Here is a 71646-nt window from a genome sequence, read left to right as displayed (position 1 = left end):
AGCTTCTTAGTGTAATTCTTTCAAATTCCTCAGCTAACCCAGCAGCTCCACCAGCAGTGGAGGACTTTACAAAGGCCAATTATATACCATCAGGGTGGATGGTCTGTAGTATCAGTGGCACTCTGGGACAGGCCCTTTCATACTGCACTGATGGTAGAACCAAGGACAACAACTTCTCAGAATGCAGGGTGGAAGAGTTTTTACCATTTAAATGTGATCCCACTTCCTGAGTCACCGTCCTGGGCATCACATGAGAACACATGGATGTAGGAGTCAGAAATGGTCATTGGGACAGACTCCTCTGAGGACAGCATGGGAGTGGCTTTCTTCGGAGGCTTGTGCAGGGGATTTTTTTTTAAGCGAGGCAAAGAAAACAAAATTAAGAGAGAAAGTAGTCGGGCGAGAGTGTCACATAGGACGTCTTGTGTGTTGAGCAGATGATGTCTGGAGATTCCCTGCCTGACTGATGACTCTGGCAAGGAGACGTGGATTTTAGGGGTGGTGCAGTGCAAAAGGGGTACTTTTGCATCTCTTTCTTTGATTTTTCTATTAGGAAAATAAGTATAATTTTGAAATGTAAAAGTAAGGGAGGCAAAAGTTGGAGCAGGGTCTCCTGCTCCCTTGTGAACATCCTGGGGTTGGTGGTTAGACTGTGGTTGTGGAGAATCACACTCTTAATGGGAATTGGCCTACATCATGTCTGCCACATGTTTCAGGAATGTTAACAAGTGGGATGCCAAGCGAAGGGCATGTGGGAGATCTGTGTCCTGTATTTGCAGCCTTTATATAAATTTGAAATTGTTTCCACAGAAAAAGTTATTGAAGTTTTTAAGGAATTACTGTTAATCTCATTGGGTGATATGGCATTGGGGTTACTTTAGAAAATGTTCTTAATATTTAAAGACATGCTGAAGTATTTGGGGGTGAAATATCAGCCTGGTATTTGAAGATGTTTAAGCAGAGGGAAAAAAATGTAGCTGAAGCAAAATACTAATTGTCAGATGTAGGTGATGCTTTTTTTTTTTCTTTTACTTTTATGCGTCTTTGGAAATTTTCTTAATAGTTAAAAAATAATTACAAGTGCCCTTGTCCCCATTAAGACAGCTTAATTGTTTTTCTATTGTTTCAAGTTATTACAGGTATTCAAGTAAGATCTACAAGGGGACATGCCAACCTGTTGATAGTTTAAAAGCCAGTGAGATTTAGGGCAAAAGATAATGGAGATGTTTATTCTACATCTATTTGAAATTTTTTGGCGTGAACATGTATTCATTTGCTACTTAATGTTAAAAAAAAAAAGCATAACATGAGATGCATTTTAGGCAGAAGTCTGTCTCACAAAACTGGCTGCGGTTATTTTTGGCAGCTGAGTGGGAAAAGTGGTGCTGGTAAGAGGAGACTTGAATGATATAGTCCGTGTTCTTCCATGCTTGTTTCTAATGGAATAAGATAAAACTGCACCAAAAAAAAATAATAATAATTAAAAATTAGGGCATTGCAAATTAATTTGTAAAAAATGTCCAGAGGAACAAATAGGTATAAAGAAGGTGACCTCACAATGAGACATTTCAACAAAATTTCAGGACCTGTGATCTACCACATAATTTTTATGGCTGCAAAGAATTTTTTTTCTTATGGCTGTGCTATGGTTTATTTAACTAATCCATCATATGTTTAGGTTGCTTCCAGTTTTTCACCATTACAGGAATGAACAATACAGGAATGAACATCTTGCCCACCATCCTCATTATATCCTTAGAAATAATTATTTTCTAGAAGTAGAATTTTCTGGTCCAAGAAGATGCACACATTTAAGCCTTTTGATATTGACTGCCAGAAAGTTTTTAACAAACCATTTTTATCTGTCAAGTTGACAAATTTGAAAAAACCAGAATATGATTGGTTAAAAAAAAGAAACCAAACCCATTGCCATTGAGTCGATTCTGATTCATAGCAACCCTATAGGACGAGGCCTCCAAGGAGTAGCTGGTGGATTTGAACTGCTGACCTTTTGGTTAGCAGCCAAGTTCTTGACCACCACCGCACTACCAGCGATTCATGATTGCTAAAGGTTTAGAGAATTAGGCTGGTAATAGGTAAAGACTTCTTTAGAAGGAAATTTCAATAATACCAGTAAAATTAATCAAACATCTACTCTGATCTAGTGGATAGACTTCTAGGGATTACCCAACATGCACACTCCAAAATGTGCCCAGTGATAGCCATCAGAGAAATGTAAATCAAGATTACAATGAGATAACCATTTCACTCCTACTAGGATGGCTGTATAAGGAGCCTTGGTGGCACAGTGGTTAAGAGTTCGGCCGTTCACCAGAAGGTTGGCAGTTCAAATCCGCCAGCCGTTTCTTGAAAACCCTATGGAGTAGTTATACTGCGTCCCGTAGGGTTGCCGTGAGTCCAAATCGACTCATTTTAGGATAGCTAAGGTAAAATGGAAAATAGCAAGTGTTGGAGGGGATGTGGAGAAATTGGAACTCTCATCCACTGTTCGCAGGAATGCAAAATGGTACAGCTGTTGTTGAAAAGTCTGGTGGTTCCTCAAAAAAGTAGAGGTAGAGCTGCCATAAAAAAAAAAAAAACCTGCTGCTGTCGAGTCGATTCCGATTCATAGCGACCCTGAAGGACGAGTAGAACTGCCCCATAGAGTTTCCAAGAAGCGCCTGGTGGTTTCAAACTGCTGACCACCTGGTTAGCAGCCATAGCACTTAACCGTTACGCCACCAGGGTTTCCAGAGCTGCCATATGACCCAATAATTCCATTCCTGGGTATATGCACTAGGGATCTAGAAGTGACATGAAAGATATATGCACACCTGGGTTCATTGCAACACTATTCACAGTAGTGAAAAGATGGAAACGACCTAAGTGCCCATCAGCAGGTGAATAGATGAGTAAAGTGGTGCATATGTACAATGGACTGTTAATCAGCAATAAAGAAAAACGACTTTCCAAGACATCTTGAAACATGAATGAATCTGGAAGACATGTTGACCAAAATAAGTCAATCACAAAAAAAACAAATAGTCTATTTCTCACTTTTATTAAATGACATGAACAGGTAAATATACAGAAATAATGTTCGTTAGTGGCTACCAAGGATGGGGTGTGGGGGAGAGGGGGTCACTCTTTAGATAGTAGACACCTGTTATTTTTGGTGATGGGAAAGGTAACAGAATGAGGGTGAAGTGGGCACAGCTTGATGAAGGTAAACAATGTCGTTAGATAGTACACAGAATGAGGGTGAAGCGTGCACAGCTTGATGAAGGTAAACAATGTCGTTAGATAGTACACAGAATGAGGGTGAAGCGTGCACAGCTTGATGAAGGTAAACAATGTCGTTAGATAGTACACAGAATGAGGGTGAAGTGGGCACAGCTTGATGAAGGTAAACAATGTCGTTAGTACACAGAATGAGGGTGAAGCGTGCACAGCTTGATGAAGGTAAACAATGTCGTTAGTACACAGAATGAGGGTGAAGCGTGCACAGCTTGATGAAGGTAAACAATGTCGTTAGATAGTACACAGGATGAGGGTGAAGCGTGCACAGCTTGATGAAGGTAAACAATGTCGTTAGATAGTACACAGAATGAGGGTGAAGCGTGCACAGCTTGATGAAGGTAAACAATGTCGTTAGATAGTACACAGAATGAGGGTGAAGTGGGCACAGCTTGATGAAGGTAAACAATGTCGTTAGATAGTACACAGAATGAGGGTGAAGCGTGCACAGCTTGATGAAGGTAAACAATGTCGTTAGATAATACACAGGATGAGGGTGAAGCGTGCACAGCTTGATGAAGGTAAACAATGTCGTTAGATAGTACACAGAATGAGGGTGAAGCGTGCACAGCTTGATGAAGGTAAACAATGTCGTTAGATAGTACACAGAATGAGGGTGAAGAGTGCACAGCTTGATGAAGGTAAACAATGTCGTTAGATAGTACACAGAATGAGGGTGAAGTGGGCACAGCTTGATGAAGGTAAACAATGTCGTTAGTACACAGAATGAGGGTGAAGCGTGCACAGCTTGATGAAGGTAAACAATGTCGTTAGATAGTACACAGGATGAGGGTGAAGCGTGCACAGCTTGATGAAGGTAAACAATGTCGTTAGATAGTACACAGGATGAGGGTGAAGCGTGCACAGCTTGATGAAGGTAAACAATGTCGTTAGATAGTACACAGGATGAGGGTGAAGCGTGCACAGCTTGATGAAGGTAAACAATGTCGTTAGATAGTACACAGGATGAGGGTGAAGCGTGCACAGCTTGATGAAGGTAAACAATGTCGTTAGATAGTACACAGGATGAGGGTGAAGCGTGCGCAGCTTGATGAAGGTAAACAATGTCGTTAGATAGTACACAGGATGAGGGTGAAGCGTGCACAGCTTGATGAAGGTAAACAATGTCGTTAGATAGTACACAGGATGAGGGTGAAGCGTGCACAGCTTGATGAAGGTAAACAATGTCGTTAGATAGTACACAGGATGAGGGTGAAGCGTGCACAGCTTGATGAAGGTAAACAATGTCGTTAGATAGTACACAGAATGAGGGTGAAGCGGGCACAGCTTGATGAAGGTAAACAATGTCGTTAGATAGTACACAGAATGAGGGTGAAGCGTGCACAGCTTGATGAAGGTAAACAATGTCGATAGATAGTACACAGAATGAGGGTGAAGTGGGCACAGCTTGATGAAGGTAAACAATGTCGTTAGATAGTACACAGAAGAAAGGGTCTGTTGGCAATTGTGATGACATCATTTTAAAACAACCAAAAGGTATATGTGTATGTATGTCTGTAGATATATATACGTATATATATAGGTATACGTGTATGTGTTTGTATTTGCATCTGTGTGACTTACGCACATGTGTTCGTATGTATAATCAAGCCCATAAGGGGCACAGTTACAGATACTTGTTAGACAATACCATGGGATTGGTTTTCTGAGTTTGAAAGATTAGGACCATAGTCTTGTGGGACATCTCAGTCAATTTGTGTAATAGAGTTCATAAAGTTATGTTCTGCATCTTAGTTTTGTGAGTAGTATTTGGAGTCCTAAAAGCTTGTGAGTGGCCGTCTGAGATACAGCTGTTGGTCTACTCCTCTGGATCAAAAGAGATAATCACTATTGACTTTAAAATCTGGCCAGATATTCTCTATTCATGGTATACATACATTTGTCAACTGGTATTTTTTAGCCCAAATGGGATCATGTTATGCACAAAACTCTGAAACTTGTGTCTTTCTCTTTAATGATATCTTTAGGGTGTCTTACTTAACGACAGTTCCATGTGGATCTGTTTCCTTTTTAATGGCTGCACATTCAGGTTGCTTCCTGCTTTGCTACTGCCAATACTGCTTCAGGAACATCAAACTGAAGACTCTCCTGTGTATACTTAGCAAGTGTATCTGATGAATAAATTCCTACAAGTGAAATCCTGTCTTCAAAATGATAATAAAAGACCAAACCAAGACTGTTGCCATCAAGTCGTTTCTGACTCATAGTGACCCTACAGCACAGAGTAGGACTGCCCCATAGGGTTTCCAAGGAGCAGCTGCCATCCTTCCGGTTAGCGTCTCTTAACCACTGCTCTACCAGGCTCCAGAATGATAATAGATGTTGACAAATTGCCACTGTCAGTGTATGTGAGTGCCTGCTCTTCCATGTCTGCACCAGCACTGAACATTATCAGACTTTTTAATTTTTGCCAAGCTCTAGTTGCATGTTTCATTATTTGAATTTTCATGGCTATCATTATGACAGGTTTTGCATTTTTTTCAAATACTTGCCATTGTGTGTATATTTTTTTTCTGGGGCATGTCTGCTCTTTCTTTATCCTTTATCATATATGTAGATAACATTTGTTCACCTTCTTTATATTATTTTAATTCTTTTAATTGTGGAACATTTCAAACATACATGAGAGCAGAGAGGATGGTCTGATGAGTCCTGGGAGCCTGTCTCAGGAGTTGGCCAGCCTCATCTCTTCTTAGCCACCCCCATCCACTATACTCTTTTGAAGCAAATCTGACATATCATCCATAAATATTTCCATATATATCTTAAAAGATAAGGACCCAACAAAAATAATACCATTATTACACCTAAAAATATCAACAGCTAGTCCTTTATTATATCATCAGATATCTAGTTGGTGTTCAGTTTTCCCTATTTACAGTGTTTGTTTGAATTAGGATCCAAATTAAGTCCATTGATTGCAAATTGTTAATATGTTTCAAGTTTTTTTTTAAAACAGGTTTATTGAGATACAATTTACACACCACTCAGTTCACCCATTTAAGATGTACATTTTTTTTTGCATATTTACAGGATTGTGCAGTCACCACTGTGAACTAATTTTTGTTCCTCCTAAAAGAAACCCCATACCTGTTAGCTGTCACTCCCCATTCCCCTCCAACCATTCTTCTACCCCCAGCCCCTGGCAACCACTGAGGTACTTTCGTTCTATGGATTTGCCTACTCTGGACATTTAATATAAATAGAATCATATGATATGTGGTCTTGTTACAGACTTCTGTAACTTAGCATAATGTTTTCAAAGTTCATCCATGTTCTATTGTGAATCAGTATTTTCTATTGCTGAGTAATATGGATATACCACATTTTATCCAACTGCTCATCTGTTTATAGAATGTGGGTGGTTTTCCACTTTTTGGCTATATGAATAATGCTGCTGCGAATATCTGTTACAAGTCCTAAGTCTTCTTTAACTTACAGGTTTTTATCTCTTTCTATCTTTGTAGTTTATTCAGTTAGGAAACCGGTTGATGTGTCTTGTGGAGCTTCCAGAGTCTGGATGTTGCGGATCTTATCCTTGTGGTGTCATTGACTATTTCCTCCGCCCTGGTGTGTCCTCCGAGTTAATATTAAAGAGGCTCCCTCAGATAACACGTTCAGCTTTTTTTGTCAGGAACCCTTGACCTGGGAGTTCTATGTTCTTCCACCAGGAGAATCACAGTGTTTGGTTATCATTTTCTTGATGTCATTAGTATCATTGCTTAGATCCATTTGTTCATTAGGGATTTGAAACTTGTTGCCTATGTTCTTCAAGAATGTGAAACCTTTTTTTTGCCCTATAGTTTCAAATTCAATATTATTTGCATATATGAAAGCAGTTTGAGTATATATATATGTTTGGTGTGTTTCAACTGGATACTTTATTAAATTTTAAGTTCTTGATGGCTTTTCATAAGATTTCCAAGATCTCCAGAACTTTCCAGCTATTATGCCATCTGCTAGTTGCAGATTTTTTGACTCCTTGTTTCTGGTTTTATAGATCTTTTTTTTTTCCTTGCCACATTGAATTGGCTAGGACTTCAGGATGCCCTTGGCTAGCTGCAGCAGCGGTGGGAGTGCCCCCTCGAGTCATCCTTGATCTCTTTACTGAATGTCTGTGTATGACTTTTCAGGGAGAATCTTGAGTGTTGGGGCCTGACTGTAGTACACATGCCCACCTCAAGGTATGGCTGGGCCCAGTAGTGTCCCTTGCTGAAAGGGGCCTGCCCCTCAACTCACCCTCAGCCCCAGTGTAGGGGAGGGAATGTAGAGCTTACTGGGGGGTTCTTTTCCTCCCAATTCCCATTTGCTTTTCTAGGATTCTGTAGTTCAGGTTTTCATTTCCTTCAAAGAAGGCTAGAGATCTGCTGGCGATGGTGAAAATGCTACAGAGTAGTCATGTATTGTCTGTGTCAGAGGTCCAGCCTAGGGCTTGGCGTCAGGTAGACATGGTTCAGAATTAGCCCCACAACCCACAACCTTGGAAATTATTCCATGCGCTTTCTTTTAAAATGTGATTTTGTGAACCAAAAATTAATTCATGGTTCAAAATTCAAGAAGTAAGGGGATAAAGAAGACAAAAATTTCCCAAATCTGTGTGCCCACTCTTCCCTGCTAGCCAATCATTTTCTTTCCCTATAGGCAGGTAATAACTGGTTTTAGACCCTGAGGTGTCCTTCTGGAGTTATTTACACTCAGTCAAGTATGGGTGTACACTTCTCTCCAGTGGCATAACTGGGTGAGAGAGGCCAATGCAAATGAGTCTGCTTCTCACTCTGGTTTTTGTGGGGACCTTGCTCAGCCATGATGTTGTGGGGACACTCAGTGTGCAGAACCCTAGTGTCAGTCTTAAAAAACACCACCAGTGGGTCTTATCCAAATGAAGGGAACCTTGCTCCACCTAAGCCCAGGGCTGCACACACAGAGGTGTGCTGGGGCTGGACTAGAATTAGGTGGTAGACACTGCAGGCTGAGGCAGCAGGGCCATCTGCTCAGCTCTGACCATCCACAGAGGTCCCAGGGCTCTGTCAGCATCGCTTTCAGAGCCTCTGTCTGTCTGGAGCTCACAGGAGCCCGAGCTCAGAGGCCCAGGGCTGAGTTTGTTTACTCCAGGTACATGTGCCAGCACCAGGGGCTTGTGCTGTGCACACGTGAAAGTGAGCATGCCTAGGTCTGCCCTGGAGAAGAGTGGGGCCAGCCTGGGGGAAAAGCTGGTATGAGCATTTTAAGGACATGGTGTTTTAGAAATAGCAAGAGGGTTTTCCCTCCTATTTTTCCAATGTTGCCCCCTACCTCCTTGAAGCAGAATTACAAGGCTGTTCCAAAGGCAGTCTTCCACAAAGACTGGGCATAAGGTAGGCTTGGGGGCTGGGGCTAAGGCCCAGAAAGGGTGGGGTGGCTTTTCTCCTTCAGCTCTCAGCTGTTGACCTGTTACCCAGAGAGGGACCAGAAAGAATCCTATATTCAAAATGCTGAAACCCCTGATGGGAGAGGAGACTAACAAAAGCTGCCATGTGTCCTACTTGCCAAGTGGGGCCAATGCCAGATTTGTGGATGGGCCAAGGCAATAGCCCATCTAGCCCACAATTTCTTAACTGTGGAGCAGTGGAAGAATTTTTTTCAAATTAATTTTACCTTCCATTGGCCTAGTTAAAAAGGAAGCCAGCCATACAGTAGGGCTTATAGTCTCAAAATATCTCCCCAGAAAACTCCTGGGCCAGGTTTCTCCACTGTAGAGTTGCTATTTTCCTTTTGTGCCAGTAGCTCAGGCCAGCCTCATGGCATGTAGAGGCACCTGGAATGCCCTCCAGGCCCCTGTCCTTTTGGCCCTGCTGAGCAACCAGTGCAGCTGCCCTCTGAGCTGTCCTCTGTGTGGTTCTCATGTGTTCAGGGTCTGCACGTTTGCCTTGCCAGCTGTTTCCACTGCGTGGGACTGCTGCAGACAGTGAACAAGAGGGCCACCAGCAGAGGAAATCCACTGGAAGAATACCAGCTTGCAGTCATCTGGGGGGAAGGGAGTAGTGGGGTAGGCCAAGGGCTCCTGGAGGAGGCTTCTGGGTCTCCCCCATCCCCAACACCCAGCTTAAGTGAAGTGGAGGGCAAGATGGGCAAGTTTAGATGTTTGGAGAGACATGATGGGATGGTCAGGGTCAGGAGGGTAAGTGGGTTAAATGCTCAAGAGGGGTGGAAATGGAATGGGAATAGACACCTGGCCAGAAAGACAAAACACCCAATCTAGATGGAAGCATGACAAGTTGACAATAGCTTAGCCACTCATGTCCATAGGCAACAAAGGAGCACATAGCTAGTTTATTCAGATCCTCAGCCAGATAGAAAGATGGATCTCCAAAGAGACCCCTAGTCAGTCAGACACACAGACCCCAGCTAGAGAGATACATACACCCCCTTAGCCAGACAGACTTCTAGCTGGACAGATAGAACCTTAAGGAAACAGACTCAGCTGGACGGACAGATGAACATGTGCACAGGTTTTCAGATGAAAAGACTCCACCCAGACAGCCAGATAGACCTGTGGCCAGACAGACACATCGGCTCCCCTCTGCCCCCGCCCTGCCTCGCAAACCAACTGGAAGGTGGACTCCTAGGCAATGAGAAGACAGAACCTCGCTGACAGGCTCCCCTTCCCCCTAGAACTGAACAAAGATGTTAAACCAACTGGAGAGACAGCTGCCTTACTCTCACTCAGTCAACCAGCCAGCCAGACTTTAGCAACAGACAGGCTTACCCTCAGCCAGCAAGACTGACCCCCAACCTGTGAGAAAGACTCAGCAGTATAGACAGATTCCCCCAAGCAAGCTGGATAGACAGACCTTCAAGTGAAGCAGACTGATAGATGCTCAGATCAACAGATCCCATGCCCCAAGTCAGACAAATAGTTGGACAGCAGATCCCCAGCCAGTCAGGTGGAGAGACTTCCCTTGTCACTGTGTCAGCCCCCTGCCCATCCCCTGCTTACCATCATAGATAACACAGATGACCCAGTGGTCCCCCATTGCTGCCACTGTTCCCCACTGCTTCCCGGGTACCACCGTGCTCCCATGACCACTGGCCTCCCAAGGACTCCTCCTCCTCTGACCTCCAATGACATCCACTACCACTAGGGCCCACAAAGACCTTTCATGACCCTCCCCCACTTACTGTAGTATCCACTAGCCCCAAATAACGCCCATTAGTACCCACAAATACTAAGGGACTCAGACATCCGCCATGATTCCCCTAATGAACCTCGGTATTTTCTCGAAGTTCACTGATATCTTTATATCCCCAAAGACAACCACTCCCATTGACCTCACTGAGTTTCCAACAACCTGTGAGCATCCACAGGACCTCAATGATTCCACTGACATTCACTATTATGCCCTGAATAGGAGCCCTCTATAACCATCTCTGACGCTTTAGACCCTGCAATTAACAGTCCAAATCTCAGTGGCCCCTCACTTACTTTACTGTCTTTCATTGACGCCTCATCCCAAATTAACCACTGATCTCCCAATGATTACCATTAACATACACTGATAGCCCCTCTGTGTCCAGTGACCCCACTGACCCACCCATCCCATTAATCTTTTAAGAACCTCCACTGACCTTTTATGAATCCACTATTACCTGTCCTCAATGATCATTATTGACCCTACTGGCCCCCTTTAAACCTCAAAGATTAAGGTGATAAACGATGATAAGCACTGAGCTCTCAGTGACCCCCCCCCCCCCACCATATGCTCCTCAATCATTTAAACTGGTACCAACAAACTACAGCCTGTGGGCCACTGAAAATAAATCTAAGGAAGAATATTTCATGAAAATTACATGAAATTCAAACTGCAGTGTCCATAAATAAAGTTTTATTGGAACCTGCCATATAGTCCACAAAGTCAAAAATACTATCTGCTCCTTTATAGGGTACCTATGAATCAGGGATTGATGGCAACGGGTTTAGTTGTTTGGTTGGGTCCTTTAGGGGTTTGCGCATCCCTGACACCTTGATCCTTCAAAGGGTTAAACTGGCAACCTGACAACTTTGATTCAGTTGACCTGCAGTGACTTGGAGCACATCTGAGTTCCCCCAGTGACCATCCTTCTACATCTAAATGATGTCCCCACCGAAATTCCTCCCATGACCCGGGTGAGGGACAGGCTGACTTATCTACCCAGGCCAGGTCCCTGGCGGGTCCCTGGGCGCCTGTCCATTCTCTCCAGCCTCACCTGGGTGACTCCAGGGGCAGGGCAGCAGCAGCATCTCTACCTTTCTCTTGCACATTACCAGAAGATGGGAGAAAAATAGAGAAACTCTTTAAAAGCCTTGTGAGAGAGCCTGCCCCCCCGCCCCCCGCCCCAACCCCACTTGCAGTGCCTCAGTTCTCAGATTCCCGTCAAATTTATCCGGGTTGAGATGCTCAAAACAGCACTGGACCCTGGCGCCCTGAGCCCCTCGCAGCCTGGGGAAAGGGAGGAAACAGGAAATAATCACCTACTGAAGCGCCTGCTTTAACCTGGTCTTTTCCACACTGCGAGTGGTTTGGTGTCTTTACTGGGGCCAGGTCGGGTGGGCCCGCCTCGCTTGGCCTCCCTCGGACCTGGCTGGAGCGCAAACGTCGCGACGCCCGGCCCTCTTGAGTCCGCCGGACAGGAGAAAGAGCGGGATCCGCGCGCTCGACTCCACTTTCTGCCGCGCCTGCGGCCCGGGTCCCACGCCAGGTCCCCAGAGAGGAGCCTGCTCAGGAGACCCGGGGCGCGAAGGGGCTGGGGGCTGGGCCGCGGCCATCCATCCAGCGCGCGCGCCTCGGGGTCAACCCCGGGAGTGGATCCCCGACGAAGTGTCAGTGGGAGAACGCGGGCGCAGCCCGGCCAGGCTGGACTCGCTTCCCCCGGCCTGGACCAACGGCGCTAGGGGCTCTGGAGGCACCCCTCGGCCCCGGGCGCCTGTGGGCGGGGCTTGGCAGGGTTCTGCGCGTCATTGGCAGAGGAGCGCGCCCCGCCTGCCGCTGCGCGCTTCCATTGGCTGGCACCGACAGGAGCCGGGCGTTCCGCAGCAGGCTCCGCCGCCCGCGGGGTCTATACTCGCTGGGCGCGCGGAGCTCCGCAGTCCGAGTGGACCTCGCAGGCCCGTGGCGTCATGAGTCGCAGCCTGGACTCCGCGCGCAGCTTCCTGGAGCAGCTGGAGGCGTGGGGCGGCCATAAGGCTGCGATCCTCTCCGGCGAGTTCCGCGTGAGTGAGAGAATGTGGACAGTCTAGTGGCACGCTCGGGCTCCTCTGGACTGCCCGGGACACCTGTTCCCTCTGGGCGTCCTGCCGCGCTTCGCCTTCTCTCTCTCGGAGTCCCGGGGGTGTCTCTCCTATTTTTCTCTTGCCAGCAGCCCCCTCTCCTCTCTTGCTCTGTCTCTCCCTGCCTTTGTCTTCACCTCTTGGCGTGGCCGGTCGGAGTGGTGCCCGCAGGGGCGAAGTCCCCCAGCCTGGGACGGGCGGGTCCCCTTGCACACCCTCGGGATTCTCGCTTCCTGCTCGCGCTCCGGGAGCAATCCCGCGGCAGTGCAGCGGGGAAGCGGCCGGCGGACGCTCACCTATGGCTATATGGACCGCCGACCCCAGTGGCCGCTTCAGGCGACCCAGCGGTCACCCCGTGGTCATGGAGGAAGAAGGAAGTGTAAGGAGGGGGAAGAGGAACCAGGAGGACTGGCCGCGGGGGAGGGTGTGGACGCCCGGCCCTTTCCCAACAGCAGCTGGGGCGCGTTACTTGGTGCCTCCTTCAGTAAAAATGGGCACGTTAATGACCAAACTGGCCTGAGGATTGAATGGCTGATGTGAGAAAAGCGCTTCGCACATCTTGAACACTCACTTCATAGGAGGTTTTGCCACTAGTTATAAAGATTGTAAACATTACAATGGGGTAATGCAAAGCCATGCCAACCAAGCACTAATGAAGTGTCTTAGGTATGAGATACTATAGACACAATGAAACCTTATGTAACAAATATAGAAACATACTGTACAAGTACGTAGACACAATATATGGTGACTTCTCTATCAAATTTGGAAACATGAAATATGTAACACCCAAAAACCCAGGGCCGTCGAAATATATAATAGGTACATAATAAATTCATATAAAGTATCTAATAAACCAAACCCATAGCGACCCTATAGGACAGAGTGGAATTGCCCATAGGGTTTCCAAGGCTGAAATCTTTACAGAAGCAGACTGACACGCCTTTCTCCGCCAACTGAGCTGGTGGGTTCCAACCCCTGACCTTTTGGTTAGTGGCCAATCGCTTTAACCACTATGCCATCACGGCTTCCTAAAATATGTAGTAAACGTGTAAAATAAATACAAGTATGAATAATTTATATAAACACATTTGAGTAATTTTATAAAATAATATATATAAAATAAATTTGATAAATATAACATAAATCTACTCGACGGCAATGGGTTATACATAAACGAGGAGCCCTGGTGATGCAGTGGTTAAGTGCTTGGCTGCATGGTTCAAACCCACAGCAACTCGGCTGTAGAAAAGACCTGGTAATCTGCTCTCCTAAAGATTACAGCCTAGGAATCCCAGTGGGGCAGTTCTACTCTGTCATATACGGTCACTGTGATGCAAAATTGATTTATCAGCTGATGGGCGCACAACAACAGTCTTGAGTATTGTCTGTGAGTTCTGTGTGGTCATTTCAATGAATTATCAAACCCAGCAGAGAAATGGAGAGTGCCGTGGGAGGGACAGTTGGTGTCAGAATTGGTGAAGATGGTTGAGAGAGGAGGTGTGTCCGACTTCTGCCTCATGAGAATCAGCCTTGGGCTATTGATCTTGATTCTCCTTCCCCCTTGAAGTTAGAAGAGGTCAGAGACTGCCCCCACGCCATTCTTAGGAAAGTATAAGATAAATCTGTAATAATTTAAGCAAATAAAAAAATAATTGTCTTCAAGCCAGTTCCAGGGTAGAACTGCCCCATAGGGTTTCCAAGGCTATAAATCTTTATGGAAGCAGACTGCCATATCTTTTTGCCTCAGAGCAGCTGGTAAGTTTGAATTGCCAACCTTTTGGTTAGCAGCTGAGCACGTTAACCACTGTGCCACCAGGGCTCCATAAATATAAAAATAAAAAAAAATTTTTTTTAATTTTTTTATAGGTATTGTAAAATTGTAAAACACTAAATAAGAAATGTACAACGAACGTAAAATGCATATTTTATGCAAAATGAAAACATACATAATACATGTGAACATATAATACCCATGTGATAGATGACACCATGCCTGTGTAGCATCGTTGGGGACAGTGCATAAGACCTGGTAGAGGTGCTCATGCTCTCTGGGCCTCGGTTTCCCATCTGTATAGTGGTACCTACTACACTAGGATGTCTTTGGGCTTAAATGATCACATGGGCATGAGCAAAGCACTTAGAGTGGTGACTGGCACACAAAAGGTGTTGCCAGGTGTTAATTATTATCATAGTGATTATGAATACCTGATAATGATGGTAATATGCTATTCATTAATTATAATATAACAGTAATAGAGTACATTTTGTCTTTATATACATTTTGCGTATTGTTTTAGTTATCTAGTGGTGCTATGACAGAAATACCACAAGTGGATGGCTTTAACAGAAATTTATTTTCTCACAGTTAAGGAGGCTGGAAGTCCAAATTCAGGGTGTCAACTTCCTCTCTCTGTTGGCTTTGGGGAAAGGTCCTTGGAGATCTTCATGTGGCTTGGCATCAGTCTTCCTCCACCTCTGCTTTCTGGCTTGCTTGTTTTAATCTCTTTTATGTCTCAAAAGAGATTGACTCAAAACGTTACCTGCACAAATTCTGTCTCATTAACATAACCCATTCCCAAATGGGATTATAGTCAAAAGCACAGAGGTTAGGAATTACAATAAATACTTTTTTGGAACATAATTCAATCCATAACACATATGCATTATATATTATAATTAATATACATTGTATATTATCGTATATTATGTTTATGATATATTAAATAATGCATAGTATAATACAATATAATGTAGGTGGAGTCCTCACTGTATGTGTGACCTGTGCTGAGAGACCTAGTTTATTCCTTATTCTGCCACTTCCTATCTGTGTAACCTTCGAAAATCGTTCAACTACTCCATGCCCCAGCTTTCTCACTGGCACAATGGGGATGTTAATAATAGTACCCACTTTGTAGGCACCTGTGATTATTTTATGCCCTTAGCACAGAAGCTGGCACAGAGAAGGTGCTCTGGGTCACCATTATTGTTAACATCATTACTAGCCAGGCTTTGTGCTAACCGTGGGTTCTGAATTCATCACTTGCCTTTGTATCACAATGAGTGTCCCCTTGTCACCAGGACTCTGATGTGGCTCTTCTCTCTCTCTCCTCTCTCCACTTCGTCTGTTCCCGGTGCCTCCCTAGGACATCCGGGCTCGCTCAGCCTCCTGGAAGACTGAGGGTGTCTGCTCCACGGAGGCAGCCAGTCAGCTGGGGAACATGAAGAAGAACCGCTACAAAGACGTGCTGCCCTGTAAGTCAGAGAGCCTTTCAGAGGGAGCCAGTGGCACTGTGCAGCAGTCCTGGTGTCAGCAAAGACCTCAGGTCACCCATCCTTAGCAGCCAGCTCTCTCAGAGAACCTTGCCTTGGCCACATTTCTCCTGAGCAGCCGTGAGGGCACCTCTGTGGAATCTCAGGCCTTTACTGTCCCCCTCTGACTTTTGTCCAGGGGATTGTCAGGGCCTCTGTGACCCCAAACTCCACCTTTCTTGCTGGCAGATGATCAGACAAGAGTGATCCTCTCCCTGCTGCAGGAGGAAGGACATGGCGACTACATCAACGGCAACTTCATCCGGGTCAGGCTGGGGGTCAGGAGGGAGGAGGAGGTGGAAAGGGAGTGGTGGAGGAGCAGTCTACAGTGAACTTAGCCTTTGCCAGGGTGCAGATGGAAGCCAGGCCTACATCGCCACACAAGGACCTCTGCCTCACACGCTGCTGGATTTCTGGCGCCTGGTCTGGGAGTTTGAGGTCAAGGTCAGTTTGGGAAGAGTGTGGGTGGTCCTAATGCCGTGAATCTTCCTTTGCCCTGTTTCCTGACTCTGGGCATCTCCTCTCATCAGTGACCTTCTTAGTTCTCCCTTGATCCTGTTCCCACGGATCCCCTAACCCAGATCACCTCCGTCTCTTGTCTAGGTGATCCTGATGGCGTGTAGAGAGATAGAGCAGGGGCAGGTAAGTGTCTTCAGCCCACCAGAATATGCATGCCTTTGTGCAGCGAGGAGGGAGATGGAATCTTATTTGCTCCTTCCTGAACCCAGGACCAGAGGGCCCAGTTCTTGGAGGTACCTGCTGTGGCTATGGAAAGCTCACTATTACTTCGTTTAGTTTTTTGTGGATTTTTACCTTTTTATTTCTGTTCCTCCTACTCATCCCCCTAGTGTTGGTAACTCCCTTCTTGCTGGCTTCCCACCCCCACTTCATGCCAGAGACCATAGGCCCCCTATCATCTGGCACTCCTTACACACCTAATCTTTCCAACACTCTCCCCTTTCTTTACTCCACTCTGGCCTCTGCTATCCCTCAGAGGTGCCAGAGGTGGCTCTGCCTCACGGCCTTTGCCTGTGCCCTTTTCTCTGCCTGGATCTCTCCATCACGACCTTCAGGTCTTTGCTCAAAAGTTATTTTTTCAATGAGACCTTTCTGAACCCACACACCATTTAAAATTCCCAGCATGCCCAATCTCCTTCCCCTGTCCTACTTTTCCTTTTTTTCCCACAGTTCTTACTGTGTGACCAAATATGGTCTATTTTGGCAAGTGTTCTGTGCGCACTTGAAAAGAATGTGTCTTCTGATAATACAGTAGATAATCTATGAATGTATTATGACGATTGTCTATCCTCAGTCTCCTCCATTAGAAGGTAAACTCCACAAGGGCAGGGATCTTTGTTTTGCCCATTGGCGTGAATAGTCTCCTTAATAAATGTATGTCAACACTGAGGGCACATAGCTTGATATAGACATGAAGCCTGGTTTCTACATCCTCACCTGCGCCATGGGTAGGTTGGGGCACAGGTAGAGTTGCCCTGGCGTAGATGGCTAGTCCTGGAGGCTGCACTGAGGTGGTGATGATCCCTCTTTCATTCCTGATTGTGGTAATGTGTGTTTTCTCTTTCTTTCTCAATTTCATCAGTCAAGCTAGAGTGAAGATTAACAAACTACAGCCTGTGTGCCAAATCCGCCTTGCTTCCTGTTTTTGTAAATAAAATGTATTGGAACAGAGCCACCTTCAGTTGTTTGCACATGCCTGCTTGCACATAACAATGGCAGGCTTGAATAGCGGCAACAGAGGCTGTAGGCCCTTTACAGAAAAAGTTTGCCAATCCCTGGGTTTATCAATTTTATTAATTTTTTCAAAGAACCAGCTTTGGCTTTTATTGATTTTCTCTATTGTTTGGTCATTTTCTATTCCATTAATTTCCTCTCCTATCTTTATTATTTCCTTCCTTCTGCTTATTTAGGATTCGTATGCTCTTCCTTTTCTAGCTTCTTAAGGTGGAAGCTCAGATCACTGATTTGAGATTTTTCTTTTTCATATGTAAGTATTTAATGTTGTTAATTTCTCTCTAAAGACTGTTTTAGCTTCATCCCAAAAGTATTTCCTAATTTCCTTTGTGATTTCTTCTTTGATCCATGGTGTTCAATCGTGGGTGTTACCTAGTTTCCAAATATTTGGGGACTTTTCCACATGTCTTTCTGTTATTGATTTCTGGCAATTCCATTATGGTTAGAGAATGCACTTTGTTTGATTTCAATCTTTTTAAATGTATTGAAACTTTACATGAATATGGCCATAAATATTGTGTATCTTGGTAAGTGTTCTGTGTGCAATTTAAAAGAATGTCCATTCTGCCTTTGATATGAAGAATGTTCTGTGAATATCAGTTAGATCAAGTTGTTAGTGTTGTCCAGATCTTTCATATCTTTACTGACTTACTTCTCTTCATGCTCCATCAATTACTGAGAGAGGAATGTTGCATTTTCCAACTGTCTATAATGTCAATTAAGTTTGTCAATAGTGTAATTCAAATCTTTTATTATTCCTACTGAATTTTGTCTACTTGCTCGATTATTTCATGAAAGAGGAGTGTTGAAATCTTCAACTATAATTGTAGGTTTATCTATTTCTCCTATCAGTTCTGTTTTGCTTCATGTATTTTTTTTTTAAATAGTACTTTAGCTGAAGGTTTACAGAGGAAACTAGCTTCTCATTAAATATTTAGTACACATATTGTTTTGTGACGTTGGTTACTACCCCACGATATGTCAACAGTCTTCGCTTCTCAACCTCGGGTCTCCCATTACCAGCTTTCCTGTACCCTCCTGCCTTTTCGTCCTTGCCCTAGGCTAGTGTGCCCCTTTAGTCTCATTTTGTTTTATGGGCCTCTCTAACCTTTAAAAAAAAAAAAAAATTTTTTTTTTCTAACCTTTGGGTGAAGGGTGAGCCTCAGGAGGTGACTTCAGGACTGAGTTAAAAGAATGCCTGGAGGCCATACTTTTAGGGTTTCTGCTTCATGTACTTTAAAGCTCTATAACTGAGTGTATATTCATATAAAATTGTTATGTTTGTGATGAATCGACCCCTTTTTCATTATGTACTGTACTCTTTATCTCTGTTAATATTCCTTTACCAAAGTGTACTTTGTTTGATATTAATTTATAGAGCCACTTAAAATTTCTTTACATTACAGTTTTCATGTTATATCTTTTTCCATTCTTTCACTGTTAGTTTGTCTTAATCTTTACTTTTAATGTGTGTTTCTTGTAGGCAGCATATTGTATTTAATCAATCTGGCAATCTCTACTTTTAATTGAATTATTTAATGTGTTTACCTTTAATGTAATTAAATATAATGTAATTATCAATACTGTCAGGCCGATTATCAGTAAGGTTGAGTTTAAATCTTCCATATTGCTATTTGTTTTCTATTTGTTCCATCTGTTCTTTGTTCCTTTATTCTTTCAGACTGAGAATTTTTTATGAATCTGTTTTATAGTCATTATTCACTTATTAGCTATACCTCTTGGTTTTTGGCAGTTCCTTTAGAGCTTGCAATATGTACCTTTAACTTCTTAGTCTGCATTTAAATGATACAGTACATATCACATAAAATATAAGAACTTTACAATAGTATATTTACATTTTCCCTTCTCATACTTTGTGCTATTGTTTCCATACATTTTAATTATATATATTATGTATATATATACACTCCACAATGCATTGCCATTATATTTCCTTTAGATTATTTTTTAAAAAACAGTTATATTGAGATACAGCCGGCATGCTCCTTAGAAGCAAGGATGGCTACACTGCACCTTACATACTTTGGACATGTTGTCAGGAGGGATCAGTCCTTGGAGAAGGACATCGTGATTGGTAAAGTCAGGGGAAAAGAGGAAGACCCTCAGAAAGATGGATTGACACAGTGGCTGCAACAGTGAGCTCAAGCATAACAACGATTGTAAGGATGGCACAGGAGCAGGCAGTGTTTCATTCTGTTGTGCATGCAGTCGCTATGAGTCGGGACCGACTCGACAGCATCTAACAACAACAAAGCCCTGAAATACAAAGCCCTGATGGTGCAGTGGTTGAGAGCTCGGCTGCTAACCACAAGCTCAGCAATTCGAATCCACCACCCGCTGCTCCCTGGGAAACCCTATGGGGAATTTCTACTCTGTCCTGTAGGGTATATATGAGCTGGCAGCGGGTTATATTGAGATAGAATTTAAAGTGCACAGTTCAGTTGTCTTTAGCATATTCACATAGTTGTGCACCAACTACACTGATCGTGGCAATCAATTTTGGAACATTTGCATCATCCCATAAAGAAATCTCATGTCCATTGGCAGTTACTTCACATTTCCTGCAAAACTCTACAGCCCTAACCCCGTTGCTGTCCAATCGATTCCAACTCATAGCAGCCCTATAGGAGAGAGCAGAACTGCTCTGTAGGGTTTCCAAGAAGTGGCTGGTGGGTTCAAACTGCTGACCTTCTGGTTAGCAGCTGCGCTCATAACCACTATGCCACCAGGGCCCCAGGCAACCATTAACCTACTTTTGGTCCAATAGACTTTGCCTGCTCTGGACATTTAATATAAATGAACTCATATAATATGTGTTTTTTTGTGACAGACTTTTTTCACTTAATGTTATGTTTTCAGGGTTCATTGTTTTATTTTAGTATGTATCAGTACTCATTTTTTATTGCCAAATAATATTCCATTTTACTTATCCACTAATCAGTTGATAGAATTTGTGTATACTCTTTGACAAGGAGTCTTGGTGGCACAATGGTTAAGTGCTTGGCTGCTAACCAAAAGTTCAGCAGTTCAGGAGGTGGAGCCGAGGTGGAGCCAAGGTGGAGGAATAGACAGATGCTTCTGGCCAGCCCTCTTTACAAGAAAGACCCCCAAAAAACAAGTGAAACGAGTATATTTATGACAAGCTAGGAGCCCTGGGCATCAAAGGCAATCTTAGAAAATGAACAGGGGGTAGGGAGAGGAAGAGATCGTTCAGAAGCAGAGAGGAGTTACTGGACCTGAATCACAGGGAGCCATCAGGCACCATTCCCGGGAGTGGTGGACTGGAACTAGCGTTTGGCCACAGTTTCTCAGGGAGAAACAGCCAGCCACACAGCCTACTCACACCTCTGGAACCGGAGAAGAGTGGTGCTCTCGGCAAAAGCTAAGCACTTGCATCTATTTTACCACCCCCCCCCCCACGCCTAAGCCGGCTTCAACAGCTGAATTTCTTGGGCCTCAGATAGGCACTGCTGAGCGCCCAGAGCCATCCTCCCGGACTTGGAGAAGGAAAAAATTTGCAGTTGCGGGAAAAGATAATTTTGCCAGCTCCACTAACCGGGGGAGCTCAGTACAGAAGCAGCTGTTGTCCAGGCATAAACGGTCTGTGGGCTTTGAACACCTTTCCCCTCTGCATGGACCTGTATGGGCATATTTCAGGAGAATAGGCCCTTGTTGGTAGACTCCAACCGTTTCAGCTGTGCGGTGGAGACATGGCTGTTTGATTTTTGACATTGTTTTGTCTATTAAACAGGGTCTTCACCTACCCACATCAGGGGCCTAAGGACTGGTAGCTCCACGCAGGCCACCCAGCCATATGCGACAGGGGTCCAGGGATAACTGGTACCTCCCAGTGCTTACAACCAAAAACTTTGGGTGCCCATGGTCCACCTGCAGAACCCACCCACCTGCACACTGTAGGGAACAGGGACGAGCTTTCCTCAGAGACACTCGGGCATTGGTTCTAACCCCACTGCCTTGTTCAGAGCTTGACCCACTGCTGCAACCAGATACCGGTACCTACATCAATCACCCCTGCCCCTCTAAGACTGTAGGACAGAGCCTGTACCACATACTTGATGATCACCTACCTGGACACCTGAGATGAATTCATACAAGAAAACTGAATGGACTCCTAGACTGATATACCTGATAATAGCTCTAGCCATCTGGGGACAGGACGTCAGAGCTCCAAAGGCGAAAATAATCAAGCTAGCTCACTCAAGCAACCCGTGTGGGTATATCAAAACAAAACAAAGCAAGAAGCTATGACACAGTAAGCAAGCATAAACTACTACAATAACTTATAGATGGCTCAGAGACAACAGTCAATATCAAGTCACATAACGAAACAGAACATGATCGCCTGAACAAGCTCTCGAAACAAAGAATCCAGTGATCTTCTAGATGAAAGTGCATTCCTGGAACTACCAGAGCCAGAATACAAATGATTAACGTATAGAACCCTTCAAAACATCAGGAAGGAAATGAGGCAATACGCAGAACAAGCCAAGGAACACCCAGATAAAGCAATTGAAGAAATGAGAAAGTTTATTCAGGAACATAATGAAAAGTTTAATAAGCTGGAAAAATCCATAGACAGACAGCAATCAGAAATTCAGAAGATTAACAATAAAATTATAGAAGTAGACATCTCAACAGAAAGTCAGAGATGCAGAATTGAGCAAGTAGAAGCCAGAATTTCTGAACTCGAAGATAAATCACTTGGCACTAATATATTTGAAGAAAAATCAGATGAAAGAATTTTAAAAAATGAAGAAACCTTAAGAATCATGTGGGACTCTATCAAGAGAAATAACCTATGAGTGATTAGAGTACCAGAACAGGGAGGGATAAGAGAAAATACAGAGAGAATTGTTGAAGATTTGTTGGCAGAACACTTCCCTGATATCGTGAAAGATGAGAAGATATCTATCCAAGATGCTCATCGAACTCCACATAAGGTAGATGTTAAAAGAAAGTCACCAAGACATATTATAACCAAACTTGCAAAAACCTAAGATAAAGACAGAATTTTAAGAGCAGCTAGGGATAAATGAAAAGTCACCTACAAAGGAGAGCCAATAAGAATAAACTTGACTACTCGGCAGAAACCATGCAGGCAAGAAGGCAATGGGATGACATATTTAAAAAATTGAAGGAAAAAACTTCCCAGCCAAGAACCATATATCCAGCAAACACTGTCTCTTAAATATAAAGGTGAAATTTGGACATTTCAAGATAAACAAAAGTTTAGGGAATGTGTAAAAACCAAACCAAAACTACAAGAAATACTGAAGGGAGTTCTTCAGTTAGAAAATCAATAATATGAGGTATCAACCCAAGACTAGAACACTGGGCATAGCAATCAGAAGTCAACCCAGACAGGGAAATCAAAAAAACAAAGCAAGATTAAAAAAAAAAAAAAAAGCTCAAAACAGAGTAACAACAATGTTATCATATAGTAGAAGACAACATCAAAACAATAAAGAGGGACTAAGAAATGTAATCATAGACCTTCCATATGGAGAGGAAGATATGGCACTACAGAAAAACAAAAGTCAGGTTTAAATTTAGAGAAATAGGGGTAAATAGTAAGGTAACCACAAAGGAGACAAAGTATTCTACTCATCAAAATAAAATACAAGAAAAAAAAAAAAACTCAGCAGTAATAAAATCAACAACAACAAATATGAGGAAAGGACAATATATAAAGATAATCTACTCAGCACATAAAATTAAGTGGGAAAAAGAAACTGTCAACAACACACAAAAAAGATATCAAAATGAGAGCACTAAATTCATACCTATCCATAATTATGTTGAATGTAAATGGACTAAATGAACCAATAAAGAGACAGTGGCACAATGGATTAAAAAACACGATCCATCCCTATGCTGCCTACAAGAGACACACCTTAGACTTAGAGACACAAACAAACACTCAAAGGGTGGAAAAAAATATATCAAGGAAACAACAATCAAAAAAGAGCAGGAGTGGCAATATTAATTTCTGACAAAATACAGTTAAATGCATCATAACGGATAAGGAAGGATACTATATAATGATTAAAGGGACAATACACCAAGAAGATATAACCATATTAAATATTTATGCACCCAATGCCAGGGCTGCAAGATACATAAAACAAACTATCAGCATTGAAAAGTGAGATAGACAGCTCCACAATAATAGTAGGAGACTTCTACACACCACTTTCGGTGAAGGACAGGACATCCAGAAAGAAGCTCAATAAAGACATGGAAGATCTAAATGCCACAATCAACCAAGTTGACCTCATAGACATATACAGAACACTCCACCCAAGAGCAACCGAGCATACTTTCTTTTCTAGTGCACATGGAACATTCTCTAGAATAGACCACATATTAGGTCATAAAGCAAGCCTTAGCAGAATCCAGAACATTGAAACATTACAAAGCATCTTTGACCATTAGGCCATAAAAGTGGGAATCAATAAATGAAAAATCAGGGAAAAGAAATGAAACACTTGGAAACTGAACAATACCCTGCTCAAAAAAGATTGGATTATAGAAGACGTTAAGAATGGAGTAAAGAAATTCATAGAATCCAAGGAGAATGAAAACACTCCCTATCAGAACCTTTGGGACACAGCTAAAGCAGTACTCAGAGGTCAATTTGTATCAATAAATGCACACATCCAAAAAGAAGAAAGGGCCAAAGTCAAAGAATTACCCCTACAACTTGAACAAATGGAAAGAGAGCAACAAAAGAAACCCACAGGCACCAGAAGAAAAGAAATAATAAAAGTTAGAGCAGAACTAAATGAAACAGAAAACAGAAAAACAATTGAAAGAATTAACAAGACCAAAAGCTGGTTCTTTGAAACAATCAACAAAATTGGTAAACCACTGGCCAAACTGACAAAAGAAAAACAGGAGAGGAAGCTAATAACCCGAATAAGAAATGAGATGGGCGATATTACAGCAGACCCAACTGAAATTGAAAGAATCATATCAGATTACTATAAAAAATGGTACTCTAACAAATTTTAAAACCGAGAAGAAATGGTTGATTTCCTAGAAACACACTACCTACCTAAACTAACAGAAACAGAGGTAGAACAACTAAATAGACCCATAACAAAAGAAGAGATTGAAAAGGCAATCAAAGAATTCCCAACAACAACTACAAAAAAAGCCCTGGCGCGGACAGCTTCACTGCAGAGTTCTACCAAACTTCCCGAGAAGAGTTAACACCATTACTACTAAAGGAATTTCAGAGCATAGAAAAGGATGAAATACTCCCAAACTCATTCTATAAAGCCACCATATCCCTGATACCAAAACCAGGTAAAGACACCACAAAAAAAGAAAATTACAGACCTATATCCCTCATGAACTTAGATGCAAAAACCCTCAACAAAATTCCAGCCAATAGAATTCAACAACATATCAAAAAAATAATTCACCATGACCAAGTGGGATTCATACCAGGTATGCAGGGATGGTTCAACATTAGAAAAACAGTTAATGTAATTCACCACATAAATAAAACAAAAGACAAGAATCACATGATCTTATCAATTGATACAGAAAAGACATTTGACAAAGTCCAACACCCATTCATGATAAAAACTCTCAGCAAAATAGGAATAGAAAGAAAATTCCTCAACGTAATAAAGGGCATTTATACAAAGCCAACAGGAAACATCATCCTAGATGGAGAGAGCCTGAAAGCATTCCGCTTGAGAATGGAACCAGACAAGGATGCCCTTTATCACTGCTGTTATTCAACATTGTGCTGGAGGTCCTAGCCAGGGCACTTAGGCTAGAGAAAGGAATAAAGGGCATCCAGGTTGGCAAGGAAGAAGTGAAAATTATCTCTATTTGCAGACAACATGATCTTATACACAGAAAACCCTACTAAATCTCAAAAAAACTACTGAAACTAAGAAGAGTTCAGCAGAGTATCAGGATACAAGGTAAACATGCAAAAATCAGTTAGTTTCCTCTACACCAACAAAAAGAACATCAAAAAGGAGATCACCAAATCAATACCATTTACAGTAACCCCCAAGAAGATAAAATACTTAGGAACAAATCTTACCAGAGATGTAAAAGACTTATACAAAGAAAACTACAATATACTTCAGCAAGAAACCAAAAGATACCTACCCAAAAACCCAAAGATACCTACATAAGTGGAAAAATGTAACTTGCTCATGGACAGGAAGACTTAACATTATAAAAATGACTATTCTACCAAAAGCGATCTATACATTTAATGCAATTCTGATCCAAATTCCAATGACATTCTTTAATTAGTTGGAGAAACAAATCACCGACTTCATATGGAAGGGAAAGAGGCCCCAGATAAGTAAAGCATTACTGAAAAAGAAGAACAAAGTGGGAGGCTTTACTCTACCTGATTTTAGAACCTATTATTTCTCCACAGTAGTCAAAACAGCCTGGTACCAGTAAAACAGCAGATACATAGACCAACGGAACAGAATTGAGAATCCAGACATAAATCCATCCACATACGAGCAGTTGATATTTGCCAAAGGCCCCAAAACATTTAAATGGGGGAAAAGACAGACTTTTAACAAATGGTGCTGGCATAACTGGATATCCATCTGCAAAAAAATGAAACAAGACCCATACCTCACTCCATGCACAAAAACGAGCTCAAAATGCATCAAAGACTTTAAAATTTAAAACGATAAAGATCATGAAAGAAAAAATAGGGACGTTAGGAGTCCTAAAAAAAAAAATACATGGCATAAAGAGTATACAAAACATTACTAACAATGCAGAAAAAAAACTAGATAACTGGGAGCTCCTAAAAATCAAACACCTATGCTCATCCAAAGACTTCATCAAAAAAGTAAAAAGATTACCTATAGATTGGGAAAAAGTTTTTAGGTATTACATCTCTGATCAGCACTTCATCTCTAAAATCTACATAATACAGCAAAAACTAAACTGCAAAAAGACAAATAACCCAATTAAAAAATGGGCAAAACATATGAACGGACACTTCACTAAAGAAGACATTCAGGTAGCTAACAGATACATGAGGAAATCCTCATGATCATCAGCCATTAAAAAAAAACCCCGTGCCGTCGAGTCATTAGAGACATGGAAATGAAAACTACAATGAGATTCCATCTCACTCCAACAAGGCTGGTATTAATCCAAAACACACAAAACAATAAATGTTGGAGAGGCTGTGGAGAGACTGGAACACTTATACAGTGCTCGTGGGAATGTCAAATGGTACAACCACTTTGGAAATTGATTTGGCACTTCCTTATAAAGCTAGAAATAGAACTACCAAAGGATCCAGCAATCCCACTCCTTGGAATATATCCTACAGAAATAAGAGCCTTTACAAGAACAGATATATGCACACCCATGTTCATGGTAGCACTGTTTACAATAGCAAAAAGATGGAAGCAACCAAGGTCCCCATCAACGGATGAATGGATAAATAAATTATGGTATATTCATACGATGGAATACTATGCATCGATAAAGAACAGTGATGAATCTATGAAACATTTCATAACATGGAGAAATCTGGAAGGTATTATGCTGAGCGAAATTAGTTACAGAAGGAGAAATATTGCATAAGACCACTATTATAAGAACTCAAGCAATAGTTTAAATAGAGTAGAAAATGTTCTTTGATGGTTATGAGAGTGGGGAGGGAGGGAGAGAGAGGGATGTTCACTAATTAGATAAGAACTACTCTAGGTGACACGAAAGACAACACACAGTACAGGAGAGGTCAGCACAACTGGACTAATCCAAAAGCAAAGAAGTTTCCTGAATAAACCGAATACTTCGAAGGCCAGTGTAGCAGGGGCGGGGGTTTGGGGACCATGGTTTCAGGGGACATCTAAGTCAATTGGCATAATTAAATCTATTAAGGAAACATTCTGCATCCCACCTTGGAAAGAGGCGTCTGGGGTCTTAAACGATAGCAAGCAGCCATCCAAGATACATCAACTGGTCTCAGCCCACCTGGATCAAAGGAGAATGAAGAACACCAAGGACACAAGAAAATTGTGAGCCCAAGAGAGAGAAAGGGCCACATAAGCCTGAGACCAGAATAGCTAGATGGTGCCTGGCTACAACCTATGACTGCCCTGACAGGGAACCCAACAGAGAACCCCTGAGGGAGCAGGAGAACAGTGGGATACAGACCCCAAATTCTGGTAAAAAGACCAGACTTGATAGTCTGACTGAGACTAGAAGATCCCTGGTAGTCATGGCCCCCAGACTTTCTATTGGCCCAGGACAGGAACCATTCCCAAAGCCAACTCTTCAGACATGGATTGGACTGGACAATGGGTTGGAGAGGGATGCTGGTGAGGAGTGAGCTTCTTGGATCAGGTGGACACTTGAGACTATGTCGGCACCCCCTCCCTGGAGGGGAGATACGAGGGTAGAGGGGGTTAGAAGCTGGTAAAATGGACACGAAAAGAGAGAGTGGAGGGAGGGAACAGTCTGTCTCATTAGGTGGAGAGCAATTGGAAGTATGTAGTTAGGTGTAATATAAGTTTTTGTGTGACAGACTGACTTGATTTGTAAACTTTCACTTAAAGCACAATAAAAAAAAAAAAAGTTCTGCCACTGTGAGGGTGGCCTCAGTAGAAGACCTGCCCTGACTCCACTGCAGATTAAGTACCATTGGTGAGTTTGCCTGTGATCTCTCCCCTGAAAATAGTCTTGGCTTCCACAATAAATGGTATCCTTTAACCTCAATTGCAATTTGCTCACATCTTGAGACCAGAGCCTAACCAAGCGTCTGCAACAATTACGTTGGGCAGCTGTAAAACCTTTCTGTTTGTTAGGATTTGATTTGCTCATCGTGTTTCTTGAGGGGTCACTGACCAGAGACAATGTTATGGCTTATGTAAAAGCTAGAAGAATTTAGTGTACATGGAAGTGGAATAAAGAAAAAGCAATTGCCTTCCTAAGAATTTCTGGGAAGTGAATTGGGAAAGAAAAAAAAAAAAAAAAAAAGTTCAGCAGTTCGAACCCACCGGTGGTTCCACGGGAGAAAGATGCGGCAGTCAGGTTCCGTAAAGATTACAGCCTTGGAAACCCTGTGGGTCAGTTTTGCTCTGTCCTATTGGGTCATTATGAGTCAGAATCGATTCAATTAAAGTTTTATTATCCTTTTTGGCTATTATGAATAATGTTGCTGTGAACACTCACGTACAGATTTTTGTGTAGACATTTTTTCCTACTTAGGAGCAGAGCTGCAGGAGTGGAATTGCTGTGTCATCTGGTAACTTTATGTTCCCAAGGACTAATTATGCAAACATATTTTCATGTGCTCTCATTGCCTATTTGTGTGTCTTCTTTGAATAAATGTCTATTCAGATTCTTTGCCTATTTATTAATTGTGTTGTTTGTATTTTTTATTATTGAGTTGTGAGAATTCTTTGTATATTCTGGATAAGAAGATCAGTTGCCATCAAGGCAATTCTGACTCGTGATGACCCCATGTGTGTCAGGGTAGGACTGTGCACCATAGGGTGTTTTTTTTTTTTTTAAGACTTGTATTTTTTTTTCTATTAACTTTTATTGAGCTTCAAGTGAATGTTTACAAATCAAGGCAGACTGTCACATTTAAGTTTATATACACCTTACTCCGTTCTCCCACTTGCTCTCCCCCTAATTAGTCAGCCCTTCCAGTCTCTCCTTTCATGACAATTTTGCCAGCTTCCAACTCTCTCTATCCTCCCATCCCCCCTCCAGACAGGAGATGCCAACACAGTCTCAAGTGTCCACCTGATATCATTAGCTCACTCTTCATCAGCATCTCTCTCCTACCCACTGTCCAGTCCCTTTCGTGTCTGCTGAGTTGTCTTCGGGAATGGTTCCTGTCCTGGGCCAACAGAAGGTTTGGGGACCATGACCGCCGGGATTCCTCTAGTCTCAGTCAGACCATTAAGTATGGTCTTTTTGTGAGAATTTGGGGTCTGCATCCCACAGATCTCCTGCTCCCTCAGGGGTTCTCTGTTGTGCTCCCTGCCAGGGCAGTCATCGGTTGTAGCCGGGCACCATCTAGTTCTTCTGGTCTCAGGATGATGTAAATCTCTAGTTCATGTGGCCCTTTCTGTCTCTTGGGCTCTTAGTTATCGTGTGACCTTGCTGTTCTTCAGTCTCCTTTGATCCAGGTGGGTTGAGATCAACTGATGCATCTTAGATGGCTGCTTGTTAGCATTTAAGACCCCAGACGCCACATTTCAAAGTGGGATGCAGAATGTTTTCATAATAGAATTATTTTGCCAATTGACTTAGAAGTCCCCTTAAGCCATAGTCCCCAAACCCCCGCCCTTGCTCCGCTGACCTTTGAAGTATTCAGTTTATCCCGGAAACTTCTTTACTTTTGGTCCAGTCCAGTCCAGTTAAGCTGACCTTCCATGTATTGAGTATTGTCCTTCCCTTCATCTAAAGCGGTTCTTATCTACTAATTAATCAGTAAAAAACCCTCTCCCACCCTCCCTCCCTCCCCGCCTCGTAACCACAAAAGTATGTGTTCTTCTCAGTTTATACTATTTCCCAAGATCTTATAATAGTGGTCTTATACAATATTTGTCCTTTTGCCTCTGACTAATTTCGCTCAGCATAATGCCTTCCAGGTTCCTCCATGTTATGAAATGTTTCACAGATTCGTCACTGTTCTTTATCGATGCGTAGTATTCCATTGTGTGAATATACCACAATTTATTTAACCATTCATCCATTGATGGACACCTTGGTTGCTTCCAGCTTTTTGCTATTGTAAACAGAGCTACAATAAACATGGGTGTGCATATATCTGTTTGTGTGAAGGCTCTTATTTCTCTAGGGTATATTGCGAGGAGTGGGATTTCTGGGTTGTATGGTAGTTCTATTTCTAACTGTTTAAGATAACGCCAGATAGATTTCCAAAGTGGTTGTACCATTTTACATTCCCATCAGCAGTGTATAAGAGTTCCAATCTCTCTGCAGCCTCTCCAACATTTATTATTTTGTGTTTTTTGGATTAATGCCAGCCTTGTTGGAGTGAGATGGAATCTCATTGTAGTTTTAATTTGCATTTCTCTAATGGCTAATGATCGAGAGCATTTCCTCATGTATCTGTTAGCTGCCTGAATATCTTCTTTAGTGAAGTGTGTGTTCATATCCTTTGCCCACTTCTTTTTTTTTTTTAATAACTTTTATTAAGCTTCAAGTGAACGTTTACAAATCCAATCAGTCTGTCACATATAAGTTTACATACATCTCACTCCCTACTCCCACTTGCTCTCCCCCTCTTGAGTCAGCCCTTTCAGTCTCTCCTTTCTTGACAATTTTGCTGGCTTCCCTCTCTCTCTGTCCTCCCATCCCCCCTCCAGGCAAGAGTTGCCAACGCAATCTCAAGTGTCCACCTGATATAATTAGCTCACTCTTCATCAGCATCTCTCTCCCACCCGCTGACCAGTCCCTTTCATTTCTGATGAGTTGTCTTCGGGGGTGGTTCCTGTCCTGTGTCAACTGAAGGTCTGGGGAGCATGGCCGCCGGGATTCCTCCAGTCTCAGTCAGACCATTAAGTTTGGTCTTTTTATGAGAATTTGGGGTCTGTATCCCACTGATCTCCTGCTCCCTCAGGGGTCCTCTGCTGTGCTCCCTGTCAGGGCAGTCATTGATTGTGGCCGGGCACCAACTAGTTCTTCTGGTCTCAGGATGATGTAGGTCTCTGGTTCATGTGGCCCTTGTGGCCCTTTCTGTCTCTTGGGCTCTTGGTTGTCGTGTGGCCTTGGTGTTCTTCAGTTTCCTTTGCTCCAGGTGGGTTGAGACCAATTGCTGCATCTTAGATGGCCGCTTGTTAGCATTTAAGACCCCAAACGCCACATTTCAAAGTGGGATGCAGAATGATTTCATAATAGAATTATTTTGCCAATTGACTTAGAAGTCCCCGCAAACCATGTTCCCCAGACCCCCGCACTTGCTCCGCTGACCTTTGAAGCATTCATTTTATCCCGGAAACTTCTTTGCTTTTGGTCCAGTCCAATTGAGCTGACCTTCCATGTATTGAGTGTTGTCTTTCCCTTCACCTAAAGCAGTTCTTATCTACTGATTAATCAATAAAAAACCCTCCCCCACCCTCCCTCCCTCCCCCCCCTCGTAACCACAAAAGTATGTGTTCTTCTCAGGTTTACTATTTCTCAAGATCTTATAATAGTGGTCTTGTACAATATTTGTCCTTTTGCCTCTGACTCATTTCGCTCAGCATAATGCCTTCCAGGTTCCTCCATGTTATGAAATGTTTCAGAGATTCGTCACTGTTCTTTAACGATGCGTAGTATTCCATTGTGTGAATATACCACAATTTATTTACCCATTCATCCGTTGATGGACACCGTGGTTGCTTCCAACTTTTTGCTATTGTAAACAGAGCTGCAATAAACATGGGTGTGCATGTATCTGTTTGTATGAAGGCTCTTGTATCTCTCGGGTATATTCCTAGGAGTGGGATTTCTGGGTTGTATGGTAGTTCTATTTCTAACTGTTTAAGATAACGCCAGATAGATTTCCAAAGTGGTTGTACCATTTTACATTCCCACCAGCAGTGTATGAGAGTTCCAATCTCTCCGCAGCCTCTCCAACATTTATTACTTTGTGTTTTTTGGATTAATGCCAGCCTTGCTGGTGTGAGATGGAATCTCATCGTAGTTTTAATTTGCATTTCTCTAATGGCTAATGATCGAGAGCATTTTCTCATCTATCTGTTGGCTGCCTGAATATCTTCTTTAGTGAAGTGTGTGTTCATATCCTTTGCCCACTTCTTGATTGGGTTGTTTGTCTTTTTGTGGTTGAGTTTTGACAGAATCATGTAGATTTTAGAGATCAGGCGCTGGTCGGAGATGTCATAGCTGAAAATTCTTTCCCAGTCTGTAGGTGGTCTTTTTACTCTTTTGGTGAAGTCTTTAGATGAGCATAGGTGTTTGATTTTTAGGAGCTCCCAGTTATCTGGTTTCTCTTCGTCATTTTTGGTAATGTTTTGTATTCTGTTTATGCCTTGTATTAGGGCTCCTAAGGTTGTCCCTATTTTTTCTTCCATGATCTTTATCGTTTTAGTCTTTACGTTTAGGTCTTTGATCCACTTGGAGTTAGTTTTTGTGCTTGGTGTGAGGTATGGGTCCTGTTTCATTGTTTTGCAAATGGATATCCAGTTATGCCAGCACCATTTGTTAAAAAGACTATCTTTTCCCCAATTAAGTGACACTGGGCCTTTGTCAAATATCAGCTGCTCATATGTGGATGGATTTATATCTGGGTTCTCAATTCTGTTCCACTGGTCTATGTGTCTGTTGTTGTACCAGTACCAGGCTGTTTTGACTACTGTGGCTGTATAATACGTTCTGAAATCAGGTAGAGTGAGGCCTCCCACTTTCTTCATCTTTTTCAGTAATGCTTTGCTTATCCGAGGCTTCTTTCCCTTCCGTATGAAGTTGGTGATTTGTTTCTCTATCACCTTAAAAAATGACATTGGAATTTGGATCGTAAGTGCACTGTATGTATAGATGGCTTTTGGTAGAATAGACATTTTTACTATGTTAAGTCTTCCTACCCATGAGCAAGGTATGTTTTTCCACTTAAGTATGTCCTTTTTAATTTCTCGTAGTAGTGCTTTGTAGTTTTCTTTGTATGGGTCTCTTGCATCTTTGGTAAGATTTATTCCTAAGTATTTTATCTTCTTGGGGGCTACTGTGAATGGTATTGATTTGGTTACTTCCTCTTCGATGTTCTTTTTGTTGATGTAGAGGAATCCAAGTGATTTTTGTATGTTTATCTTATAACCTGAGACTCTGCCAAACTCTTCTATTAGTTTCAGTAGTTTTCTGGAGGATTCCTTAGGGTTTTCTGTGTATAAGATCATGTCGTCTGCAAATAGAGATAATTTTACTTCCTCCTTGCCAGTCCGGATGCCCTTTGTTTCTTTGTCTAGCCTAATTGCTCTGGCTAGGACTTCTCGTTTCTTATTCGGTTATTCTTATTTGGGTTATTTGTTTCCTTTCCTGTGTTTCTTTAGTCAGTCTAGCCAATGGTTTATCAATTTTGTTAATTTTTTCAAAGAACCAGCTTTTGGCTTTGTGAATTCTTTCAATTGTTTTTCTGTTCTCTAAATCATTTAGTTCAGCTCTAATTTTTATTATTTGTTTTCTTCTGGTGCCTGATGGATTCTTTTGTTGCTCACTTTCTATTTGTTCAAGTTGTAGGGACAGTTCTCTGATTTTGGCTCTTTCTTCTTTTTGTATGTGTGCATTTATCGATATAAATTGGCCTCTGAGCACTGCTTTTGCTGTGTCCCAGAGGTTTTGATAGGAAGTATTTTCATTCTCGTTGCACTCTATGAATTTCCTTATTCCCTCCTTAATGTCTTCTATAACCCAGTCTTTTTTCAGCAGGGTATTGTTCAGTTTCCAAGTATTTGATTTCTTTTCCCTAATTTTTCTGTTATTGATTTCCACTTTTATGGCCTTATGGTCTGAGAAGATGCTTTGTAATATTTCGATGTTTTGGACTCTGCCAAGGTTTGTTTTATGACCTAATATGTGGTCTATTCTAGAGAATGTTCCATGTGCGCTAGGAAAAAAAGTATACTTTGCAGCAGTTGGGTGGAGAGTTCTGTATAAGTCAATGAGGTCAAGTTGGTTGATTGGTATAATTAGGTCTTCCGTGTCTCTATTGAGCTTCTTACTGGATGTCCTGTCCTTCTCCGAAAGTGGTGTGTTGAAGTCTCCTACTATAATTGTGGAGGTGTCTATCTCACTTTTCAGTTCTGTTAAAATTTGATTTATGTATCTTGCAGCCCTGTCATTGGGTGCATAAATATTTAATATGGTGATATCTTCCTGGTCAATTGTCCCTTTTATCATTATGTAGTGTCCTTCTTTTCCTTTGTGGTGGATTTAAGTTTAAAGTCTATTTTGTCCGAAATTAATATTGCTACTCCTCTTCTTTTTTGCTTGTTGTTTGCTTGATATATTTTTTTCCATCCTTTGAGTTTTAGTTTGTTTGTGTCTCTAAGTCTAAGGTGTGTCTCTTCTAGGCAGCATATAGACGGATCGTATTTCTTTATCCAGTCTGAGACTCTCTGTCTCTTTATTGGTGCATTTAGTCCATTTACATTCAGCGTAATTATAGATAAGTAAGTGTTTAGTGTTGTCATTTTGATGCCTTTTTATGTGTGTTGTTGACAATTTCATTTTTCCACTTACTGTTTTGTGCTGAGACGTTTTTCTTTGTAAATTGTGAGATCCTCATTTTCATAGTATTTGACTTTATGTTTGCTGAGTCGTTATGTTTTTCTTGGTTTTTATTTTGAGTTATGGAGTTGTTATACCTCTTTGTGGTTACCTTAATATTTACCCCTATTTTTCTAAGTAAAAACCTGACTTGTGTTGTCCTATATCGCCTTGCATCCCTGTCCATATGGCAGTTCTATGCCTCCTCTATTTAGTCCCCCTTTTTGATTATTGTGATCTTTTACATATTGACTTCAATGATTCCCTGTTTTGAGCATTTTTTTTTTCTTTTAATTAATCTTAATTTGTTTTTGCGATTTCCCTATTTGAGTTGATATCAGTATGTTCTGTTCTGTGACCTTGTGTTGTGCTGGTATCGGATATTATTGGTTTTCTGACCAAACAATTTCCTTTAGTATTTGTTGTAGCTTTGGTTTGGTTTTTGCAAATTCTCTAAGCTTGTGTTTATCTGTAAATATCTTAATTTCGCCTTCATATTTGAGAGAGAGTTTTGCTGGATATATGATCCTTGGCTGGCAGTTTTTCTCCTTCAGTGCTCTGTATATGTCATCCCATTGCCTTCTCGCCTGCATGGTTTCTGCTGAGTAGTCTGAACTTATTCTTATTGATTCTCCCTTGAAGGAGACCTTTCTTTTCTCCCTGGCTGCTTTTAAAATTTTCTCTTTATCTTTGGTTTTGGCAAGTTTGATGATAATATGTCTTGGTGTTTTTCTTTTTGGATCAATCTTAAATGGGGTTCGATGAGCATCTTGGATAGATATCCTTTCGTCTTTCATGATGGCAGGGAAGTTTTGTGTCAGCAGATCTTCAACTATTCTCTCTGTGTTTTCTGTCCTCCCTCCCTATTCTGGAACTCCAATCACATGCAAGTTATCCTTCTTGATAGAGTCCCACATGATTCTTAGGGTTTCTTCATTTTTTTAAATTCTTTTATCTGATTTTTTTTCAGCTATGTTGGTGTTAATTCCCCGGTCCTCCACATTTCCCACTCTGCATTCTAATTGCTCGAGTCTGCTCCTCTGACTTCCTATTGCGTTGTCTAATTCTGTAATTTTATTGTTAATCTTTTGGATTTCTACATGCTGTCTCTCTATGGATTCTTGCAACTTATTAATTTTTCCACTATGTTCTTGAATAATCTTTTTGAGTTCTTCAACTGTTTTATCAGTGTGTTCCTTGGCTTTTTCTGCAGTTTGCCTTATTTCATTTCTGAGGTCATCCCTGATGTCTTGAAGCATTCTGTAAATTAGTTTTTTATATTCTGTATCTGATAATTCCAGGATTGTATCTTCATTTGGGAAAGATTTTGGTTCTTTTGTTTGGGGGGTTGTAGAAGCTGTCATGGTCTGCTTCTTTATGTGGTTTGAAATCGACTGCTGTCTCCGAGCCATCACTAAGATATTGTAGTGATTTATTCTATATTTGCTCACTGAGTCTTATCTTGTTTTGTTTTCTTTCAATATACGTGGATGGGTTACTAGATTGTGCTCTCTTGATTGTTGTAGCCCATGACTTACTTATGGCTTATTACCAGCTGGTTTGGGCTGTTGCCAGATATATATGCCTGAGTCTATTCTCTATTCTTGTGTAGAATCTGATTTTGGGTCATCAAGTGTGTGCTGCACCCTAACACCTATCCACCTTGAGAAGTAGTGGTGATAGTTGTGTGCACCGGATTCTATTAGCAGCTGGGGTTCACACTCTAGGGGGGGCAGGATCCTGACAGGCTTACCCCAAGTGTCAGTGAGGTAGGTGTGTCTCTATTCCTAAAGCACCTTGGTGGGAGGGCTCTGTGGCTGTACCTTAGGCCCCCAATGCACGTACCTCTACAGATTGGTAGGTGTCACCCTTCTTAGACCCCTAAGGCAGGAGGCTAGGTGGTCTGGGGGGAGCCTCAGCCCTCAGTTCCCTGTTGTGGGTCAGTTAGGAGTCTGTTGAATAAGCAGAGATATCAGACCTGGGAAACTTGTTTTTCCAGTAAATCCGCTAAAAAAAATGCAGTCAGATCCCTATCAGAAATGCCTTTGCATTATAATAGCCACCTTGTTCCCTGTAGGGATGAAAGCCCGAGGTATAGATCATATATGCTTGGCTGGAGCTGGTTCTGTGCTTTTAGTCCAATCAGGGAAGGATTTTTGGTCCCTGGGTTTTTTGTGGTTGCTTCTCTCAGGCGGGAAGAATGGGTTAGGAAAAGACCAAAAAAAAGGGAAAAGAAAAGCCGCAGAGCCAAAGCCATTCTCCCTCTGGCTCAGGAAATTCCAATGTTAATGAAGCCGCCTGGGAAGGGGAGGGGAGGGTTCAGAAAAACAGGAAAGAGTAGCACCCCGGGATATAGCCAAAATTGCTTATCTTGCTTGGGATGACTATTTTATCTGAGATTCCCGAGGGGCATGTCGCCTATGTGTGCTGGCTGGGTAGAGATTGCCCCCGAGGGTCTGGTCCGCAGAAGCTGCGGTCAGTTCCTCCGCTGCCAGTCCAAAGCCCAGCATCAAGGTTCCCTGGCTGGGACGCTGCACTCCCGGCTCCAAAACCAGTCACTGCCTCCCGGCGACTTCTTCCCCCGGCAGCCCTGCCGCCGCGCCGCCCACGCAGACCTGCAGGGCCCCCTCCCGGGGTCATTTCAGGGGGGTAGGGCTGCACTCCGTGTTGCACCATCACAAGATGTTGTGTTCAGCTCCCCTGCGCCCAATCCTAAGCCCGGCGCCAAGGTTACCTGACTGGGATGCTGGCTCCAGGCTCCGAAAACAATCGTTGCTTCCCCGTAGTTGTTTGTCCTCCGTCTCTGTCACTCAGGTCAACTCTTTAAATCTGTGTTTGTTGTTCAGGGTACGTAGATTGTCATGTATGTGATCGATTCACTTGTTTTTCCAAGTCTTTGTTGCAAGAGGGATCCGAGGTAGCGTCTACCTAGTCAGGCATCTTGGCCCCCTCTCTACGTCTTGTATTTTATAAGTGAAGAAAACAAAAATATTTGATGCACACATACAAAGCAGAAATACTCATAACAATTACAGTCCTTGTTTCTGCAACTGGTCACGTGGTCATAACTGGTGTTTAGAACTACCTTCTTCCACCGCCCACTCTATATTCCTTGTGCCCTCAGCAAGCACCACAGCTGGCCGTGGTTCTCTACCCGGTGGAGTGACCCGCCATAGGGTTTTTAATGGCTGATTTTGCAGAAGTAGGTCACCAGGCCTTTCTTCTGAGGCACCTCTGGGTGGACTGAAGTCACCAACATTTCAGTTAGCAGCCGAGTGCTTCACTCTTTGCATCACCCAGGGACTCCTATATTCTGGGTGAAAAGAAACCCACAACAAAACCCTTTGCCATCGAATCGATTCTAACTCATATTGACCCTAAAGGACATAATAGAACTGCTCCTTATGTTTCCAAGGCTGTAATCTTTATGGAAGCCAATTGCCACATCTTTCTCACACAAACTGGCTGGTGAGTTTTATCCACCGACCTTTCTGTTAGCAGCCAAGTGCTTAACCACTGCACCACCAGGGCTACTTATATTCTGGGTAAGGAAAAACCAAACCCATTGCCTTCAAGTCAATTTGACTCATAGTGACCCCAAAAAACAGAGTAGAACTGCCCCACAGAGTTTCCAAGGCTATAAATCTTTACGGAAGCAGATTGCCACATCTTTCTCCTATGGAGCAGCTGGTGGGTTGAAACCTCAACCTTTAGGTTAGCAGCTGAGCACCTAACCATTGCACCGCCAGGGCTCCATATATTTTGGTTACAAGTCCCTTATTAGACATAAACCAACAACCAACCCAGTGCCATCAAGTCGATTCCAACGCATAGTGACCCTATAGGACAGAATATATGATTTGTAAATAATTTTTTCCCAGTTTGTGGACTTTTCACTTTCTTAATGCTATCCTTTGAAGCACAAGTGTTTTTTGTTTTTTTTTAATATTTTATTGTGTTTTTGGTGAAAGTTTACACAGCAGATGGGTTATATTTTTCACAATGTGTCAGCATTCTCATTATTTCTATTCTGGTGGTTCTGCTTCCATTAAGCTAGCTTCCCTTCCCCCCGCCCCCTTACCGTCTCATCTTTGGTCTAGGGTAAATGTTTACCATTTGGTTTCATTTAGTTGATTATTCAGAGGAGCACAGTAATCACAGGGGATATTATTTATTTTATAAGCCTATCTGTCATTTGGCTGAAAAGTGACCTCTGGGAGTGGCTGGAGTTCCAAATTTAAAGGGAATCTCAGGGTGATAGTCTCAGGGTTTCCTCTAGTCTCTACTGCTCCAGTAAGTCTGGCTTTTTTTTTTAGGAATTTGAGTTGTTTTTTTTTTAATTGGAAGCACAAGTGTTTTTAATTTTGATGTACTCCATTTGTGCATTTGGTGCTGTATCTTGGAAGCCATCGCCTAACCAAAGGTCATAAAGATTTACCCTTATGTTTTCTTCTAAGTATATTATAGTTTTAGCTCTTACATTGGGGTCTCTGATCCATTTTGAGTTAATTTTTGTATATGGTGTGAGGTAGATGTCCAAATTCATTCTTCTGCATGTATGTGTCCAGTGGTCTCAGCACCCTTCATTCAGGGGTGTGTTAGTTTCCTAGGGGTATAACAAAGTACCACAGGTGGGTGGCTTTAAACAACAGAAATTTATTCTCTCACAGTTCTGGAAGTTGAACGTTCTAAATCAGGGTGTTGGCAGTGTTGATTTCTCCTGAGGGCTCAGAGAGAAAATCTGTTCTATGTCTCTCTCTTAGCTTCTGGCGACAGCTGGCAACCCTTGGCCTTCCTTGCCTTGTAGATACATCACTCCAATCTCCACCTCTGTCTTCACATGATGTGTCTCTGTCTCTATGTCCCTTCTCCTCCTTCACAACGACATCGGTCATATAGGATAAGGGCCCATTCTGCTCCACTATGACCTTATGTTAACTAATTGCATCTGCAAAGACATCATTTCCAAATAAGGTCACATTCACAAGTACTGGGACCTTAGGACTTAAACATATCATTTTGGAACACACAAATTAACCCATAACAATTGGTTTTGGCATTCTTGTTGAAAATCAATTGACCATAACTTTAAGGGTTTATTTCTGAACTCTCAGTTATATTCCGTTGATTTATATATCTATCCTTGTGCCAGTACCACACTGTCTTGTTTACTGTAGCTTTGTCAAGGTGTTTGTCCTTTTTATACATTGCTGCATTTGGTTTACTAGTATTTTGTTGAAGATTTTTGTTATTTATAGTCACAAGCAACATCAGCCTTTAGTTTTCTTGTAAAGTCTTCAGTTTTGGTATCAAGGTAATACCAGCCTCTTAAAATGTGTTGGGAAGTGTTCTCTCTTCTTCAGTTTTTGGAAGAGTTTGTGAAGGTTTGTGTCATGGGTGGAATTGTGTCCCTTCAAAATATGTGTCAACTTGGCAAGACCATGATTCCCACTATTGTGTGATTGTCCTCCATTTTGTGATGTGTTGTAAATTCTAGCCTCTATGCCTGTGGTTATGTTCTCATGTGGGAGTGAGCTGTCTGTTATATTAAGGAGATAGGATTAGGTCTTGTTAAAAAGGATTAGGTTATATTTGTTATGTTAATGAGACAGAATTAGGGTAGGATACAACACCCTTACTCAGGTCACAGCCCTGATCTGATGTAAGGGGAGTTTCCCTGAGGTGTGGCCTGCATCACCTTTTATCTTAACCCAAAACACCCAGTGCCACCTTTTATCTTACAAGAGATAAAAGAAGAGAGAAGCAAGCAGAGAGAGACAGAGGGACCTCCTACCACCAAAAGGTAGAGCCAGGATAGAGCACGTCCTTCGGACCTCAGATCCCTGCACTGAGAACCTCCTAGACCCACGAGGAGATTGATGCCAAGAAAAAAAAAAAAAAAAGGGACATATGGAAATTTCCAAGGAAAGCTGGGCCCACGGATGCTGAAAGGAGACAGACCTTCCCCCAGAGCTGACATAGAGAGAAAGCCTTCCCCTAGAGCCAGCACCCTGAATTTGGACTTCTAGCCTCCTAAACCATGAGAGGAGCCCTAGTGGTGCAGTGGTTAAGAGCTTGGCTGCTTAACCAAAAGGTTGTCAGTTTGAATCCACCGGGTGCTCTTTGGAAACCCTATGGGGCAGTTCTACTCTGTCCTGTAGGGTTTCTATGAGTCAGAATCAACTCGACAGCAACAAGGTTTTTAAACAGTGAGAGAATAAATCTCTGTTTGTTAAAGCCATCCACTTGCAGTATTTCTGTTACGCCAGTACTAGAAAACTAAGACAGTTTGCTATTAATTCTTCCTTAAATGTTCTGGTAGACCACACTAGATTATCTTTTAAAGCTGTTAAAAATGAGAAAACTATTTTTTATATTTAGTCACATATTTACCTTCATTCCTTTGTGTAGAGGCTTGTGCGGAAGACTTCTTTTAATATTTCTTATAGTGCAGATTTTCTTGTGGTGAATTTTATCAGCTTTTTTTTATCTAAAAAAGATTTTTTTTTTTAATTTCAGCATTTTTAGGATGTCACAGCATTGTCCTGTGGCTTGTATAGTTTCTGGGGAAAAAATCTGTACTTCTTGTCTTCCTTCTGCCTTTTTGTATGTGATGTTTTTAAGATTTTCTCTTTATCGCTGCTTTTCAGCAATTTGAGCATGATGTGCCTTGTTGTGGTTTTATGGTCATTCTGCTTGTGGTTCAGTGACCTCTTCCTATTTTTCTATATGCTTAGTACTTTTACAGGGTGCTTGATATTTTGAGTTATACATATATAAATATTGGATTTTTTGCCTTCTTTTGAAGAATGTTGTATTTTTCTGGAAGACAGTTAAGGTGCACTTGGATGTTTGTTTTGATGTTTGTTGTTAAGCTATTTTATTAGCTAGAGTAGCCTTCATTCTAGAGCTAATTTGCTGTACTTTTAACGTGTGGACCTTCTGGGCTCCCTGCTGTACGTTCCGTGTAATCAGTGAGATATCGCCACTATGACTACACGGAATTTCAATGATGTGTGTCCCTTTTTGAGCTCTAGTAAATGTTCATCTTACAGGTCCCTATCTGTTATTCTTTCATGTGTAGCTATTCTTGCCTGTCTTCATGGGGTTTCAACTATATATATGCTCAGATAAGTGTTTTGGCAAACATTCAAGGGAACCTCTATGCAAATTCCTGGAGAGTTGTCTGTGTGCACAGCTCTCTTTACAAGACTCTGCCTTCCAAATTTTAGCTGAGCTGTGATGTCTGGCTTCTCAACTCATTGGACTTTCCATGGGTTTCAGCCTGGTGACTGCCTTAAAGGTAGTAAGCTGGAGTAGTCATAGGGTTTGACTCATTTGCTTCCCTCGTTCAGTGATCACTGCCCTGCAGTGCCTGTTGTTCAATGTCTGAGAATAGTGACTCATGCATTTTGCCCAGTTTTTTAGTTGGGAGCGAATCCTGAACTGTCTTCCTCCTGCATGGTCAGAACTCAAGTCTCTATTGAGTCTGCACATGTTGAATCTGAGCAGCTCTGTCAGCTGACCTCCATTATAGGAGCAGCTGCTTGTGCTTCCTTCAGCAGTACCTGGGCTGTCTTGTGGGAGTGTGGACGTGTTGAGCTGGAGCTCTGAATCAACGCCCCCCCCCGACTCACTCCTGCCCTTTCTCTCTTGCCTTTTGCAGAAAAAGTGCGAGCGTTACTGGGCCCAAGAACAAGAGCAGCTGAAGATCGGGCTCTTCTCCGTCATCCTGGTGGGCTGGGACAGAGGTGGAACCAGGGTTTTGCAGAATCTTAGATGCTGTGGGAGGTTTCAAGAAAGATTCCCAGGGGTGGGAAGCCTTTTGGGCCGAGTCTGGAAGAATAAAAGTTTTCCCACCTTCCTCGGAGAGTACTGCAGGGAACTCTCTGGTGTTAGCCTACAGTCAATATTCGTTATATACAGAGCCATTAGTATTTTCATTTTGGGTATGATCATGGTTGTTGTTGTTAGGTGCTATCGAGTTGGTTCTGACTTATACCAGCCCTATGTACAACAAAACGAAACACCGCCCGGTCTGATCATGGTTATCTCTGTGATATAGAGATTGGGTTCTTGACATATGATTTCTCTTACCATTTCAAAAGAACCCAGGGAAGCTTCTTCCCTGAGGAGACATATTATACATACATACATATGTTGTTGTTAGGTGCCGTTGAGTCGGTTCCAACTCACAGCAACCCTATGTACAACAGAACGAAACACTGCCCAGTCCTGCACCATCCTCACGATCATTTTTATGCTTGAGCCCATTGTGCCAGCCACTGTGTCAATCCATCTCGTTGAGGGTCTTCCTCTTTTTCGCTGACCCTCTACCAAGCTTGATGTCCATATACATACATACATATAGAGACAGTGAGAGAAAGAGAAAGAGCCCTGGTGGTGCAGTGGTTAAGCATTCGGCTAAACAAAAATGTCAGCTGTTCGAATCCACCAGCCACTCCTTGTGAACCCTATGGGGCAGTTCTATTTTGTCCTGTAGGGCCACCATGAGTCAGAATCAACTCAACGGCAATGGGTTTATATATATATATTTGGTGCTTGATAAATTCAGTGAAACCTTCTAGAATAAAATAGTCTTTTTCACTGTAAATGGGCTTGGTTGGGTTTTTATAATAGTTCCTCTTTCTCCAACTGTCAAATGTTTCCTTCTTGAAAGCCATAGGGAATGTTTGGGTAAATGTATTTTTTTAAGTGTTTTTAAAATGTCATTTGTAATCTATCATGCATTGTTTTCTATGTGTTTTCTGGCACCCTAGTGATCCTTTTCTCCTTCCCTTTCCCACTTGTTCCATATACTCAGACAAAGGCGATGCAGGTGAATGCAGACATTATGCTCAGGACCCTCCAAGTCACATTCCAGGAGGTATTGAAAGGGCTAGAGGAGGTGAAGGGGCTTCTACATGGGGGAAGCTATTTCCTTGTTTGTAAAATGGCCATTAACAATAGTACCCACCTCCTCAATTATTATCTGAAGGGATTTAAATGGAAGATGCATAAAACTGGCATGTAGTAGGTGCTCAATAAATGCTTTTTTAAAAATTCTTTTCCCTTCTTTTCCTGTGTTCCAGAAATCCCGTTCTGTGCACCAGCTGCAGTTTATCTCCTGGCCAGACCATGGGGTCCCTAACAACCCTGACTGTGTACTCACCATGGTGGAGGAAGCCCGGCGCCTCCAGGGATCTGGGCCTGGGCCCCTCTGTGTTCACTGCAGGTTTAGGGAACAGGCTTTATGTGGGTCTTGTGAGGTAGAGGAAACCCTGGTGGTGTAGTGGCTGGGTGCTACGGCTGCTAACCAAAGGGTTGGCAGTTCGAATCTGCTAGGTGCTCTTTGGAAACTTTATGGGGCAGTTCTACTCTGTCCTTCCAGTAGGGTCACTATGAGTCAGAATTGACTCAAAGGCAACAGGTTTTTTTTTTTTTTTTTGGTTTGTGAGGCAGAGGGCAGTGAAGGGTGTGAAGTGCAGGGCTTGGAGCCAGTAGACAAGTTTGAGTGCCTGTTTTGAGAAACCTTGAGGCCATACTTGCTCACACTGTATCAACTGGAATTATTAGCATTTATTGAGCACTGCCTGCTGCTCACGAGCACAGTTGATGCTCAATGACTGTAGGCAATTTTTTTTTTCCTTTTAAATTATAACCTGGGGATTCTCAGAATCAAGAGGTCCCACAGGGGATCCCCCATTAGGGCCCTCACCCCAACCCCAAATGTCCCGTTTAAAAGGGGCTGTGATTAGGTAGGCCTTGACTGAGTTTGCTCTGATTCTTGCTCCTCAGTGCGGGCTGCGGGCGAACAGGTGTCCTGTGCACTGTGGATTATGTGAGGCAGCTGCTCCTGACTCAGGTACAATGAGCCCATACATGTGTGTACATGTGTCATGCACATCCCAGGTGCATTTGGTCCCACACGTGTGTCTCATCTCTCTGCCTAGACGATTCCGCCCAACTTCAGCCTCTATGATGTGGTCCTCGAGATGCGGAAGCAGCGGCCTTCTGCTATCCAGACGGAGGTGCAGCCACGGGCTTCTCATTCCCAAGGACACAGCTAGGCTTCCATCCCTCCTCCCCTCCTTGCCTCATCTTCCCTTCTTGATGATGCTCCTCCCCATCCAGGAGCAGTACAGGTTTGTGTACCACACGGTGGCTCAGATGTTCTGCTCAGCACTCCAGAATGCCAGCCCCCACTCTGAAAAACTCAAGGAGGTAAATAGGTCTCTTCCCTACTGTCTTCCTGTCCGTACTCAGTAGCCTTCACTACCCTCTGATGCCAGGACCCAGAGCAGGGATCTAATGCTTCCACCATCACAACACCTAGACCCTGGAGTCTTCTTGGAGCAGGAGCTGGTCCCTGCCACATCCACCCTTGCCCTCCTCCTTTCTCCCTTATCAAGCTGCCCCCTGTGAAGCTCACTCCACATGCGCCCCTCCCGCCCCCCGCCCTCCACCCCAGCCAGTGTCCTTGGATGCCTCATGCTCTTTCCGTCCTGTCTTTCCCCAGAATCGTTCCCCACTCCGTGGTGATGCCCTCTCCTTCCGGACTTCCCCTGCACTCCCTGCAATACCCCGCCCACTTGGTGTAATACTCAGGTACCCAGCTTCACCCCTCTATTCTTCCCTTTCAATTTCTCATGCTCCCAGGCTAGCCCTTTCCTCATCCTTGAGACACTAGCCCCTTCTTTGCTGTTCATTTCACCAAATATTTTCTGGACACTTTCTCTGAGTTGAGCTCTAGGGACTTGCTCTTATTCCAGAGATCCCATTGCCTTTGCCTCTAAAGCTAGTCCTACATTCCGAGGTTAGCCCTTTCCCTGCTACCACAGTCATTAATTCAGCAAATATTTCCTGATGCTGCCTACGTGACACCAGAGAGTTCATCCCCCTAGCCGTTGGGACTAGATGCCATTTCCTCATTGATCTACTCAACAAACATTTACACAGAAATGGCCACCCTCCAATACTCTGCCCCATTTAGCTTCAAGGCTGGCCCTTTCCTCCAAGACCAGGGTCTTTTTATTATTATTCATCCACCTAACTTTCCCGGAGGGTTAGGGATACAGAAACAAGATCCCCTAACCCAGAGACCCCTTCCTCTTCTGTCCAACCCTCCTTTCCTGCGCTTGGCCTCCGGCGAGAAGGAGTGGTTTGCACACTGAACACTTCCTCTCCTCCGAACCTGCGGTTTCACTTCCTCCGGGCCCGGGGGCCCTCGCGCCCTCACCGCCTTCGCTGTGCCGTCCGCAGGAGCATCTCGGTGCCCGGGGCCCCCGCCCTCGCCATGGAGGACGCGTACGCGGTGGTGCAGAAGCGCGGGGCCCCTGAGGGTGCGGGGCCGGAGGCGAGTGGGCGCAGGGCGGAGGAGTCGCCGCTCTACAGCCAGGTGACGCCGCGCGCCCTGCGGCCCCGGGCGGACCCGGCTGACGTCGGGGCCCGGGCGGAAGACGCGCGGCGGCCGCTGACCGGTCACGGTGAGTCTGGGCCCTGGCGCGGGAGCCGCGGGAGGTCGGCACCCCCCTCCTTTCTCCAGCTGCCCATGCTCCGAGGACTGGGGGGCCCGAAAGGCCCCGGCGGCGAGGAGGACCCCTTGCCCCGAGTCCGGCCTGGCAACGCCCCGGAGCTTGACGTCGGGCTGCCCTGGTCAGATCCCCAGGGAGTACCACCCGTCCCACTGGGCATCTCGGGAACTCCTGGCCACACCTCGGAAATTTCTCCAGGCCTGACCGTGCTCCGGAGACTGGGTCCCAGTTTCTCTGGAGACGCCACTTTGTCTGAGCCGTGCCCAAAGGCGGATATCCTCGTCCTGGCCACACCCCCGACCTGTCACCTCCCTACTGAGCCCGCCCGCGCTCGCCCTTTCCCCCGCCCCCAGCTCCATCTCTCAACCCCTCCCGCGGGCCTCTGGAAGTTACGTCTCCGCCCTGTGTTGGGATCTCGTGACTCCAGGGTGAGGCCTGAGCTGACTCATGGGGGTCTCCTGCCTCAGCTCCTGCAATCCAAGGCCCTGCCTGGCCCGGCGCCTGTGAGGATGTGGCGAATGGAGTTCAGACTGGTGGACTAGGTAAGCCAGGCAGAGCCTCGAGTCGCAGAGACCCTCTGCAGCTTTAAGTGAAGCCCGGGACTTTGGGGTTTAGTGCTGGGGGCGTGGGACTCCGGCTCCTGGAGTCTTGTGGGTGTGGCTGGCAGTAAACCAGGAGGGCATTGAGGTGTGGGGGTGGCAGCCTCCGTATCTAAGCTTCCGCAAGTGTCCCGGTTTTTTGTGACCCACAGCACCTTTCCTTTCCTAGGTTTCAACCTGCGCATTGGAAGACCAAAAGGGCCTCGGGACCCACCTGCCGAGTGGACCCGAGTGTGAGTGGAGTGGCTGCACCTGCCTGTTGCCCCACGTTACTGCTTGGAGTGCCCAGCCAACTTTCATTGCTCTTTTATGCAGAATGTTGGGAATGGGAACCCTGAGCCTGGATCAAAATAAAAGTTTCTAAGGGTGAGGAATGTGGGGGCTTTGCCTCAGTAATTATGGCATAGCTAATGGGGCTGCACTGAGCAGATTCAAGAAAGAATATCAGAAATGGGCCCAACCCCCAGGGGCTGGGCAACTGGGGTCCCCAGTGTGAGGGGGGAGATGGCTAGATTGGTTTCCCGGAGACGGCCTCCCATCACCAGTTATGGCTTGGTCCATCTCTCAGTATTTGAGGTTCAGTCATTCAGATGTTCACACAGAGAGATGGATGGACCCTGAGAAAGACGGATGGACCTGCAGCCATCCAGACAGGTCCAAGCCATGCATAACCACAGCCAAGTAAGCTGACCTTCTCCTGACAGGCAAACAGATCCCTGGCCAGAGAGAGAGACACACTCCTAGGTGGCAGACAGATGGATCTCTGACCTGGACAAACAGACAGCCAGACCATTAGAGGAGCAGTACCCAGATAGGTGGATGGACCCCCAGCTGGAGAAAGAGACTGACCAATAGCCTGACAGACCATCTTCAGAGAGATTATCAGACAGTGCCCCTAAAAGAGAACCCCCCCCCCCCCCACTTAGATGTCCAGACAGATTCCCCAGACAGGAGGAGCCCTAGCCGGACAGACTCTCAGATACAAATAGATTTGCAGCTGGACAAACACACAGACATTCCCTCAGCTATACAGACCCTCAACTACACAGACCCCTCATCTTCAGTTGAGCAAATAGACTCAGACTTACCAAACAGTCTCTCAACTAGCCACACAGACACCAACCATAAAGATGGACCCCTTACCACTCATACCCGAATCATCCAGAAAGACTCCCAACTAGCCAGGTGGGTGGATAGACCCCACCAATTCCACAGAGCCCACACCTTGGCAAAAAAACTGAGGGTCCATCTGCTATCTGGATAGCTGCCTGCCTGAGGGGAGAGTGGGGAGCCATCTGGCTGCTCACCCAACAGGAGGTGCATCACGGGAGCCACCTATTTGAAGGGCAAGGGGTTCATCTGTCTGGCTAGCAGGGAGTCTGTCTGAAGGATCTGCCAATATGCTTTCTGCCCAGTTGGGAGACAGCTGTGTCTGGCTCCAGATGCTTATCTGAGGGTCCGTCTGCTATCTGGATGGCTGCCTGCCTGAGGGGAGAGTGGGGAGCCATCTGGCTGCTCACCCAACAGGAGGTGCATCAGATAAGCATCTGGAGTCGGACACAGCTGTCTCCCAACTGGGCAGAAAGCATATTGGCAGATCCTTCAGACAGACTCCCTGCTAGCCAGACAGATTAACCCCTTGCCCTTCAAATAGGTGGCTCCCGCCCCTGAGATAGGTGGGTCTCCTGGTAGATAGATGAACTCCTAGCTGGATGGACACTCCTCAGCTGGATAAACCCCTAGCTAGAGTGGCGGGTGGATTCCCCTCTGGACAGACATGGAGCCGCAACTGATCGGACATGATCAGCAAATAGACAGGCAGGCCCCCCATATGAGTAGATAAGCACACCTCTAGCTATTCGGACAGATAGACCTCCCCCCACCCCCAGCCAGTCAGACCTCCCTCTTTGGACAGTCAGACTCCCCAACCAGACAAATCCCTAGTCCTTGACCTGGGCAGACAGACACAACAGACCGCCAGCTTATCAGACAAGTCTGAAGCCATCTAGACAGATCTCTAGCATGACAGACTGATGATCTTCCAAGTACATAGACTCAGCTGGACCCCAGATAGACTGACTCCAAGCTTGTCAGGACCCTCTGACAGACACACAGACCCTGGGCTGAACAGACATGCAGACCTCCAGCCAGAGAGAGAGCAGTCAGACAGAACTCCAGATAGACACCCAACAAGCCAGACAGTCTGTAGCCGGACAGACTTGACAGATGGACCAACCAGCCAGAAAGACTAACAGTCTGGATCCAGATAGAACATCAAACTATACATATCTCTAGCTGGACAGAAAGACTAGAGCAAATTAACGTGTGATGCTCCAAAACTGGTCTTGCTCTGTGAGCCTCTCTCTCAATATAGTCTTCTTCCCAAACAGGTCAGTATCTGTTCAACAATGTTAGGTTCATCCAGACAGTCTTCAAGCTAGTCCTTTGAATCCAGTGCCCTTCCCAGGCTGTTGGAAAACCATCCTGTGTCTGTGATGTGCAGGGTTCACGCCAGGGTCTCAACCAGCCATCTGTCTAACCTCATACAGTTATTGTGAGAATTTAATGAAATAGTGCATATAAAATGTTTAGTCCAAGGCCCTGCACTGTGTTTGGTATATGCTAGGCCATGGTCAGCTCTGGGCCCCTGCATTCAATATCAGTCCTGGAACAAGTCATTTGCCCTCTGGGGCTGAGAAAATGAAAATAAAACTTGTTATCATTGATTTCAACAAGACTTCCTGGCAAGGACTATAAGTTGTCTTGGTCTGTATGGTTTCTGCACTAAAAGCAGCTCAACTAATACAAATCAGGAATTGCAGAGAAACCTAGGGATTCTCCAGTTTAACAGAAACAGGAAACCTAAGTTCCAGCACCATTGGGAATCCAAAGTCTCAGATGAAAGTTAGAGCTGACACGGTTAGAGAAAGGTAAGAAGGAGGCTCCAGGGCTGCTGGTAGGAGAGGAGAGTTCAGGTGTCATTTAGAGTATAAGCCAACCTCAAAACCAGAAACACTAAATTCATTTGACTGTGGAGATGAGAAGAGGAAAAGCAGTAGTGCCCAGAAGAGAGAAGGGCTATGTCAGAAAGAGGAGGCACAATTCCCGCCTGAGGTTTACAGCTTTCTCCTGGGATGTGATCTGAGGCCAGTATGAACTCAGTCTAATTTCCTACCAGAGACCAAACTATGGTACTATAGTTGACAGATCCAGGTAAGATTTTTTAAGGATTAGATTTAAAACTGGACTATTTGCAGTTCTTAGCTGCCCATTCTGGATAGACTGAAGAGCAGTTATGCTGAAATTGAAAAGAACAAACCTCTGTGACTAGCTGACTGAGAATATGCCTGACAGCAAAGAGAAATGAGTTAACATGTAAAGGCAGAGTATGCAGGAGAGCCTGGGCTGGTGTGCTGTAGTGAATTACTTAATATGGCCCTTCTAGCCATGGTCTTTGTGACTCCCAACAAAATGATTGGGTGGGACTATGCAAATAAGTTGCTTGTGGCCCACCAAGGTGCTTGTGGCCCACCAAGGGGATTGGACAGCTTGCTAATAATGCAAAAAAGGTGCATGGAACCCTTGCAGGGGTGGGGCTATGCATATAAGGTGTATGGAACCCTGATGAGGTGGATTGGTCAGTTTTGCAATCCCACTAGGCTTAAAGGGAGCCAATCCCAGAAGCAGAGAAAAGGGACCTGGCAACCATCAAGAAGAAGAGCCAGAAGCAGTCCTTTGGATCCAGGATCACTGCTGAGAACCTCCTAGACCAAGGAGACAGAGCTGTAACACTGGAGACAGCTGTAGATGACAGGAAGTGGCAGCAGAGAAATGGCAGCGGGAGGAACTAGGAGACCGGCATGAGATGGCACAGTTGGCTTCCGGGCCCACGAAGCGAGGTGGCTACAGTGCGCATGCCAAGCCATGGAGCAAGAGAGCTGAGCACCTTCTGGCAGGAGTTTTCCTGGCAAAATGAGGTACATTCAGGCACTTACCGAAGGAGTTAAAAAGCTTTTAACACTTGCCATAGCAGGGCAGAGGCCAAGCCGAGGGGCTGAGGGGCCAAGAGCTGAGAGAGGCCTGCCTGTGGGCACAGCCAGGAAGTTGCTCTGACCAAAGAACTGTACCTTGAGTTGTTCCTGATCCTGAAATGTAGCCTGTTGCTTTCAAATAAATCTCATATCTGTGAGCATAGTTTGTGAGTTCTGTGTGGCTGCTGCAATGAATTATCAAACCCAGCAGAGACGTAGAGAGCGCTGTTGCAGTGTGATGGATCACTTTTCTGTGACCTTTCTACCTATGGTCTTGTAATTCCCACCCAAGTGATTGGGCAGGGCTGCGTGGTAGGGTAATTGTGGCCCACCAAGGGGATTGGTCAGTTTTGCCATCCCTGCTGTTCTTGAAATTAGCCACCCCAGAGGCAGGAAGCAGAGGATCCTCTTATCTAGTGGTATAAAGAGAACTAAACGTTTGATGGAAATGAGTATTGGGCATTATAGATCACAGACAGCTTGTAACTTCACCTTCAGGCAATACTTGATATGCTAAAAGCTGAACTGGGATTTACCCTAGGGAAACATAGACTTTGAATGCAGTAGTCCTGCATGTAGAGTATTGGGGTCTTAGGTCCAAAACCTGAGCCCTACCTGGAATCTTTTGGAGCCAGGAGATTTGCATTTGAAAAGACATGCGGACCCACCCAGAACTTCGGGAGAGCGTATTTGCGTTTGAAAGAAAGACGTGCAGAGGAAAAAAGATAACCAATTTGCTTTTTGAATTTCAAGCAAGCGGTTTGCCCTTGGGTACATCAAGGCAGGAAAAGTCAGTGCCCTTCAGAAGAATCCCCTTCTAAGACAAGAAGTTAAAGGGAACCAGTTAGTAGACAGCCTGGTATGCTGGCTTGATGTACAGCAGTGAACAGATGGGCTGAGTTTGGACATGTTCCATTGGCACCTCTTGACCTGGCCCACGGAGGCTAGGGATGACAGACAGAGAAGGGGCTGGCTGATCTGAAGTGCAGGGAGCTGTGTAGACTCCTGAGCCTACAGGTGGCACCTGTTGACCTAGCCCATTGGGGGTAGGAATGAGAGAAAGAGAGAAGGGGTTAGCTGGCCTAATAGCAGGGAAGTATGTGGAATCCCAAGCCTACAGCTGGTGTCCATTAACCTAGCCCTTGGGGAATAGGGATGAGGTGACCAGACCCAGACCGAATGAAGAGAGAGAGAGATGTTTCACACTGTGAGTTGGTGTAGATTGCTGCAATTTGATGGCTTGCTCTGGATTGGAGTTTGCTTGTGGATGCAGATGTATAAAGATCTAACAGGAACAGAAGATTCTTCAGATCGAGGAACATGTTTGTCTCCTCAGAGTACTGGTTTGGTAGGGATGAGCAATTTAAACACTGTCCCCACCGAATAGCTTCTTCTTTTCTCTCTTCCTGGTGGGTCTGGGTAAGAGAGGGTAGGGAAAGATGCTGATAGGATTATATAATTCACTTGTGAATATTGATTGTTAACAGGGTTAATTTGTGACTGTAAAATCTGTAATTGTAGAACCTATAAGTGGGAAAGAGTGGACTAAGGGGGAGGCACTGCTGGACTGGAATACAGTGGCCAAACCTAAAGTCAGTTAAAGATTTTGCGATGCTGATACCTCAAGAGAGGCTCAGAGCAAGGAAATAATCATCTCTCAGTTAAATTTTATCAGAGGCCAGAAAGGGTAAAGGTGAGATGACATTTGGAGAACCTAACCAAGTCAGATGGAGACCTACAGCAGACCTGAATTGCTGATAACCTGAGTAACCTCACCCAGAGAACTCTACACCCTACGGAAGGATTAATTGTTAATGACTGGTTTGGACTGGTAAAATGATTGGAAGGAGAGTGTTACCCTCCAAGTATGAAAGGACCAATGGCTAGAAGAACCAGGGGGTGGCCTGCAGTGCAGTGAATTAGTTAATATGGCCCTTCAAGCCATGGACTTTGTATTCCCATAAAATGATTGGGTGGGACTATGCAAATAAGTTGCTTGTGGCTCACCAAGGGGATTGGACAGCTTGCAAATAATGCAAATAAAAGTGCATGGAGCCTTGTGGGGATGGGACCATGCAAATAAGGAGTATGGAACCCTAATGAGGGAACTGGCCAGTTTTGCCACCCTGCTAGGCTTAAAGGGAGCTGTCATGGATTGAATCGTGTCCCCCCAAAATATCTGTTAACTTGGCTAGAACATGATTCTCAGTATTGTGTGATTTTCCACCATTTTGTCATCTGATGTGATTTTCCTATGTGTTGTAAATCCTATCTCTACGATGTTAATGAGGTGGGATTATCGGCAGTTATGTAAATGAGGCAGGACTCAATCTACAAGATTAGGTTTTGTCTTAAGCCAATCTTTTTTTGAGATATAAAAGAAAGAAGCAAGCAGAGAGACATGGGGATTTCATCCCACCAAGAAAGTAGTGCCAGAAGAAGAATGTATCCTTTGAACCAGGGGTCTCTGCACTGAGAAGCTCCTAGTCCAGAGGATGATTGATGACAAGGACCTTCCTCCAGAGCCAACAGAGAGAGAAAGCCTTCCTCTGGAGCTGACACCCTGAATTTGGACTTCCAGCCTCCTAGACTGTGAGAAAATAAGCTTCTGTTTGTTGAGGCCATCCACTTGTGATATTTCTGTTATAGCAGCACTAGATAACTAAGACAGGATTAAATCCCAGAAGCAGAAAAAGGGGACTTCACTACCATGAAGAAGCAGAGGAGCCAGGAACAGTGTGCATCCTTTGGACCTGGGGTCCCTTTGCAAAGAACCTCCTAGTCCCAGGAGACAGAGAGAGCTGTAACACCAGAGATGGCTGTAGATGATAAGAAGTGGTGGCAGAGAAATGACAGCAGCAGGAACCAAGACAGACCAGTATAAGACGGCACAGTGAGCTTCCTGGCCCCTAGAATGAGGCAGCTGTCGTGGGTGTGCTGACCCATGGAACGAGAAGGCTAAGCACCTTTGGGCAGGAGGCTTCCTGGCAGAGTGGGTTGCCTTTGGGCCCTTATCGGAGGAGCTGAAGAGCTTTGTAACAATTACCCGAGAAGGCCAGAGGCCAGATTGAGAGGCCAAAGGGTTGATGGGCTGAGAGCTGAGAGAAAGGCCTGCTTGCAGGCACAACTGAGAAGCTGTTCTGACTGAAGAACTGTATCCTGAGTTGTTCCCAATCCTGAATTGTAACCTTTTACTTCCTTAAAAAACTCCATGACTGTGAGTATGGTTTGTGAGCTGTGTGTGGCCATTGCAGTGAATTATTGAACCCAGCTGAGTAGAGAGTGCTGTGGGAAGGACAGCTGGTGTCAGACTTGGTAAAAAGGTTGGAGGGTGGAGGTATGTTTGACCTCCACCTTAATAGGAGTCAGCCTTTGGCTTGACTGAATGATCTTGATTCTCTCTCCTCCCCATTGTGAAGTTAGACGAGGTCTGTTGCCACTGTATTGTTTTTACAGCTGGGCTCTGTACATATTTTAACTCATTTAATCTGTAAAACAATATTAAAAACAAGCCAAACCCATTGCCGTCTAGTTGATTCTGACTCATAGTGACCCTATAGGACAGAGTAGAGCTGCCCCATAGGGTTTCTAAGGAGCGGCTGGTGTATTTGAATGCTGACCTTTTTGGTTAACAGCTGAACTTGTAACCACTTTGCCACTAGGGCCCCCAAAACAGTGTTAGGAAGTAGGTATTGTCAGCTGTGCCCATTTTACTGAATAAGGTTCAAAGAATACAGCTGTTAATCTGAAATTCAGTTTCAGATCTGGGCAACACCCAAGCCGATGATGATATAAAGCCATAGGGGTCTTGGTGTTTGGGGTGTATAATACATGGCCATGAGCAAATGAGGTCCTAAATCATTAAATAAATACTAATAGCCCACCCCTGAGTGGGTGCTTGGTGTGCATTTGTGCTGATTCAGTAATCTCTGGAGTAATCCCATAATAGAGGTAATGTCGTCATGCCCATTTTTTGTAATCTAGTAATAACTGGCGTGAACAAAGGATTGTTTCTTTAATCTGTGAAAGGCCACGTATCATACCTTTGACTTGGTCTCTAATAGCTGTGTGATCTTGAGCAAGTTTATTAATTTTTCTCTGCCTCAGTATCTAGTCTTTAAAATAGGGATAATAAAGTTTCTCTGTCATAGGGTTGCTACAATTATAATTGCCCAGAGTGAATCTGTAGGTGACTTCCTTAATGTTTGTAGTGTGAACAGTTCCACACTCTCATCCCCCCAAAGGATCACCAAGGGAAACAACCATGTATCAGTAGACTCAACTTTGTAGAACTCTGAAAAGCAGTTGGAGCATTGCAACAACTAAGTGAATGCTGAATCAAGAAAAAGACTATTTTTAAATGGTAGGAAAGCTGTGGTTTTATACTCTCCGCAGCCCTCACCTTTCTTGGCCCGGCAGCAGCAGCAGTAGATGGTGGTTTGTACTCTCAGAGAGGGGGACTGATACCTGATTCTGGAGTGAGCAGAGCAGACTTTACTAGAGGATAGTTGTGTGTGTTCTGATCTGTCTTGGGGCCTCCTGAAAGACTGAAGGCAGGGTGTTCCTCTTGGTTAGTGGTGGTAGGGGGCAATGACTGAAGGCACACATAGCCATCTGGGGCTAAACAGTGTGGTTGAAGCATACAATTAATGCCTAAAGGCTGAAGGAGAACCCAGAGTGAGAGTTCCATGCAAAAATTAGCCCTTTCAAAAGTCCCCTGTGTAAGAAGATACTAAGAAAGCCACACGTATGCTCAGGGGAAAAGATATGAGCCAAAAACACCAAAGAAGACCTACACTTTCACCTTGGGCAGATCCCTAAGTATACTTTAAACTAGCCTAAATGTTGAGAGAGGGGCCGGCACAGAGCCAATTTGGAAAGAAAAGGAGAGGTCCCCTTCCCACTGGAGTACAAGAAAACTACTTTTGAAGCACTGGGTTGACATGGGCTGGGGAACAGAATCCCTTGATTACCACACAAATCTAGCAGGCAGTCATTGCAAAAATATTTAGGGGAGGTCTATGAGCAAATGGAATACTACAACCTTCAAAATTAAAAAAAACTCAAAACCTGGGGAAGGGTAAGAGTCTGAGTTCTAGAGCCAACACATTTCCGGTTTCAACAAAAAAATCACAAGGAGCACAAAGAAATATGCAATGATGATCCATTTCAGAGAACAAAATGAAACAATCCCTGTGGAAGCCTGGATAAGATGGATAGACTATAAGACTTCAAACGACAGCATTAAAAATGCACAAACAACTAAAGGAAAACACAAAGAACTAAAAGAAATCAGGAAATCAATACAGGAACAAAGTGAGAATATCAATAAGAGATAGACGCTGTGAAAGGAACCAAACAGAATTACTGAAGCTGAAAAACACAATAACTGAAATGAAAAATTCACTGAAGAGGCTCAACAGGAGATTTGAGCTGGCAGAAGAAGGAATCAGTGATCTAGAAAAGATTATTGAAATTACTGAGTCCAGAAGCAAAAAGAAAAAAGTGAACAGAGTCTAAATGGCTTGTGGAACACTACCAACAAACACATTATGGGAGTCCCAGAAGGGAGAGAGAGAGAAAAAAAAGGGACAGAGAGTATTTGAAGAAATAATGGCAGAAAATGTCCCAAATTTGACAAAAGACATGAATTTACACATCTAAGAAGGCCAACAAACTTCAGGTAGGCTAAACCCAAAGAGATCCACATTGAGATGTGTTGTAATCAAGTTCTTTGTTATGGGTTGAACTGCATCCACCAAAAATATGTACTGTAAACCCTAACCTGGAAGCCTATGGTTATAATCCCATTTGGAATTGGGTTGTCTTTGTTGTTTGTTAATGAGGCAGGATAAGTGTACAGTGTATCTTGAGTCAATCTGATTTGCAATATAAAGAGATTTAATGCAAACTAGCAAGCAGAGATGGGGAAAGAGAGATGCCAAGCCACATCAAGATTGCCCAGGAGCAGAAGCTCAAAGAGACAAGGACCTTTCTCCAGAGCCAACGGAAAGAGAAAGCCTTGCTCTAGAGCTGGAACCCTGAATTCAGACTTCTTACCTCCTAAACTGTGAGAAAATAAATTTGTTTGTTAAAGCCACCATTTTATATATTTCTGTTATAGCAGCAATAGATAACTAAGACAGAATTTGGTACTGGAAGAATAGGGTGCTGCTCTAACAGATACCTAAAATGTGGAACAGTTTTGAAACTGGGTAATGGGTAGAGCTGGAAGAGTCTTAAGGTACCTAATAATAAAAGCCTAGATTGCCTTGAAGAGACTGTTGGTAGAATTATGGACATCAAGGGCCATTCAGAGGAAGGCTTTGAAGGAAGTGAGGAGAGATATAGAGAAAGTCTCTATCAGAGAATACAAATGGCACCAGCAACAGAATGTTGCAAGAAATACAGATGTTAAAGGTGCTCCTGGTAAGGCTTTAAAAGAAAATAGTGAACATGTAATTAGACCATGGAAGAAGGATGTTGCTTTTTATACGGTGGCAAAGAACTTGTCTGAATTATGTTCAAATGTTTGATGGAAGGTAGAACTTGAAGTCATCAACTTGGATATTTAGCTGAGTAGATTTCTAAGCAAGGCCTTAAAGGGGTTACGTGCTTTCTCCTTGCCTCTTAAAAAAAAAAAAATTTTTTTTTTTTTTTTTTTGTCTCTTAGACAGTAGAATATGAGAGGAAAGCGATGGACTTAAATATGAATGGTGAAAAATGGAAACAAAAGTTAAAGATTTTGAAAATTCTTTTGTGTAGACTGAGGACATGTATCCTAGAATTTTCACCAAGGAGGTGGCTACACAACTTTTGTTAAAGAGATTAAGCCTGTAACTGATGGATCTAAGCAACTACCACAGCAGAAAACCCATCAGCTTAGACTGCAGGGAACAGAGAAAGAGCCAAAGGAAAGAATGCTGTCTGCTTCTTGGAATCGTACAGGCAGGAAATTGGCCAAAGCAGCTACATCTGTTGTCTTCCAAGAAAAGAAAAGGACTACCCTTGGAGCAACTTGGAGATCAGCAGAACTGTCGGAAGGAATACAGGGAAGGAGGGCCTTCTCGGTTCCAAAGGCTGGGGCCACAGTCTCCTGTATCTCAAAGAGTAGGGCCACAGCCTTAAAGGTTTCAAAGAGTCGAATGTTTGTCAACTCGGTTTCAGAGTGTGGGGCTACCTCTCATGAATGCCAGTGGGATGGGGCCACTGCCCAAAGCTGAAGGGGTGGTGCTGCCATACCCAAGGGCAGAAGAATGGTGTCTGCCGGGGCCAAAGAGGTGGGATCACACCGCAGATGGACTAGGAGAATGGGGCCACCCAAAGCCGAGGGAGCAGAGTTGCTGTCCCAGTAGGCATGGAAGGTGGAGCTGAAGCCCAGGGCCCAGGGGCTTCCACCCAGCATCCAGAGGGCTTGGCCAACACCCAGAGTCTGGAAGGTGGGGCCGTAGCCCATATGGTCTCAAGAGATCAGAGAATTATTTTCAAGCCTTGAGAGCGAATGTTGCCTGGGACTTGGGGACAGGGAAGCCAACACACGCATGACACTTGTGCTCCTTTGTTTGTGACCCAAGAGTCTCATGTCTTCCAGCATTCATGAAGGAGCATTTGTCATTAGGGCAGTATCAGAGCACACCTTGCTAATTCTTGCAGGCAGGAGTTACTCCTTCTTCCTGTTTTCAGTGACCTGTGACTATTTCTCTTTTATATATATTGTGTTTGTCTTACTCCTTCTAGATTGTGAAGTCCCTGAGAGAAAATTGTCCGTGGCTAGGTTTGTTGTTTTTAATCCCACACAGCATCACCTGGCCTACTCTTGTCTAACGGGCAATAGGGAATGTTCTTTGGAACAGAGACTCAGAGAGGCCTGTGGTTTTCTCATGGCACAGAACAGCTTTAAACAGTCATGAATACTTTTGTTTCAATTTCCTAACTCTTAATTCAATGGTGTTTCCTCTTACCTCCATGCTTATATCCCATTACCTTCAGAAATGAAACATGGGATGAAAAGTTGCTGCTGAATGTTGGACGGTGGGTATCTGACCTCAAGCAGTAAAAGGAAAGAAGCTGAAGAATTTCCATTTAGCCTGTGGATCCCAGACTACTCCCCAGAGAACTTCTCAAATGTTAATATCCCCCCAGGGGATCTTGTTGAAAAGCAGACTCAGGCTCAGGAAGTCTAGTGCTGCCAAGATCTTTCATAATCTGGCCTGCCTGGACACCTTTCCTGTCCTCTCTCCCTGCCTCCCACCTACTACCACACAGAAAGCCAGTGCTCCCACCAAAATGCTTGGGCAGTCCCCAGCTCACAGCCTTCCTGCAGTCAGTGTCTCCCTCTATTCCACAAGACCAACTCCCACCTTGCCTCACTGATGAAGGGCGGAGCCTTCTCTCTCACCAGCCTTGCCTCTCCGTCTGCCCCCATTCTCAAAGCAGCAGGCACAAAGCTTTGCTGCATACCTCCCGCTGGCTGGCATGATGGCAGTGGCTGCATTTAATTTTTGTGAGAGGGACGCATCTTGCTCTGCGCAGAGCCGAAAAACCAGGTGCTGTCGAGTCGATTCTGACTCATAGTGACCCTATAGAGCGTTTGATAAATGTTTGTGGGTTTGAACTCAGTAAGTGTAATTGCCCAGTTGGGTAATCAAAAAGATGGTCTTTTGTAGCCTTGGTGAATGTCAAGTGAGAATATAACTAATCAGGTATTGTTTGCCAGTCAGTGTTTGATAACAGGAAAATTTAGCCCAAACTTAAAAAGTTAATATATAATAAATGATCCGCTGAGTTAGAATTATTTTTTTTAATTAAAAGTATGAAAAGGTTGTGGCATATTCTTTTAGAATACTCAAAGTAGCCCAGGGGACATGAACCCTTAAGAAAATCTGAGAAAGATAAATGTTTGCAAAGCCATGCCAGAATTCTAATCAATTTCAGAAACTTTCAGAGCAAAGAATAGTGTCCAAACATAATCAATGCAAAATGCACTTAAAAAGTGATTTAATGGGATTCCATAAGTCAGCTTGGGACTAAGCCCTGCTTAGGTTCTTACCTTCTTCTGACGAAGAATGACCAGGAGAGGCTCAGAGATTCCACACGAACAACGGTTTATTAGGGACGGAGTAAAAGGCTCATGAGGGAGAGGGGTTTCCACCTACAGTAGCCTCTAGTCTCTCACTGGACAAAGGATTCCCTAGGGCTTATGAAAATTTTTGGGTGTGGGGGGGAAGGAATTGTATTTATTCGTTAGATGGGTGGAGATTTCCAGGAGAAGGGGAGGGATTACAAAAATCAAATTCACGCGCAGTTAGGATTCAAGATGGACTTCCTTGCAGAGGTTGCTGGAACCAAGGTGGAGTCTGTCACAAAGGCTGCCGGGAGGCCAAACAGGACTTATTCTGGGACGCTGTGCATGTGTGATGCCTCTGGATCTTGGTTTGAGCCCTGGCGACGGGTCCCTGTTCATGTTTGTCTCATGTGGAAGGTCATTCGTAGTCCACGTTAATCTTTACTGCGCATGCTCTGCACCTGGTGAAGCCTTGAAAAACAACTCAGGAGGATTGTCAGTAATTTATAGCTGGTCAAGCACACCGGGCTTTGAAATGTAGCCCCTTATCTTGTCTAAGCACCTACTTTGTTAATCGCAAGTAGTTCTTGGGTGCCAACAGTAAAAGTTATATGGGGGTCTGTATTAGGTTTAGATTTAATTATAGCTGGTTGAGCACACAGGGCCTTGAAATGTATCCCTTATTTAATTCAGCCAGGTCGATCTCTTCCCTGTCTCACATAGAGCTCAAGCAAACCGATGGCCTTGCAGCCTTGCCTTTGAGGGTGACCTCTCCGAGGGATCTGCCTGCCTGTGTGTCTGGGAATTGATGACTAATGAGGTCAGCATGCTGATTCTTATGACCTGTCCTGTTCACAGACTTTTTCACGTACTAGAAATGGGAATTTTTCACATTATCTTGTTTAACTTTTCTTGGGGAGTGGAACGCCAGTCTTAGAAATTTGGGAGCTTTTCGTGAGTTTAGTACAGAGTTTTTGGTTCAGTAAATATTTATTGAGTTTAATAGGAAGGGAAGAAGCTTGGTGAGAAAGGGCACTAAAGAGCAGCCATGCCTAAAAGCCTAAAGTTGAATTTTCTCTACCCAGACCTTCCTCAAGCAGGTGAAAGAGCCACTCCAGAGTTTGGAATCAGCAGCTCTGCAGCTACCAGAAGATATTTTGTTTTTGCATTGTCAGGTGTACAGTGGATGGTGTTAAGTAAAGCAGTCCACATCCAGAATATCAACAATGACTCTGAACTTTTTGGTGGAGCTTTTGCATTCCCACTTTGAGTTCGTTCTAGGGAAAGAAATTTCTTCTTGATCAGGACTTAGCTTAAACAGAAGACTCAACCATATTTCCATTTTTCCCAAACCCAACAGGTGTATTTAGACTTAAGCAGAGGGAAGTCAGCGTGGGTGAGACGCTGTGAGAGTCGCTGAGGAAACATAGTCAAGACATGGTCTCCATAGTGTCTAGGGGATGGGGAGGAGGTGGAGGTGAAAGACAAGGAAGGAATTTATAATCTGATGTGAAACGTATAATAAGTATAGGGGGAACCTTGGCCCAGAAAAAAATAAAGAAGCAGAGGAATGCACCAGGCAGGACCTAGCAAAATTGACATATGGAATGAGCTATCCAAGTTAGATTACTTGGGCTAAGTTAACCACTAGAGAGAGTTAACCCTACATATACTCCTGGCCAATCCATGGAAAGGAAACCACAAAGAAGTAATGATAAATGAAATGGCACTCTCATACTGGCAGTGGGAAAGCATTGGGGTAACTGTTTTTAAGAATTATTTGGCAATGCCTACCTTTAACAAGCCAGTTCACTAAGAATCGACCCTCTGAATATAGCCTGAAAAGTTCACCAAAAAAATGGTTACCTCTGGAGGCAGGGGTAGTCTGGCTGTGAAGGGCAGTCACCAGGAAATACCTCTGGGAGGGTTCTGTGTGACTGTTAAAAGCAGCCAAATGAAAAACTCCCCAAAGGACTGTGAACAGGCAAACTTGTCCTGTGCCATCTGCCACCACATGAAAAAACTAAAAACCAAACCCGTTGCCATCAAGTCGATTCCGACACATAGCGACCATATAGCCCAGAGTAGAACTGCCCCTTACAGTTTCCAAGCGCTGGCTGGTGGGTCCAAACTGCTGACCGTATCTCTTAACCACTGTGCCATCAGGGCTCCCACCAGCATGTAGGAGAGAATCAAATGTGTACACATCATTAACTGTTGCTTGTACCCTCCTCCTCTCAAACCTGACAGGGCTCTGGGGGCAGGGTTCTTTGTGACTGTCTCTACTTCCCTGGTCAAAATTGTGATCATTGTGTGCATAAAAAAGGAAGGGACCAAATGGGCTGGTAAGGACGAGGAAGCAGGCGCGTGAAATATATTTACACTATCTGCTTCCCTCTAGTAACTGTTCCAGGGAAACCTGACTTCCCAAATGGACCATCTTCATTTCTGATATTTGGGAGACAGGGAATCCTATGCTTTCCCCTAGACATGGAGATAAAAGTGTTTGGCATCCTCCTCAATAAGGTTGAGCAAAGCCCGCTCTAACCCCGTAACAAAGTAGTGAGAGTGGAAGTGCTGAGTGAGCAGCAAAGAAGCAGCTGGGGGGTGAGTAGGTGCATTCAGAGGGAAGCAGGCCTCAGAGGTTGGTTCTGGCTTTTAGCATAGAAGAGCTTCAGAAAGTCTGTGCCTTGATTGATACTTGGTTCATAAATTGGGGTTTATATGCCGCCAACGTGTATGCAGGAGAATAAAATCCTAAGAAGTTTTCTTTAAGTGGCTGAATTTCCTTGTTTTCTGATAGTTTGATGATTGGTAAAGACCTTATCAAGAGTTATTTGAGTTGAAAGGGGATTTTGATTGCATTAAAATAATCAGACTTCAAGAAATTTAGAATTCACACCAAATATATACACAGCCCTCATCATTAGACTTGTACTTCTTCCCATATAAGGTTATTAAATAATACTTGTCTCTTTCTGGAACCACAACCCATCTGTCAGTTTGTCGTACTGTGGTGGCCTGTGTGGTGATGGAAGCTATGCCACCAGTATTTCAAATACCAGCCAGGTCAGCGGTGGTCAAGATGTTTCAATGGAGCTTTCAGACTAAGATGGACTAGGAAATCAGCCAATGAAGACCCTATGAATCACAGCAAAATATTGTCCAATATAGTGCTGGAAGATGAACCCCGTAGGTTGGAAGGCACTCAAAATACACAGTGACAGCAACAGTGGACTCAATCATACCAACGATTGTAAAGATGGCACAGGGCCAGACAGTGTTACTTTGTGTTGTACATGGGGTCACCAAGAATTGGAGCGAAGTGGATGGCAACAAACAGCAATAACTTTCTGGAAAGACAAGTTTAGATGCCTAAGGAATTTCATGTCTGGAAAATGCTTCTAATCGAAGGTGCATTAAAAAGAAATATAGGTTCCCCAAAGCAGAGTGTCAGCTGGGCCTAGGGGAATAATGAGTAAATTTCTAAAATGGCTTTACCATTTGCTGGGAAAAGACAAAATATATTTTGTGGAGGATCCCCACCAATTTTGGAAGCCTTTTTTCTCCTGCTGCACCAACCACAGCATACTTGTTCTAAAGTCAGCGATGCTACATATTCCCCAAGTCCTAAATTTCTTGAAAAAGCTTTGCAAAAGACCCATGTTACCGTGCTCTTTTAAGCAATTGAGTTCTGTGGTTCTAAGATGAATAGATACTTTTAGTTCTAATATGGAATTGAGGACAAGATGTTTGGGGAAGGAAGAGGTAAAAAACCATGGTGTAATGAACTAAAAACAATGGTGTTTTCTAGAAGAGGGCAAAGAGAGAGAAGGGGACAGGTAGTGTGACAAGGAGACCATTTAGGAGACATGTACCAATGAATGTGAACCAGGATGAAGGCAGCAGAAATGAAGGTACAAATGCAAAAGCATAAAAACAAAACACAAAACCAACAGAAAAGAAACATTGCTGACTTAACCAAGCCTGGTTAAGTGTAGGCAAGCAAGTTAAAAAGCTGAGTTCCTGTCAGCTGACATTTCTGCCAAGCTAGAGTGTGTTTATTGCAGACCATTCCTGTCCCTCAAGGCAGCAAGAACAGGAGCAACATTGTAAAGTGGGTCTGGGACTCTGGGAGGCAAACTATGTCTGGTCTGGTTGGTCTGCTGGTCGAGAGCTGTTGGAGTTGAGGGGAATACTGACTGCTGTAGAAAACTCAGACTTAAAAAGTGAGCGGAAAAACTTCCTGTGCTTAGATGTCCAGTTGTGGAGAGGCCTTGCTGTAAATTAAGGTGCAAAATGTACAATACACACTGTAGATGGCTCATAGACACAGGTACAGACAGGGTTTTGTTGTAGGCTAAGAGAGAACCTGAGCCAAAGGATCCAGATTCCTGACCCACAGAAACCGTGTACTAATAAATGCTATTGTTTTAAGCCTCTAAGTTTTGGGACAGTTTGTTTTGCACATTAGATATGTAACAGAAAATGTTTTACCTGGGAAGATGTGGCCTACTTGGAGCCCCTAAAGACGGATCCATTAGATCAGAAGCCCTCAGGGCTTGGGCAGCCCCATCCAGGGGCATCCCTGGTGGGCAGAGATCCTTCATCAGGCCTACTGGGTGCATGACTCTCCCCAAGACTCTTCTCACCTGGCTCCAATTACAGGTTCAGTAATTGGAGCCAGGTCCCTTCCATTGCTGAAGCAGGTCTTTCTGGGGCCAGAAGCTCCTAAGAAATCACTGAGCTTTCCTCTCACTGGAGAGGGTTGTCTCCCTGCTAGCAGTTGACAAAGTGGGGTAATAACTACACATTGTAACAGTTCTCAAATTGTGAATTTTCTTATTATTTGGTCCATGCAAGCCTTCTCGATTTTAGGTAGCTGGAAAAAAAAAAAAAAATTTCTGGACTTCATGAAGCCAGATCCAGGGGCTTAATCAACCTCCCTCTATGACATTCTGTCATCTTCCTTTAACATCACCATGAATCACAGGGAAAAAGAGGGACTAGGGATGGGGTCCCTCCCCCAGGGAGTCAGTACTCAAGAATTATGTTTGGGGGACATTGTCTCTATTAATAATCATGCTGAAATGTATCTACATTTTTATTTTCATGTGTATGTATTTGTTTATGATTGATCCCCAAAAATGGACTCCTTGGGTTAAAAGGCAGCAAGAAAGAGAGCAGCAGCCCCTGACATCCAGGAGCCGGCTGACATCATGGCTGGGCCGTGGGTTCTCATGGCGAACACACCATATCACAGAACATCCAAATGAGACAAGGCCACTCTGTGACCTTGGAGGATCAAGATAAGAACAAGCCCACTCCATCTCATGTCTGAGCACAGACAAAATGGGAACATAACCCAGGCCACAAACATGACCAAACATCCCCTGTCCCAGCTAATGAGTCACTGCTGCCTTTTTTTTTTTTTTTTGCATTTAGAGCATTAGCCTTACTTCATTCCCCCTGCATTCTAGAAAAAGATACCTAATCATAGAATTGGAGCCCTGGTGGTGTAGTGGTTAAGAGCCTGGCTGCTAATCAGAAGGTTATAAATTCCAATCTACCAGCTGCTCCTTGGAAGCTCTGTGAGGCAGTTCTACTCTGTTCATAGGGTCAGTATGAGTCAAAATTGACTTGATGGCAATGCGTTTTTGTTTTTTTTTTGAATCATAGAATTGCATCTACTTTCTGACAGCATCCAATGCAGATCACAGCCTGCTTCCTTAAACCCTACCCCAAGTCACCTAAACAAGCCCAAATCCTACAATAAGTCCCTTCTAACACCTCCTTATGGAGATGCCCCATAGCTCCCCATGGTAGTGGTCTTCTTCACTGCAATAAACTGTAATAAACCCAACTTGTTTAATTACAGGTGTGCTCCTTTAGTTCCAGAGGGAATATCAAAGAGAGTGCAGTGTGGAAATAGTGGTCTGTTTGGGCAGCAAGGAGGCACGATTAATAAAGGGTAGCCTCTAACTTCCGTCTATGTTGTTTTATTTGCATATTTAAAAAATATTACATATTCAAATTGCCAAAATGATTTTTAAGTTAAACTTGGTGTACTGTGGTAGCGGAAACCCTGGTGGCATAGTGGTTAAGAGCTATGGCTGCTAACCAAAAAGTTGGCAGTTAGAATCCACCAGGTGCTCCTTGGAAACCCCATGGTACAGTACTGTGTCCTATAAGGTTGCTATGAGTTGGAATCAACTTGACAACCACGGGTTTGGTTTTTGGTTTAATGTGGTAGCAATAGTGTCATCCGTTGTATAACCCAGGGAGAATGAGAATCACCATTAGCATTAGTCCAAAGTTCATTCTTATGAGGTGAAGGTCAGATACACCTCCACTCTCCAGCCTTTCTACCAGTTCTGACACCAGCTTTCCTCATGGTACTCTCTGGGTTCAGTAATTCATTGCAATGGCCATACGTAACTCAAAGACCATACTCACAGTTATAAGGTTTATGAGGAAGTAACATGGGATTGGGATTAACTTGGAAGTAACAGCAATAGGATCAATGTCAGGAAGCACACTGGCAAGATCTGGAGGGCTACCCCAAAGTGAGGAGTGCATCCTTTTCTTCTTTAGTGTAGGACAGCTTTATCTCTCCTCTCTCAGCCATGCATGTCCCCTTAGGGTAGGTCTCCTCTAGGCCCTTAGGATAGGCCTCCTCTTGGCTCCTGCACTGCTCAGGCAAGTGTCAGAGCTCTTTTAGCTCGGCCAACAAGTACCTGGAGCACTCCACTCTGTCAGCAAGTCTCCTGTATGAAGACCCTCAGCCCTCTGTCGGTGGCTCAGCAAGCCCACTATAGGCACCTCAGTCCATGAGCTGGGAAGCCCACTGTGCTCTCTGTCACTGGTCTCCTGGTTTTGCCACTGTTTATCTGCCTCTGGGCTCTGCCATGCTTGCTGCCACTTCTTGACATTTTGTGCTGTCTGCAGTGTTACAGTTCTCTCTGTTTCCTGGGTCTAGGAGGTTCTCAGCACAGGGACCCCAGGTCTAAAGGACATGCTCTGCTCCAGGACCTTCTCGATGGTAGTGAGGTCTCCCCTCAACCTCTATTTGATGGCTGCTTATATAGGCAAGTGGCTCAATCCTACTGGGCAAATTTTATACAACCTATTTGCATAGTAGACTGGCCAATCCCATCACTGGGCTAAACTGGCCAATCCCCTCACAAGTGGCACCATCTTCTTGGATAATAACTGATATTTCCTGCTGACAGGGACTGGCTTCTTCCCTGGGCAAAAGTAACAAGCTTTTCCAAAGGACTAGGGCAAACTAACCCAAACCAACCCAATGCCATCGAGTCGATTCCAACTCATAGTGACCCTGTAGGCCAGAGTAGAACTGCCCCATAGAGCTTCCAAGGAGTGCCTGGTGGATTTGAACTGCCAGCCCTTTGGTTAGCAGCTGTAGCACTTAACCACTACGCCACCAGGGTTTCCAGGGCAAACTAGTCCTTTGGAAAAGCCTACAAGGAAGACCAGTTAATAGGACTTTTTCAAATTTATGCACCAACCAATGAGGCCAAAGATGAAGAAATTGAAGATCTTTACCAACTTTTGCAGTCTGAAATTGATCAAACATGCAATCGGGATACATTGATAATTACTGGTGATTGGAATGCAAAAGTTGGAAATGAAGAAGAAAGATCGGTAGTTGGAAAATACAGCCTTGATGATAGAAATGATGCTGGAGGTCCTATGATAGAATTTTGCAAGTGTGCAACAACTTCTTCATTCCAAATATATTTTTTCAACAACATAAACAGTAACTATACACTTGGACCATTTTTGTTTGTTTATTTATATATATATGTTTTGTTGCTTCTATCTCTCCTTTCTTTCCTTTCCTTTCTCCTGCCCAGTTAGCTCATATGCCAACCCCTCCTCTTCTTGAGGGGTTTTTTTGGTTTGTTTGCTTTGTTCTTCTTTTTTTCCTGTTTCTTCTTTTTCTCTCCTTTCCATCCTTTCTCCTGCCCACCCAACCCTATCCATCGCTCCCACCCCTTCACAAGGGGTTGTGCTGCACTGCTCAGCTGGAGAGTCACTGCACGTGGCCTCCATGAGCCTGTGCCACCATCACCGATTGGCTCACTGAATGCCATTTTATGTATTTATATTTGTCTGTTTTTTATCTTTGTTGTTGTTTCTTCTGTCTCTCTCCATTCCTTCCTTTTGTTTCTCACACCCACTTAGCCCTGTGTCCCCCTCCTGTCCTTCCTGACTGGCTGTGCTATACCACTTGACTGGAGAGCCTCTGAAACACATCCTCCTCAGATCTGTGCTGTTACAACAGGCCAGCTCCCTCAGTGCCATATCTTTTATTTTTCTCTATCGTTCCCCTTCTCCCTTCCACCTAGGCCCTGTGCTGCCTCCGCCCCTTCCTGATGGGCCACGCTGCCCCACCCCCAATGGCTAGCTCCTCCCCACCATATTTTTTTGTCTTTTTAATTAACTAATTTAATTTTTGTTTGTTGGTTTCTTCTCTCTATTTCCCCTCTTTTCTTTCCTTTTGTCTGCCCACCTAGCCTCGTGCACTGCCCATGAGCCTTCTCAACAGGCCGAGCCACACTGCACAGCTAAAGAGCGACACCAGTGCATAGCCTTGCCGTGTCTGCCCTGCCCCCACCCACGAAATTCTATTGAGTTGCCATTTTATTTACTTTTTTTCTTTTTCCCTTCATTCTTTTCTTTTTGCCTTTTCTGCTTTTGTTTCTCTCTCTTTTCTTCTTTCACCCACCCACTTAGCTCCACACATTACATCCTCTCCTTTCTCTTCTGCCTAGCTGTACCATGTGACAAGCACTGTGCCCCTAAGTGGCACTGACAAGGTCCCTGGACCTCAGCCTGCACTGGTCCCCCAGCCCTGCCCCATTAGCCCCAATTCATGCTGCAAACTACCCATCCCCACCCATCCAACCCCACTGGATCTGCTCTGCAGCATTGCTGAGTGACCAGCCCTGCCCACCTGGACAAGGTGGTTAGAAGCATTGTTCCCATAGATGAGCAAACAACAAAACACACCTCATTCACCTGCCCAGACATAACCAGATAAAACAAAAAAAGCAGAATGAAACAATCAAATCTACAATCAATAAAGAAAATACACCTGAACATCCTGAAGACAGAAGACAACATCAAAACATATTTTTTAAAAAGGAAAGGATGGCTCCAGAAAGCAACCCAAGTAAAATGCCAGATGACCATCCAGTAGAAGAAAAGTCACTAGAACTACCTGGTAGGGAATTCAAAACTCTAATATTCAGGGTCCCCCAACTGATAAAGGAAAATGCAGACATAAATGAGGAAAAAATAGACAAAATCATGGAAGATACAGACAAATTCAGGAAAAACACAGAGCAATGGAAGAATTCAAGAAAATAATACAGAAACAAAATGTCAAAATAAACAATTAGAAATCATACAGAAACAGCAATTAAAAATCCAAAAGATAAACAACAATATTTCAGAAATGGACAGTGCAATAGAAGGTTTTAGGAGCAAATTTCAAACAATGGAAGACAGGACCAGTGAAATTGAAGACAAATCCTTGGCTACCACTTTGTTTAAGGAAAAATTAGAGAGAAGAATGAAGAAACTCTGAGAACAGTGTGGGATACAATCAATAGCAAAAATTTGTGTGTGATCAGAGCTGTAGAGCAGGGGGAGAAAATGGGAAGCAGAGAGAATCATTGAAGATTTGTGGACAGAAAACTTCCCTAATATCATGACAGATGAAAAGCCAGCCACCCAAGAAGCTCAATGAACCCCATATAGGATAGGCCCCTAAAGAAGAACACCAAGACATATCATAACCCCTCTTACTAAAACCAAATACAGAGAAAGAATCCTGAGAACAGCTTAAGAAAAATGAAAATTCACATGCAAAGGGGAAACAACTAAGCTGTGATTACTTGGCAGAAACCATGCAGGCAAGAAGGCAGTGGGATGACGTATATAAAGTCTTGAAAGAAAAGAACTGCCAACCAAGAATAAATGATGGTGAAATTAGGATGTTTCCAGATAAACAGAAATTAAGGGAATATGTAAAAAACAAACCAGAGTTACAAGCATTATTAAAGGAGTCCCTCAGAGAACCAACAACATCAGACAACAACTGGAATCTAGGACACAGGACAGCATCAGCCAAACACCAAACTAGATAATGAACTCTCAAGGATAAAACAAAACTAAAAAAATTTACAACAGGGAACAAGAGAGGCCAATCTGTAAACAAGAATGTCAGATCAATAAGAGGGAATAAATGGTGTAGTTGTAGAACTTTCAAATGGAGAGGAAGTCAAGGAGTTATCAAGTAATAAAAGACTGGTTTAAACTGAGGAAGTAGGGATAAATTTCAAATTAACCACAAAGAAAGTTAACAAGCCTACTCATCAAAATAAAGAAGAAAAACAAAGTCTCAGTAAACACAAAATCTACAAAAATGAAAGCGATAAAAAAAAAAAAACACAAAAGGAATTCAGCATAAAAGATTAAGAGGAACAAAGAAAACGTTAGCGCCACAAAAAAAAAGCTACAAAATGACAGCAATAAACTCACACCTATCAATAATTACACTGAATGTTAATGCCTTAAATGCACCCATAAAGAGAGGACCCATCAATATGCTGTCTACCAGTGACACACCTTAGTAAAAAAGACATAAATATATTAAACATCAAATGATGGAAAATATATATATATATATCAATCCTACAGCATCCAAAAAAGAGCAGGAGTGGCAATACTAATCTCAGATAATACAGACTTTAAACAAAATCCACCATAAAGCCAAGAAGGGACATTATATAATGATTAAAAAAATTAAGCACTGTGAGGACATAACCATAACAAATATCTATGCACCCATTGACAGGCTGCCAAAATATGAAAAACAATCTCTAACAGCACTGAAAAGAGAAATTTGACAGTTCCATAATAATAGTAGGAGATTTCAACACACCACTCTTGGTAAAGGACAAAACATCTAGAGAGAAACTCAACAAAGATACAGAAGATCTAAAGGCCACAATCAACCAACTTGACCTCACAGTTATATAGAACAGTCCAACCAACAGCAGCAAAGTACACATTCTTTTCCAAAGCGTGTGGAACATTCTCCAGACTAGACCACATCTCAGGCCACAAAGCAACCCTCGACAAAATCTGAAACATTGAGATAATATAGAGCATCTTTCTTCTCTAATCACAATGCCATAAAAGCAGAAATTAACAGAATGAACAAGGAAAAAAAAAATCAAATGCATGGAAACTGAATAACACCTTGCTTGAAAACCACTGGGTAATAGAAGAAATCAAAGATGGAATAAAAAAATTCCTAGAATCAAACAAGAATGAAAACACATTATACCAAAACCTCAGGGACACAGCAAATGCAGTGCTCGGAGGTCAATTTATAGCAATAAATACACACATCAGAGAA

At 43.7% G+C, this 71646-nt stretch overlaps 1 protein-coding gene and 1 long non-coding RNA gene across 17 annotated transcripts in view; both read left to right on the top strand.

The window, feature by feature from the left end:
* Window positions 1–7213, top strand: part of LOC126078507 (uncharacterized) — an 8177-nt gene extending 964 nt beyond the window's left edge. The window contains exons 1-4 of one of the 15 annotated variants that reach the window (XR_007518061.1): window positions 1–3878; window positions 3939–4294; window positions 4355–4474; window positions 4595–7213. The exon at window positions 1–3878 is cut by the window's left edge and continues 964 nt beyond it. This is a non-coding gene — a long non-coding RNA (uncharacterized LOC126078507). Of the gene's footprint in view, window positions 3879–3938; window positions 4295–4354 lie in introns of all 15 variants that reach the window. The other 14 variants (XR_007518056.1, XR_007518065.1, XR_007518059.1 and 11 more) reach the window with 14 other exon arrangements.
* A 5121-nt stretch (window positions 7214–12334) lies between these two features.
* PTPN18 (protein tyrosine phosphatase non-receptor type 18) lies at window positions 12335–47470 on the top strand. Of its 2 annotated transcripts, none has more exons than XR_007518048.1 (15): window positions 12335–12544; window positions 15748–15856; window positions 16103–16179; window positions 16262–16357; window positions 16517–16555; window positions 42630–42698; window positions 43788–43850; window positions 44056–44198; window positions 44762–44828; window positions 44917–44994; window positions 45098–45187; window positions 45483–45571; window positions 46226–46449; window positions 46925–47039; window positions 47266–47290. XR_007518048.1 is itself a non-coding variant. In XM_049889049.1 (15 exons), exons 1-15 carry the CDS (start codon window positions 12452–12454, stop codon window positions 47331–47333), a joined length of 1380 nt encoding a protein of 459 aa, XP_049745006.1. In that variant the 5' UTR covers window positions 12350–12451; the 3' UTR covers window positions 47334–47470. The 2 variants fall into 2 exon arrangements, 1 of the variants encoding a protein (XP_049745006.1); XM_049889049.1 differs by having other exon boundaries at window positions 12350–12544; window positions 46965–47039; window positions 47266–47470.
* The last annotated feature ends 24176 nt before the right edge of the window (window positions 47471–71646 follow it).

The sequence above is a fragment of the Elephas maximus genome, chromosome 6, assembly GCF_024166365.1.
Source record: "Elephas maximus indicus isolate mEleMax1 chromosome 6, mEleMax1 primary haplotype, whole genome shotgun sequence".
Taxonomy (NCBI): Eukaryota; Metazoa; Chordata; class Mammalia; order Proboscidea; family Elephantidae; genus Elephas; species Elephas maximus.
This window is presented reverse-complemented; position numbering and strand designations above follow the sequence as displayed.

What these genes read in the sequence shown, in the direction of transcription:
- PTPN18 (XM_049889049.1), top strand. Translation starts at nt 12,452, where the DNA reads ATGAGTCGCAGCCTGGACTCCGCGCGCAGCTTCCTGGAGCAGCTGGAG. An exon ending in GAGAGATAGAGCAGGGGCAG is followed by an intron (nt 16,556 to 42,629) that starts GTAAGTGTCTTC and finishes TGCCTTTTGCAG; the next exon opens with AAAAAGTGCGAGCGTTACTG. An exon ending in GGCAGCTGCTCCTGACTCAG is followed by an intron (nt 44,829 to 44,916) that starts GTACAATGAGCC and finishes CTCTCTGCCTAG; the next exon opens with ACGATTCCGCCCAACTTCAG.